The sequence below is a fragment of the Dipteris shenzhenensis genome, chromosome 17 (assembly GCF_047967505.1).
Source record: "Dipteris shenzhenensis isolate YYH24624 ecotype China chromosome 17, Dip_SZ_1.0, whole genome shotgun sequence".
Lineage (NCBI taxonomy): Eukaryota > Viridiplantae > Streptophyta > Polypodiopsida > Gleicheniales > Dipteridaceae > Dipteris > Dipteris shenzhenensis.
This window is the reverse complement of record NC_141612.1, coordinates 31,712,918-31,785,006: the sequence shown is the minus strand read 5'-3', so window position 1 is coordinate 31,785,006 and position 72,089 is coordinate 31,712,918. Positions and strand designations below refer to the sequence as shown.

Below are 72,089 nucleotides of genomic sequence, written 5' to 3'. Positions count from 1 at the left end.
TTTTAAAGGAGATGAATGAAATTTTATAAAATTTAAGGTGGCACAAATAAGTTACACCAAAATATAAGATTCAACAGCTGTAAACTCTCGTAATATGTACAATGGTGTTAACAAACACCTTCAAAAGCTACAATATTAAGCAAACTCAACACCAAAAGTTACAATAAGCCTCTCACTGGAAGCCATTAATATTTGCCATTGATATCCTAGATTCAACCCATTCAAGAGCTAAGACCATATCATCATGATCGATGTAGTTAAAACTACAAAACAGAAGTAAGGAATTATAAATTTTCTCCTGTATAACACTTTCTTGATTCCGTATGGCTTGCACTTCTTGGGGTGGAAATCTCCCATAATGAGCCACACGCAAAGTAACCTCACTTAGATAGTCTGTTAGCTCTCTCCTATATGAAAGTAATCTATCTATTTTGCTGGTAGACCTATGTATTTTCCCTCTCTCCTCCTTCTCTAGGCGCTTTTGAGCAACAAACTCGTCCTTTTCATCCTGGGTTAATGGAGCTCGTTGTTGCTTTCTCTGCTCTCTGTTCACCTCATTCTCAGTGATCCAGTCTTTATTGGTGCTAATAGCTTCCTTCATAGAATTGATGACTTCAAAAAGATCCATGAAGCTTTAAGCTACGAGAATATGGACCATATGAACAAGAGATGGTGAGGGAGTAAGGTGAGATGGAAGAAGAGTTTGAGAGTAAGGCTATGAGATGAGTGCAAGAATGATAATGGGAATAGACTCGAGTTCCACAGTAAGGTTGCGGGCAAGATGGAAGGAGTAATCTTCAGGAGAGGAGGAAGGTAATGATAGAAAAGTGGAAGAAGTGTTTGGTTATAAGGCTACAAGGGCAAGATGGAAGGAGTAAGCTTGAGGAGAGGAGGAAGGTAATGAGAGCAAAGTGGAAGAAAAGTTTGGCTATAAGGTTGCAGGCAAGATGGAAGAAGTAAGCTTGAGGAGAGGGGCAAGGTAATGAGAGCAAAGTGGAAGAAGTGTTTGGCTGGAAGGATGCAGGCAAGATGGAAGGAGTAAGCTTGAGGAGAGGAGGAAGGTAATGAGAGCAAAGTGGAAGAAGTGTTTGGCTATAAGGTTGCAGGCGAGATGTAGAAGACGAACGACTAGAGAGGGATTTATAGAACTACAGACTCATAATGTGAGATGAAAGATTTAGAATAAAGAATTGGAAGAGACTGAGATGTTGCTAAGATGATGGTTGGAGAACGCTAGACTACTAAATTGTGTGAAGTAACAGATGCAAGACCGTAATGCGAGACATGTGAGGCGATAGATTTTGAGTACATTGAAATCTATAAAATAAAGTGATGGAACACAAGAATGATATAATTATGAGATTCTCATCATGAGATATTTATTGTATATAATAAGTTAGACTTATAGATGCAAGACCGTAATGTGAGACATGTGAGATGATAGATTTTGAGTACATTGAAATCTATAAAATAAAGACATGGAACACAAGAATGATATAATTATTAGATTCTCATCATGAGATATTTATTGTATATAATAAGTTAGACTTTGAATAAAGTGAAACCGATTAAATAAATTTAGAGAGGTGAGTTATCGATCGAGTGAAGTAAAAGATGCAAGACCGTAATGTGAAAGACATACGAGAGGATAGATTTTGAATACATTTAAATCTATGAAATAAAGCGATTAAAGACAAGAGTAATATAATTATCACATTCCTATCATGAAATATTTATTATATCATCAAAGATACTTTTTTTAAATCATCAAACATTTAACATGTATCCATGATAAATGTCCCTTATGTATACATGAGTAAATGCCCCTTATGTATTCACATATTTAATAAAATCAACCAAAATAACATTGTGAGCCAAGGAAAACAAGTCACACATTTAATATGTATCCATGATAAATGCCCATTATGTATTCACACATTTAATAAATCAACCAAAATAACATTATGAGCAACAAAATCACAAATACAAAGTTTTGTGACTTTGCACTTTTACATGCATCACTTGACAATAAAGTTTTTTCTACTTTAAAAAAAACTCATATACATGCTAAACCCCATCATAAACCTTCACAATGAAGTGGATTTTGATGCTTGTTGTGGACTCCATTGTGATGCTTTGGAAGTAGACTCTAACTCTCGAGGCTTTGATGCTTTAGGCGTATATGGACTCTTCCTTCAAGCATAGAATTTGTCTACTTCCAAGCATGGACTCGGTTGTGATGGTTTAGGCATAGAATCCAGTGGAGGTTGTGATTCTCTAGGCATATATTGAATCTCTACTTTTGAGTGTGGGGTAGATGGTGCTTCCTTGGGCATCGACTCCTTGGGAGGCTATGATGCCTGTGGCATAGAATGAGTCTCTACTTCCACTCGTAGACTTTGTTAGAATGCTTTGGGCATAGACTCCCCAAAATGGTGTGATGCTTTGGCCATAGATTGAGTCTCTACTTTTGCAAGTGGACTCCCTTCTGATGCTTTGGGCTTATAATCCTTGGGGGTATGTTGAATCTCTACTTTTGCAGTAGCTGGACTTGATTGTGATGCTTCAAGAGTAGAGTCCTTTAAGACTATGATGGATTGGGAGTATATTGATTGAGGATGTGTCAATTTTATGAGCAAAACCTTATGAGCAGGTTTATCTGAGCATGTTTTCCAAGAGATTTAAAAATTTATATTTCTTTAGGAAACATGGATTTTATACTTTTATTTTCACTAGAACTAGATCCCTTTATTATAAAAATATACATAATGGTCAAGCATTCAATTTTACATAACATAAATTTTCTTCTTCATAGACATCCTTTGTACCCCTGTTATTACCTAAAAAAAGTGTTGAAAAATAATTCCTTTAAGAAACATCCCTCATAAACACCGTCGTCAATGTAATAATATTATACATATATAATTACTTATTAAACACATTTATATCAATATGACAAGAGCTTTCTAGTGTCTTAATAGCATAAATAACAAGATATTTATGGACATGTTTCTGAAGAAGTTTAAATTACTATAAATAAGTATTAACTTGGGCTTATATATCACTCTCATAAAATACATATAATATTTAATACTATAGATGCAGGATTTTCCAAAATATAACACCATAAATGTACCCGAGTGGGCTTTTTTGATCAAATTGAGTGGCTAAATGACTATAATTGGACATTGTATGTGAAAGTTATGCCACTTTTAAAAGTGTTGTCCAAGGTGGTTTCGATAGTGAAACTACCTTGGAAGACCTACTTCAAAGGGGTTTCTTTGGCAAAACTACTTTGATGTCTTGCTTCAATGAGGTTTCTTTGGAGAAACCCTTTCATGAGGCTAGGTTGAGAGAGGGTTTTCAATGTCATCCCCTATTAAGTAAAAGTTGTAAGAAGGATCAAAAAGGAATTTTCATAGAAAAGTCTACTCTAGATGTGGGTTTCTTCAAATGCCATCTCCTTATGTTCATTCCCAAAGATTCATGTAAAGATTTGTGTATGAAATAGGCATTGCTATAATACATTGCATATTTCTAAGTGAAACTAAGTTTGTTCATATCTATTTTTGCCATATTTTTACATAGTTTGAAGATTTTTTTTTCCTCTACTCGGACCCTCGAAAAAATTCGCTCAAAAAATGCTCGTCCCCATTGAGTCTCTACTTCCTAGAGAGTCTTTGATGCAAACTTGGGTGTTTCAATTACTTTAATTGGAGATTGAGCAATTATGAATCAATAGGTATGAGCCACAAATGTATATAGTTCTGCATAGGAATATGTAGACATTGAGGATTGTGAGCCCTTCACATTAAATATTTGATCAAGGAGCAACTTGCAACTGTAGCACACTCTCCACCCACAACTGTATGGATTTTTTTTCTCTACAACCTCGCATCGTTGTAAGTCCATTGCTTCTTGCAAGTCACCATCATAGTTTGTGACTTATTCAATTGCACTTATTAACAACACTTATTTCATTAATTTTGGACTCATATGTCTACATTTGGACTATTCCTAAAACTCCTTCCCAAATGAAAAGTTTACTTTATGAAAATGTTGTTCAAGAATCATGTATCTAGGGTATGTCATTCGAATGCACTCATACCCGATGGGAATGATACTTTGCACACACATCAACACAATCTATGTTTAGTCGCGTTCAAAATATCGTGCCCATCAGATTTTCTATAGATGGTCAAACATGTGACAAACTCTGTCTTTCACCAAGTGTCATGCACAACCGGCAAAAAATAGTATTTGAGGTGTATTATTCACACACTCTCATACCTGATGGGCACGATGCTTTGTACACTTATTAATCTAATATAATTAGAGATGCATGAAAAATATTGTGTCCATCAGATATGCTTTGGATGGTCAAACATGCCACAAACCCCATTTCTCATCAAGTGTTATGCACAATTGCCAAAGAATAGTATTTGAGGTGTGTATTCAAATGCACTCATACCCGATAGGCATGATACTTTGCACACACATCAATCCAACCTATTTTGAGGTGCGTGCAAAGCATCATGCCCATCAGATATGATTTGGATGGTCAAAGCTGGCAGAAACCCAATTTTTCATCAAGTATGATGCACAACTAACAAAAAATAGTATTTGAGGTGTGTTATTCAAGTGCGTACATACTGGATGGTCATGATATCTTGCACTCATGTCAATTTCACCTTTTTGAGTCCTATACCAAGAATTGTTCCCATCGGATATGCTTTGGATGGTCAAACTCGCTATAAACCCTATTTTTTACTAAGTGTCATGCGCAACCGCCGCCAAAAAACACGATCTAAGGTGTGTTATTCGAGCACACACATACCCGATGGGCATGATACTATGTGTAGGCATCAATCCTGCATATTTTGATGCATGTAAAAATTATGATGCCCATCGGATATGCTTTGGATGGTCAATGTTGCCACAAACCCCGTTTTTCACCAAGTAATATGCACAACCGCCAAAAGAAACTATCTACGATGTGTCATAAGAATGCGCTCATACTTGATGGACATGATACTTTACACATGTGAATCCAAACTATGTTGAGGTGCTTGTAAATTATCGTACCCATCGTATATGCTTTGGATGGTCAAACTCATCACAAACACCATTTTTCACCAAGTGTTATGAGAATTTGAGGTGTGTCATTCGAATGTGCTCATCCTTGATGGGCATGATACTTTACACACATTTTCTATAAGCTGGGATTTGAAAATTTTAACCATATAGATGACTCTAGATGGCTTATGCTGATCGATTTCAGTACTTGGAGGGCTAAATTTGGGTCTCATACGAGGAAGTTATGTTAATTTTTGGGCGAATTTATCAAAGTTCAAGTTTGAAATATTAGCTAAACTAAAAGGGGAAAGGGGGGGGAGGGGGGGAAAGGAGAAAGGTGGGATGGGAAGGGGGGGGAGGGAAATGGGGGAATGGGGGGAGAGGAAGGGGGAATGGGGAAAAGGGGGGAAGGGAGGAAAGGGGGGAATGGTGGGGAATGGGGGGGAGGGGAAGGGGAAGGGGAAGGGGAAGGAGAAAGGGGGAATGGGGGGAGGGGAAGGGGGAAGGGGGGAAAGGGGGGAAAGGGGGGAAGGGGGAGGGGAAGGGGGGAATGGGGGAGGGGGAAAAGGGGGAGGAGAAAGGGGGGAAAGGGGGAAAGGGGGAGGGAAAAGGGGGGGAAGGGGGAGGGGGAAGGGGGAAGGGAAAGGGGGGAAGGGGGAGGGGAAAGGGGAGAAAGGAAAAGAGGGAAAGGGGGAGGGGGAAGAGAGAGAGAGAGAGAGAGAGAGAATGGGGGAGGGGGAAGAGAGTGAAAAGTAAGTAGCGAGAATGGGGGAGGGGGAAGAGAGTGAAAAGTAAGTAGGGAGAATGGGGGAGGGGGAAGAGAGAGAGAGAGAGAGAGAGGTGGGAGGAGAGAGAAGGAGCGGGAAGTTTGAATTCTAGATCGGGAAGTTTGAATTCCTTGAGGGAAGTATATTGACTCTCACCTCTCCCTCTCCCTTTTCAATCACACCCTCCCTCTCATCGTGTTCCCCTTCCTTCCTCTCTCCCTCTCCCTCTCCCTTGCATTGCGTTGCACTCCCTTTCCCCTCTCTCTCTCCCTCTCCCTCTCTCTCGTGTTGCACTCCCCTTCCCCTCCCCCTCCCCCTCCCCCTCTCCCTCTCCCTCTCCTTCCTCCTCCCTTCTCTCCCTCCGTCTTTCTCCCCCCGTCTCTCTCTCTCTCTCTCTCTCTCTCTCTCTCTCTCTCTCTCTCTCTTTCTCGCTCTCGCTCTCTCTCTCTCTTCTCCTTCTCATCTCCTTTTTCCCTCCTTTTCTTCCCCACCCTCTCAAGTGTCCTCTTGACCTCAAAGTCAAGAGGTTGTATAGTGTGCCCAAGAGATCGTGCTGCCGCAGTAGTGCGACGGTGACACCCTTTCTTCCCTTTCTCCTCATCACCCACCTATCTAATTAAATTTATTTTTTTAAAATTATTCCTCCCTCCTCTGGTCTTCCCTTCCTCTCTCCCTCTCCCTCTTCCTTCTACTCTCCCCCCCATTGTGGTCCCCTCCCTTCCTCCCTCTCCGTCTCCCTCACATTGCCCTCCGTCTCCCTCGCGTTGTGCTCCGTTCCCCCTCTCCCTCTTCCTCTCCTTTCTCCTCCCTTCTCTCCCTCTCTCTTCAAATTCTCCTCCCTTCTCTCCCTCACTCTTCCCTTCTCCTCCCCTTCCTCCCTACCTTGTCTAAGAGATTGCGCTACCATGGCAGCGTGGAGGCAACTTTTTTTTTATTGTTGTTATGTTGTCATGGCAACGCGATCTCTTCTGCTCCTCCTCGTCACCCACCTCTCCCCTCTTATCTAATTTAATTTATTTTTAAAATATTATTTCTCCCCTCCCTCTCCCTCTCCCTCTCCCTTTCTCCCCTCCCTTTCCCTCTCCCATCCCCCTTCCTCCTTTTTTGTGTTAAAATTCTTGCTGCGCAAGAGACCTCTCCTCCCTTCTCTCTTCCCCTTTCCTCTCCCATTTCCCCTTCCCTTTCCTCTCTCCTGTCTCTTCCCCTTCCCTCCCCCCCCCCTCTCTCTCTCTCTCTCCCTCTCTCTCTCTCTCTCTCATTCTGTGTCTCTCAGAACCACAATTTTGGAAGTGTCATCTTTTGGTTTTGGAGTGGTCTCTCCCTTTTCGTCTTTTAAATTGTGGTCTCTCCCCTTTCGAGCCAAAAGATATCACAAAATATTTTAAACTAAATTAAATATACTTTAAATATACATTTAATCTAAAATGAATTAAAAATTAAAAATATAAATACATTATTTAAGATATTTAAACTTAAATTCAAAAATAGAAAATAATTTTATATTAAATTCATTGATTTTGATTTAAATAAAAATATATATACAAACTAATGAAATAAAGAATATGTAAACACATAAATTGTAAACTAAGGTAAAATAATTACAAATAAAATGGTGAAATGGTAGAAATCCAAAAAAATCTTTCATTTTTTTTGTCTTATATATATATATATATATATATACACACACATTTTAATAAGCTACCTTCAATACAAGAGTTATAAAAAAATTTTATTCATTTCACATATGTTTAAAGTATATTTAATTTAGCAAAATATTTTAAAATAAATTCAATATATTCAACTAATTTAAATATACTAAAATATACATTCATATTAAAATGAATTAAAAATTAAAAATATAAATAAATTATTTGAAAATATTTAAATTTAAATTCATAATACATATAACCTAATAAAAAATAAAATTATAAACTCAAAAAATTAGTTTCAAATTAAGTAATAATTAATTAATCCCTCCCTCTCCCCTTTACACTAGATTAACTAATAATTAACTAACTAATTAACTAATCAACTAATCAATTAATTAATTAATTAATTAATCAACTAATTAATTTACTAACTAATTAATTGACCCCTCCATGTAAACCCCCTCTCCTTATTCCCTAGCGGCCGCAGTCACCAGGGAGTAAGGGGAGGGGGTTTATTATGCCCTTCCCTTATTCCCTGGCAGTTGCAAGCAAAGTTGTATGCATTCCATTAACTTACTTGACATCAAGGGATGTAGAGAAGAGGTGTGGCAAAGAAGAGGGAGAAAAAGAAATGAATACCTACTCATGAGGCTTTTGCTTTTTCTTAAAGGATGAAAAACTAGTGATGCACCGGCAACACTATTCTTATGATACAACATGGGAACCCGAAGGACCTTACTGTCTCTTAGCTTCAATCCCAAGCAAAGAAATGCATCCAGTATGGGCTCCTATAAAAAAATTCAGCAAGAAATCTAAAGGTGAAATAGAAGCTAGCCAATGAAGCATACCCTCTGCTCAGACATGCATGCATCATGGGTCTCATAGAGAAGATGGGTGTGAAAAAGGCGACCCCAAGATAAGTGTATGATGAAACTACCTCAACAGGGGACCCATCAAATGCGAACTGCTCCTAGCACATGATGGTTCAAGACGTATTGAAGATCATAACCTTGGTTTTACCGAGGTTGACCTTCAAATCATGAGACTCGCAAAAGGATTGTAGTGCATCAAGGTGTCTCTAGAGCCCCTCTGCTGAGGAAGACAAGAGAGCCACATCATCTGTGTAAAGCAGTAACTAGATCAACGTGCTTGTGAGAGAGCAACCTACCCCCCTGTGTCTATATCACTATCTCAGGCTCGTCAATGTAAAGGGTGATAATGGACACCCTTGTTTGACCCCGATAGTGCTCATGATCTCGTCTATCCATCTAGATCCCTGCTTGAAACTCGCTCATAAAATGCCATGACAACCCAAATGATCTCCTGGTCATAACCAAAATCCTGTAGGCATCATATGAGGTGAGCTCTCAGACCATGTCAAATGCCTTGCGAAAATCCACAAAGCAACAATAAACCCTCTGCTTCCATGCCCTTGCCTCCTCGATGATACATCTGAGCATGAGGATGTGGTCCATGGTCCCATGATCCTGCCTAAAACAGGCCTGTCCTACTGCTCTAAGTCCTCCACACTCCACAAATCTGCTGACCTCAGAATCAAGTACTAATGCATAAATCTTGGACATGACATGTCCAATCATAATGGTCCTATAGTTCTCTGGGCTCATGGGATCTCCTACCTTGTGAATGGGTGAGATAGTTAATGGTCCAGGTGCATGGAAACCCCAAGCAAACAACTTCATTGAACAGCTTTGCTAAGATTGGGGCTAGGAGGTTAATCCCATATGCACTGAACTCAGTGCATAGTCCTTCATGATCCTTCGCTTGGCCATTATAAAGGATGCTGGGGTGCAGGATGTGGGGTGTGGCATGTGTGATAGGCTAGCTGATTTGGGATATCATAGATGTGTGTGCATAATCAAACCACACCTGAGTGTCAGTGAGTGGTGAGGGGGACCGCCATCCCTCTAGAATCTCCGCCAAAAGTCCTTAGAGTTGTTACTAAATAGAATGTTTAGTAGCTCCTTCTCGTTCCGGTGCACAAAGTCAAGTTTCTTCCTACATACCAGTCGATGGTACTCACGTAGCGTCTCTAGTTCACTCGGAAGATTGTTTTTGGTTTTGAATGTGAGCTAACGGTGTAAAGCCTTACACTTATCATCGTACTAGCTATTACAAGGTATGATCCCAGGTGGTGGTGGGCGGGTGGAGCGGGTGGTGTGGGGGAAGGCATGAAGAGCAGCCTCATGTAGTGACTAGGGTAGCACAGTCCTCTAATAGGGGTATAAAGTCAATGTATGCGAGAAGTATGTATAGACGGCCAAAGTAAGTAGGTGAGTGATCACTGGTAGCTGGAGTAAGAACTCAAAGCATATATCATGGTAGCTGGAGTAAGAACTCAACAGGGTAGAAGGTGCTGTGTGGCAAGGGGTAGAAATGCTAAAGAAAAGATAAGTATGATCAACCCCTAGAGGGAGAGGTGCTACGGTAAAGTCAATGATGCAAGATGTGAAGGCAGGGGATCCCATGATGTAGTCCACAACACTGAAGCCTCCCCATTGTGGAAAGCATGTGAAGCCACCTAATGCGGGCCATCTATCAAGACCATTATAAATAATGAGATCATGCATCTGTCGAGGTCTAATAGGGCCTACCCCATAAGATGTGAATGGTCCTCGTCTGTCAACTGAAACTCATAACATACCTTCCTCCTCAAGGTCAATGTCTGGTAGTAGAGTGGAATCATCCCTAAAGTCGAGGAGTGGTGCTTGACGAGTGCCTGTCCTCGCATTGAAGTCCCCAACTAGGAGGACTTCTCTGTAGCTAGATAAGTCAACAATGGACTGATAAAGAGCAGCAAATGGGGATGTCTCATCCTCCCCTCAAATATCTTTGTCAAAGTGGGAGGTCTAAGGTGGGAAGTAGCAAACTGCAATAAATAGATCCCGGCTATTCATGTGCCGAATCTGGATCTAGAGAAATCTGGAGTGTGTATCTCACTGCTCCAATGGCCCCCAAAAGTGTGGATCTGTAAAGGATTGTGACTCCTCCTGACCCTCAAATGCCTCTAGTGTCCCTCGTCTCATCTCTGTAGGCAGACTCCCATGTATACCGCTGACTACTAGTAGTGGGCGCTCTGGACTCTAATGTGTCTTTGTATAAAAGACTATGTCGTGACTTGTATAAGATTTTGAGAAGTTTTATCATTCTAACCATAAGGTACCCTTACAATTCCAAATGGTACATGATAGGGTGTCGGATGTGCTCTCTCAATCCTATGCTTAGTCGCCCCTAGAGTAGTGGCCACGAAGGCCGTCACATGTGCCATCGATGTAGCCTCAGTGCATGGGATCCCACATACTCTGATGGCTCTTTGCTACTACTCCAGGAGGGTAGCCAAAATGGTTACCCTTGCAGGTTCTCATTTGGCTATGTTTACCCATCTAGACGTCTCCTCGATGGGAGATTGCATGCTCGCAATTTGTGCCTCCACAACTGGGGTGCTCCCTGGAACTGTACGTATAGCAGTGGCCTCCTATTGGAGCTGTGAGCTCTCTCCTGTCTAAGCCCCTGAATAAGATCAGCTTGGTCTCAAATAGCCTGAGAATACTCTTGTATGAGACATGCCTGAAGCATGTCTGCTCCTCTGCGAAGCATGACAGCTCCCTCTCGCACTCTCGGATGCTATGAACCTCCATCAGCAAGTTCTCCCAAGCCTCCGATGGCTTAGCTCATCTGTGCTCTAGCGAAAACTGAAAGGACTATGGCATGAGTGTGTGTGTGTGTGTGTGTGTGTGAGAGAGAGAGAGAGGGGGAGAGAGGGAGGGAGGGAGGGAAGGAGGGAGAGAGAGGGAGATAGAGAGAGAGAAAGAGAGAGAGAGAGAGAGGGGGGGAGGGAGAGAGAGAGAGAGAGAGAGAGAGAGAGAGAGAGACATTTGCATTAGTTGTGCTATGGGCCTACATGAGTGATGGAAAATGTAAATAGAGATGTTGCAAGACTACATTGCAACTTCTATTCTATCACCCACAATGGGGTCAGAATGGTTACACCTCAGGGTTGCATCATTGAGTGACTATAAATTTGCTCACAGGCCTTCCTAGATGCACATGTAGAGCTGAAATTGTGATCTTTACATCTACTTCCCTCTACCTATAGAGTATCCTCTGCATGACTCACTAGTGCCCACAATGGGCATGCCCTTTTATAGCATTTTGCCTATGATGTTCACCTAGATTCCCTTGTCTACTTGTGTTGTTCCATAGATCTCCTTGACCATCCTTACTTTGACATTGCCACCCACTGCCATCCTTACTCATCTATTGTTCTTTTTTATGCTTGAATAATGGTGGTTTCAGGAGTCTCATTTGTGGCTTCACTCCTTCATCCTTTGGAATCATCTCTACGTGCCTTTACCTTTTGCCCTTGTCTTCTATCTTCATCTTTATCTCTATTTTCCTTTTCCTTTCACCCTTGTCTTCTACCTTCATCTTTAGATTTGGCTTTTTCCTTTGTCGTTGTCTTTGTTGGAGTTGCAAAAGGATTCAGCAAATGAGGCAAAAGAGAGAGTGTTTATTCAAGAGAGACAAGCCCAATATATAGGCTCCAATTACATCCAGTAGTGACATCACATATGAGCTCAGTAGAGCATCTAGATCCACAAATCTCTCAATCAGTTCCATGATTCTCTCAATCACACATCACACACCTAGATTCACTCAATCACACCTACTGACACCTATCCAGGCACACCATGTGTTCACACACAACATTAGACCTTAGGACTCTAGATCCCATTACATCAATTTGTCCTTCATTCCCCCCCACAAATTGATGACCTCAACCCTAGCAGTAGTTCATGGGAAACTTCATGGCTTGCCCAGCTTAATGGCAACACACATGATCCACAACTTGGTACTCACTCTAGTTGCATCAGCAATAGACTCATTTGGGCATCCTCATCCCAAATGGTCTCACTCTGACTTTGGTTTGTTGGTTTACAATTGGGAGATAGACAATGACTATGCATGGGAATACCCTTAGATCCAACAAGGTAGCACATAAGACTAATAATCATTTGAGGGGGACATCCCAAGGCAGAGAACCCTTATTGACCACACACACAAAAATTCTAAATTAAAGATGTGGGGAAATACCCCCCTTTGATGGCATATCTTGTCCTTTTCCTCCTTCTCTTCCAAGCTACCATAGTGTGAGGTTCATTGTCATTGGAGAAGTTCTTGGTGTAGCCAATCTTATAACTCCTTTGCTCTTTGTCCTTCTCCACACTCTTTAATATATCTTGTCCATACAAGATCCTTGTAGTCCTTCACCTTCTTTGAGTGTCCAAGCCTTAATGATGGCATATCTTGTTCTTTTCCTCCTTCTCTTCCAAGCTACCATCGTGTGAGGTCCATTGTATTGGAGAAGTTCTTGGTGTAGCCAATCTTGTGCTCCTTTGCTCTTTGTCCTTCTCCACACTCTTTAATGTATCTTGTCCATACAAGATCCTTGTAGTCCTTCACCTTCTTTGAGTGTCCAAGCCTTAAAAACATTTTGTGAATCATATGGACTGAAGAGGGTCTTACCACTTGTCATGCAAGGGCAGTGTCTACTCTTGTACAAGAGGTGGTCATGATTGTATGGCAAGGTATAGTCAACCAAATCAAGTACATTTCATACATCATGAAAGACCTGAAATCATAACTAAGGCGCCTTTAAAATAAGAATCATAATGGTTGTAGTTGAAACCTTTGTTCCAAACACATCCATTGGAAATCATCATGCAAGTCATGATATATTCTTCCTTCATGTAAGCTCTTGTCATGGTCAATCCACACTAGTCAACTAGTCAACAAGATAGTATGACTTGAAATCCACTTCAAAGTACCATAACCTCAATATAAAAGATGAAAAATGCATTCAACTGAACTTCAAAGACATTCTCACAATTGAAAAAGCAATCTCTGAATCTCTGATCTACACTTAACTCCTCAAGCATCACCTTAGCATTTAGTGTAGCATCAAACTTTAAAAATACTCTAGAAATGCTTGTAGAAAGTAGAGGAAACTTGGAGGATTGCTACCTCACTCCACAAAGCATCAAGAAGAGGGCATTTGTTGTGCAATAAAAGGTAATTGGAAGTAGAAGACTCAGTGCAAGTCTCAGACCAAATGAAGGTCAACACCACCAAGGGCAATAGCATCTTCTCCACCTCCAAAAACCATGTCTTCTTCAAAACCCAACTGGTTTACCCTTAGTTTCTCCTCTTTCTCTTGACCATTTGCCATCAAAATTCACTAACAGGTAGCCCATAGGGTCGCTTAAGTGCACTTTAGACCATTTTTGAAATGGTGGCTCTAGTAAGTTGAATTTGAAGAAATGGTGTAGAATGGAGCGAGGAGAATCATGAGTTGTAAACACCTTATTTATTCAATTTCTCCCATTTGGAAGTGCACCCTAACTAGGGGAATCTATAGCTAAAAGGAATGGAGCAATGGTTCAAAGATGAAGGAGAACAAGCACTTGCAAATTTCATGCGAAAAAGGAAAAGAAAGGCATCAAAAACTTCATGGGGGTGAAGAAGATGATGACATGGCACTCAAGGAGGTCTCAAGGAGAGTGAACCAATGCTCTGATACCACATGTTGGAGTTGCAAAATGATTCAGCAAATGAGGCAAAAGAGAGAGTGCTTATTCAAGAGAGGCAGTCCCAATATATAGGCTCCAGTTACATCCAGTAGTGACATCACATGTGAGCTTAGTAGAGCATCTAGGTCCACAAATCTCTCAATCAGTTCCATGATTCTCTCAATCACACACCACATACCTAGATTCATTCAATAACACCTACTGACACCTATCCAGACACACCATGTGTTCATACTCACAACCTTAGACCTTAGGACTCTAGATCCCATTACATTAATTTGTCCTTTAGTCTTCAACTCTTTACCTTGCCTTTTCCTTTGGCCTCTATTCATATCTTCAACCTTTGTATTTTTCCTTTGTCTTATGTCTTCATCTTTCACCTTTTGGAGTTGGAGCTTCATTCCATGTCTTTTATTCCCTATACCTTATACATGTGCCGCTCCTTCACTTTATGTCTTTTATGATTGCTAGCTTCTCCATAGTTGGAGCATCGCATTTACGTGTTGTGCACCACTTGTCTCTAACAAGGACCTTCACTACGTGAGATGAAGACATGTAACTACTCAATGTGCAACACCCTATGTGCCACGTGTATCTCTAATAAGAGGCTTCATTGTGTAAGAGCTAATAGTGAGGTGGACCAAGTGAGATAACATCCTTGTGAGATGTAACTCATTGATGCAGCATGTGCTTGGGTGATAAGATCTAGCAAGCCACTAGGTAGACCATGTGACCATGTCCATGGCCCTGACTAGGTCTATTCTCCTAGGGAAACAATAGTAAGGCCAACATATGGTGTCACTAGAGAAGAAGAACCTATAGGAACATCTGGCAAAACAATGTCACTCGCCACCTATAAAGACATCACCACTAACCGTGCCCTATAGAGCATGTAAAAGTGGGACCAAAATTAGGAGATGTATGAATGAGGGATGGTGGAGGGGTGGATCTAGCATTGGGGGAAAGAGGCATGGACAGCAGAGGTGATAAAGCATCAAGGGTAGGGTAGGTGGAAGAAGGTGGAGGGGAAGATGTAGCCACAGCAACAAGAGAGGGCTAGTGTGGTGAGATGGGAGATATGTCACCACAATAGGAGGAGGGGCATCCGGCCATTGATGGAGTTTTGTGAGCTATGGAACACATGTGAAAGTATGTGTCTGACCTTAGTGTTTGTGCACACTGGCTCAAAAGGTGGTACAAAAGAGAGAGGTGAAATCCAAAGGAGTGGCAATGAAAAGATTGTTCAATGCAAGGTGAACTCTCCTCGTGAGATAAAATAATGGCAAGGAGCAGAATACATGCATGCAAAGAAATATATGGCAAGGACCTCTTCTATTTCCTTTCCCTTTATAGCCTTGCATCAATATTCAATCGTTCTTTGCCACTTACATCCTGCCAAAAAGGATGCAAGAATTTAGGACTCACCATATAGTGGTTGAATGGGGAGGGTAGTAAGATGCAAGTATGTGAACATCAAAGTCGGAGTGAGAATGTGTCGGGATCCCATGAACTCAAAGGTGTCGAATGAGATATCATATGAGTGAATGCAATTAATGCATAATGGAACATCCACTATAGGAAAGTCATTGTGTCAAATTATGTGAGGTACAGTGACTAATCTCCACTAGGAATAAAAATGATGATATATGGAGAGATGGATCGAGGAGTACTTTGAATACCACCCGAAGCATGGAGGAATGATATGATGCATGACCATAATTGTTGGGGCCACTCATTGCCTCCTAAGATGTAGTTGGCTATGGAGCAAGTGTAGCATAGTTTGATCCACCACCATGATTAGAACTGGAATGGTTGGATGCACTATGTAAAGCTCATGCATGGCAGTCCTAGTCCTTATCTTAAAAAATAGACATTGGGACCTGGTGCAATAGATGGCCCTAGAGCAAATGGAAAACTCAAAGATACCCTTTGGGGTTTATGGTGCTACCCAAGGTGGAGGGGAAAGCATAGAGCTAATAGCCTAGGTAACCTAGGAAGGAGCAAAGGGAATCCTTGTGAAGTCATAGTTGCATAAAAAAGATCAAGTTTGTCTTTGAATAGCTGAGGCTTGTATTTGATTCACTTCTCTGGCATTAGCAAGAGGAAAAGGTGAGGCACAACATGGTGTGAGAGAGTAAAAGGAGTTGCAAGCACTAGGGGAAGCAGGGAAGCATGAGGTAAAGCAGCAACCATACTAGGAAACCAGGGGATATCGATGGAGGAAAAGTGGGTGTATTAGGATGGCACCAAAAAACGGTGGGTACAATAGGTTCTAAGGGGAAATAGATAGTGATATGGGGGGATAGACGATGGTGCAATAGTGGCAACAGAGCAAGAGGGGGGTGTGGATGGTAAAGGGGAAGCTAGGAGAAGCGTAAGGAGGTGGTGATGGAGGAGGGAGGAGGAAACTACAGATGGTGGAGCAAACAGCATAACCGAGGGGGTGTGGATGGCAATGGTGAGGTAGGAGAGGAGGGGGGGCTACAGATGGCACAATTGAGGGTAGGGTGTGGACAACAATGGTGAGACAAGAGAAGTAAATGGAGGAGGGAGAAGATGGCTAATGAGAGGGGCTATATATGGAACAATCAAGGAGGGGACGTGGATGGCGATGGGGAAGGAGGGTAGCTGGGGCTAGTGCATAACAAAACGAGATAGAGAAAGCAGCTTGGGCTAAAGATAGAGAGGGTTTCTAAAATAGCATGATAGGAGAGGTGGTCACAATGGCTATGGTGAAGTGATGAGAAGGGGAGGGATGTAAAGAGAGGTGAGGGGGAATGGAGAGCAAGGGATGATTTTAAGAGAGAAATGAAGTGGAGTGGATAGAGAGATATCAATGTAAGAGAGAGGTGAGGGGAAGTGGAGAGAGAGAGAGAGAGAGAGAGAGAATGTAAGAGAGAGAGTGTGGAGGGGTGGAAAGAGGGGGAGAAAGGGGAGTTGGGTGGGGAGAGAGGGTGGAATGTAAGAGAGAGCTAATGGGGCAAAGAGAGAGAGAGAGTACATGTAAGAGAGAGGTAAGGTGAGACCACGTTTAAGTGCACCTACCATTGAACCTAGGTGACTTTAAGCAACCATGTGCACCCACCACCAAACCTAGAAGAGACAAAAGCTAGGTGACACCAAGCCTTCTTGTGCACCCACCACCAAACCTAAGTGACCCAAGCCTCCCTATGCACCCACCATTGAACCTAGATGACACCAAGCCTCTATGTCCATCTCCACTGAACCTAAGGGAACACCAAGCTAACATGTCATTGTGACACCAAATGACCATGTGGATCATGAGCACTATCTACTAAGATTCAAGGTGACCAAGGTGTTCCATGTCCGTAGCTTGAAGTTGTGACTGTGTTATGTCATGTCCTAGTTCAGCTAAAGTGACTAAGTCATGATATGTATTGAAGCACCATGGGTGACCGAGTTCTTTTGGATCCTAGGCACTGAGTGTTACCATGGGTGACCGAGTTCTTTTGGATCCTAGGCACTGAGTGTTACCGAGTCATTATCTATGTTCTTGAAGCACTATAGTGATTAATTCATGCTATGTCTTGGGACCGAGAGTGACTTTGTGACCTGAAGTGCCGAGGGTGACCCAAGCAGATCGAACCAATTCCCAGTAAACCACATAAGGGCCACACACTTTGTTTTTTGAAAATAGTATATACAAAATTGTTAAAGAGAGGTGCTTAGTGAGAATGATACTACTTTAGTGGGGCAGGAAGCATTTTTCCACTCAAAGTGGCTAAGTAAACACTGCCACTTGGAATAAGCTTGGAAATGAAGAAAGGGCCCATCCATCCACTAACAAGCTTAGGTTTGTGCTTCAAGAACTTACTCAAATATAGGAGGACCAAATCACCCACTTGAGACTCACGATGCTAGAGGTTCTTGTCATGCCATGCCCTTTGTCGATTTTGCCCCAGCTCTTGAGCAAAGATGGCTTCACAATGATCTTCTTCTAGGGCTTTAAGGTCCCATAAGCGTTTTGTTGTGCAGGATTCTAAGTCACTATACATCTCTGCCATTACCCAAATGGTCTCCATGTAGAACTCATAGGGAATGACTGCCTCCAGGCCATACACAAATTCAAAATGGGAATACCTTGTGCTAGCCTTTTCGACAGTGTGGTATGCAAGCAAAGCCACTTCTAGAGGTAGGACTTCCCAACCATGTAAGCAACTCAGGAAAAGTTTTTTCATGACACCACCAAATGGTTTGTTGATGTTTTCTACCTGGCCATTACCTCAAGGGTACTAGGAAGTAGATGTTTCATAAATGATTTTCATTTGAGTGACTAACTCAAAGATAAATTCATTTTAAGAAATGGGAGGAGCGGTCACTCATCAATTCCACTAGACACCCAAACCTCAATATGATCTAATCATACAAAATGGTGGCCACCAATTGGGAGCTGCATGCCTTCACCACCGTGGTCTGGACCCACTTGGTACATAGTCTATCATAGCCAAAGTATATTGTTTTCCTCATCTTGTGGTAGGAGAGATGGGTCCAACAAAATCCAAACCCCATCTATATAAAGGTGGCACTTGGATAAAGGGATTGAGGAGAGATACTCATGTCAGGTCAGTTTGGTTCCTGCTCGTTGACATGAGTCACAATAATGCACATGCATGTAAAAATCTTGAAACAATTTGGGCCACAAAAACCCAATGCACATAATCTTTCTTGCAGTAGCTTCAAGAGCCATATGATAGTACCCTATACAAATGTGAGCCTCTTCATGAATGGATTGAGTTTCATGGGGAAGGATGCACTGCCGCTGCAAGATGTGGTCTCTTCCCAACTTATAGAGCTATCCTACAATCAATTTGAAAGATGCGACTTGAATGAAATATTTTCTTTTGTCTGTAGGAGTCATCCCTAGTGGAAATTTTCTCGTGGATAATAATTGAATGGAGTCGGCATACCAAGGTAGGAAGAAATTGACTACAAACAAGAACTGGTCCTTTAATGATGGAATTCCAAAAAGGCCAATTTCTAGTAACTCATCCTCCAGACCTGTGGCTGCTTCCTTGGAGGTAATCCTTAGCAAGTGGTTGGAGGGTTGAGGTAGCCTCCGGTCATCACCACTACATCAAATTAAAATTCTCAAAAAAGCAATATCTACTTGCTCAATCTTCCGCTAAGAGTGGGCTTATTCAATAAATACTTAAGAGCTTGATGATCAGTGGTGATGATAAACCTACTTCCCAATAGGTAATGGTGCTTGGTTATGGAATGCACCATTCTGAGACCTTCTCTTTTAGTTGTATTGTAATTGCATTCTACTCCATTCAATTGTCAGCTCGCAAACTATAGTAGGAGATCCACCTTGTGGCCCTTGTCAAGATGAGCCAAGATTGCACTAATGGCCAATCCAGTAGCATCCACATGCATATGAAAAATCAATTCCCTAGCATAGAATAGGTGCTTTCACAAGGTGTTCCTTCAAATTGTCAAATGTCAAATGTTGAGGTGCATACCAAATAAAGGATCGCTCTTGGTGAAGTAGCTCAGTCAATGCATCGGCTATGTTGGCATAAAAATGGATGAATCTTCAGCAATAACCCACATGCCCTAGAAAATACTTCACTTCTCTTAGTGTGCAAAGACTAAAGCAAGGGGTGAAAAGAGAGCAAAGGAGAGAGAGAGAGAGAGAGAGAGAGAGAGAATTATTTCAAATTTTCATGCAAGGTGAAGCACAAAATTTGCAAACTCCTTTAAAGAGAAGATTGCATTTTGCAAGTATAGTGTAAGAAAGTTTGCACATGAAGTTTGGAGGAAATGTTATTGGTTATTCAATTCTTTGAAGGGTGAATGATTCAAAAGATGCCAATGAAGGCATCAATTTAGAGGCATGTTTTTAAAGTTTACTCTTGTTTTTTATTTTCTAGGGAAAAAATAAAGACATTAAAATTTTAAAAAGGGAAAAGAAAAGATTACATCTAGCACATCAATTCGGGAGGGCAAAATTCAGTAGTAGGCTATCATTAGATTGTCTTCTTTACAAATATAAGACTTTAAAACCCTAAGAACTGTGAATTTTGCCAACTGAGCAAAATCATCTAGACATTAACATTGATGGAAAACAATAGCATTTTATTGCACCCAAATTTGCTCTATAACAACTACCCTAATGATTGACCATAAGTAGATTTCAGGATCCATTTGCTTCTCCTGTATGATTCAAAAGGGTCTGTTTCCACATCAAAGAGAGTAAAATATGAGATGTAAATAGCCCTCTTTGATTGCTTCTCCACACAAGTCAAATAAAAACGCACTTCCAAAATAAATGAAAATATGTCTCAAGACAAACTGAGCACATAAATGAGCACAGGTGAGACATCCCCTTTCCATTTCTAATCACAATCCTTAGTGAAAAGTTTGCAAGTAAGAAGCCTCTAGAGAAGAAATTTTAATCGATTTGAAGACATGGTGGACCAAATACGGCAAAGGAAAAACTCCCAAATTTCAATCGAATCAGGTGGTGGCACATATGTTTGCCAAGAGAGTTGAATAAGTCTTGGGATTTACCAACCGCATTAATTAGAAAAATCCCTCAAATTAAGACGGGATATTTGTTTCCACTAAGAATTAAACCAACCGGGCAAATCTTGTGGGCAATTGAGAACCAAATTTGTCAGCCAAGATGGCAACATCAATTGAAATATTGCATGAAGGATCGATTTTTACAAAGGAGAAAGGTGATACAACTCAACAATTTGAACCAAGAACTATTTGCTGAGTCCCATTGAGTAGCCCACACATTGATAGCAATGTCATTTAGGTGCTTGGACACTCGAGGATGTATTTGAATTCCATGCCACTTTGTTGTTAAAGGGAGCTTTGTTAATCCAAATACTTAATCCCAAGGAGCCCCACCCCAAAGAAGGCTAGAACCCTGCCATTGGAGTTGACATAGGCCCTCCCACTAGATCACCATCAATCTATTCAAAAGTTTCAAAGTGCCTAATAGAAAAATAAAAATCAAATACCAAAACTTCTAAGACTTACTAAGTAACCCTGCCATTTGAGAATCTAACAACACCTTGTTGTTTGATCACATGCCTCACAATGATACCAAACAATAATGATTTAGCAGCACAATAAGATCTAGACAACAAGTAGACCAATAATGTTGAAAGAAGTTGATAAGGACACTGTTCAACCCTAGTGCCTTCTTGGAAGCCATGGATTTGACAACAAATTTTTGCTCACATCACAATTGAGCTCAAGGCTAGCTTCATTCAAGATTACCAAAATATTTTAATGAAGTTTCTTCTCCTTGATGAGCCTAAAGACAAAATTAGATTGCCTATCTCTGAGGTCAAGCCATCATAAACCTACTTGGATACATGCCCTTGCCAACTTATTGTTTTCAAAATGCATTAAGTAGGGGTGACAATGTGCAAAGGCATAAACCTATATAACCTTGCCCATTTGGATCCAAATGTGAACTTCATGGTCATGCCCACATCCTTTGAAATCTTGTCGATGTATGATTGCAATGTTCTCGAGTCCACAATGCTGTAATCCATGTCTTGAAGTTGTGGTGGTGCAATGGTTTGCAGACGGCCATAGCTTGATGTTGTTGTTGGAGTGATATATGTTGCATTATACCAATACACGTTCTTCTTTTGCAAGGAGGCCAACTTCTCCCCTGCATGCATTTGCTTACCTAAATCCTCATAAATCGCAATGAACTTGCCTATGAATGACTCAACTAGTTCCCACTCCTCGAAGTTTGAAGGAAAAACATCTGCCATGAATAAGAGCTCTTAGAAACCAAACACAAAATTTCCAAATGGACTCATTACACTTACATGCGAAAATGGTACATAGATAGAAAGGCTCACAATGTGATGGTATCCTAGATTGATTGAATGATGGAGGCAGCCGCATATCTTTTCCCATGTAGACATGTTGCACTTTTGCGAGCCATCCTTTCTTCCCAAACTTGAACTCCAAGATGCGGCCCTTCCACTCATGCAAGATATCACCTCTCTTGATCTTGGGAAGCTTATGTGGATCTTTGGCTGATCCTTTCATCACTATCCATTCATTCAAGCTGTAGGTGCAAGGGATCCACTCATCCAATGCATTTTTGGTGTTGCAGAAGACACAAGAGGTCACAACATTGCATGGTCATGTAGCCTTGCTCCTCACCACGTTTGTAGAGGTTTCAACAGCAAGAATGGGACTCCTACATAGGGCCATGTAGCTCCATTGAGGCACAAAAGAGGGAGAAGGAGGGGGACAAAGTAGCACCACTAGAGGCACATATGAGAGAGAGAGAGAGAGAGAGAGAAAGAGAGAGAGAGGGCAGCTACAGCAAGCATACCAAAGCAAGAGGGAGCAGAGAAAGAGGGGGAAGAAGGAAAATGCAAGGAAGGGCAAACTCAAATTTAAAAAACGGAGGGAATGGTAGCCTAAACCAAAACAATGGGCCCTAGAAAGAGGGCGGAAGAAAAATTAACCACAAATGGCCCACAAGCTCATCGAAAGTGGATTTGGGCTCATGTGGGGGAGGTGCATCTAGGAGGGTCAAACATGGGTTAAGGGGGGGGATAGTTTGGGTGGTCCTAATGTAAGGAGAACAACCAATAGGGGCTCTTTGTAGGCCTGCCCACCCTCCACCTCAACATACCATTGCCACACACCTTTTAGCACTCTCATTCTTGGTACACCTCAAATCCCTCTCTAATCCCTTGAAATTAGGAAACATGAATCGGAGGCCCTTTTGAGACCCCATTCTTCCTAATGTATGCATTGCATACAAATCTCGTATGATATTGTTTGAGTCACATGAATATGAGGTAAAAGCCAAAGCCAGAAAGCCAAAAGGGTTATGTCAATTATCTAATGGAAGCCATTGAGATACTATACTAAAAAGATAGTAAAGGTGGTTTACTAAAAGTTATTAAATGGAGAAATATTTTTTGTTAATAAGAACAAGTCGGGAAGCCTTGAGGAAATGAGGTAGTAAATGCTGAAGTCAGATATGGGGCATTTAAGTTTTTGCTTTATTTAGATGAAGAATTATGGATCAAGAGTCTCATGTGGACAAGCAAAAAGCACGTGGGGTATAAAATTTGTTGACAAGCGTTTGGGCCATCCATTGGATGAAATCATGGGACCGTGATGCCGCACCAACAAAGGATGTTTGAGAGAAGATGCTTTTGTTAACACTCTGGTTTGCTCACTCCTAGTAGTTAACTTACAGGTGCTTGGTGTTTAGTGCTTGTGATTTGTACCCAACCCGTGCATTGATGATCGAAAGAAGATAATTGCTCTTGCAATCATGGGTGATGATGGATGAGGGGGTGCAGCCTGTGAATGCACCCTGCGCCTCTTTTGAATGGATAGTTCGAGCTCTAAATTCCTCTACGATCACTAGAATAGTGTAGGCTAGACAGGAGTGGAGATGGGAGTGAGGGCAAGAAAACATGAGAGGGAGATGAAAATAGCCATGAAAGCGATGTAGATGGCAAGAGATGAGGAAATGAATGTAAGTGTATGTGACAAACATGACAAAGAGCTAGAATGAAGCCTTGTCACTTGAGTGGCTGCATGATGCAATAAAACACCCCCCTCTTGGGTATGAGATGCTAAAATTATTGCCCTCCTAATCCTCAGACTATCACATGGTTAGATGCAAATGATTCCCTCTATTGTAACCAAATAGCTTGCTAGCATACTTCCCGATACACAAAGATCAACCAAGGCATTCTCAACAAAGTGACCTATATTCGAGCCCTAATTACCGAGGAACCTACTACATGGTAGGGTTTTACTTTTCTCCCATTGTGCAACTCGGGAGACACATTAACTTGCAAATATTCAAGCTGCACTATTCCATTAGGAAAAACTTCAGTTAACTTGTAAGGCCCATTCCATCCAAGTTTGATTAAATAAAAAAAGGGGTCCCAACTTGGCATTATACAATAGCACCAACATACATTTTCCCAAGCATTTAAAGGCACAATATGCCTATAATTCCATACTTTCCTTCTCCTTTGAAATTCCATACTTTCCTTCTCCTTTGAATTACTTGTTGGGACCAGGCTCCTCGATGTAGTTCATCCAGGTGGCTTAGCTGATTCAATCACCCCTAGATTGCCTCTCATTCACTTAATTGATGTCTAGCTGCTACTCAGAGACTGGGAACAACAAATTCCAAGGGTACCATAGCTTCCAAACCAAAATCCATTCTGAATGGAGTTAAATTGGTGGTAAATTTAAATGTAGTTCTATACGCCCATAGAGCAACATGGAGCTTAGTATCCCAATCACTCTTATTAGAATACACTCTCTTAGTCAATATTAATTTGATTATCTTATTTATAGATGAATCCTTGCCATTATCTCGAGCATAATAAGTTGTAGAGACTCTTGGGGGGTGCACTATTAAGAAATCCTAGGTATCACTTGTGTTCAAGGGGTATTAAAAAACCCCTCAACTAAAATTTCCCCCTTTAGAACCACCCCTCTTTACGTATGAACTAACATATTTTTCTCTAAAAATGAATTAAAAAACCTCTCCTATTACTGTAATCTTGTTAAAATTTTCCCAAAAGTGGGATTAAAATACCCCTCCTTTTGAATGCACGTGGTACACTAAAATTTTTGGAGGTGAACCCCTCGAGTAGAGACTATGTACACAATCTTGAATTCATCATTCAGCATTGCATGACGTCGTTCAAGAAGTGTGACCCTTGATCATTGACAATTTTAATTGGGCATCGGTATCTATAAATGACATTTTCAAAGACACATTGAGATGTGCTCCGATCTGAGTTATCCCTGTGTGCCTTACCTTCTGCCCACTTGGTAGCATAATTAGTAGCAATCACAATACACTTATTCTGTGTAAACCTGGCAAGCTTGAAAGGACCAACAAATTCCAATCCCCATCTTTGGAATGCTTCCCAAGGACAGGTAGGCTGAAATGACATAGACTAACATATTTTTTTCTAAAATTGAATTAAAAAACCTCTCTTGTTACTGTAATCTTGTTAAAATTTTCCCAAAAGTGGGATTAAAATACCCCTCCTTTTGAATGCACGTGGTACACTAAAATTTTTGGAGGTGAACCCCTCGAGTAGAGACTATGTACACAATCTTGAATTCATCATTCAGCATTGCATGACGTCGTTCAGGAAGTGTGACCCTTGATCATTGACAATTTTAATTGGGCATCGGTATCTATAAATGACATTTTCAAAGACACATTGAGATGTGCTCCGATCTGAGTTATCCCTGTGTGCCTTACCTTCTGCTCACTTGTTGGTAGCATAATTAGTAGCAATCACAATACACTTATTCTGTGTAAACCTAGCAAGCTTGAAAGGACCAACAAATTCCAATCCCCATCTTTGGAATGCTTCCCAAGGACAGGTAGGCTGAAATGACATAGACTGATTCGAAAAAAGACGGCTAGTATTTTGGCATACGTCACATTGCATACATTTCATTTGAGCATTTTTGAATAATGTTCCCCACCATAGCCCTACCTACAACACCTACCAAGCTATCAATTCACCCTAAATTTGTCCATTGGATGGGCCCGAGTGAGATTCTTACAAGACTTTGGAATGTTGATGTGGCAAAACACATCTACACAGAATGTCATCTACACGTTGATGAGATAAATATGCCCTCTAATTAAGGTGGATTTATAGGCCTTCAAGGCTGATTTCCTACGTTTATCTCTTCACATACTATTAGGAGATTTTCCACGAGAAAAATAATCCATCACTTTTGCATATTTATTTTCAGCCTAGGCAAACAATTGGCTCCCATGTGTCTTACCAGGCTTATGCATAATCTTAAAATTGAATTGCTGTTGTAAATATAGCATCCAACGTATAAGGCATCCTTGAATGATAGTCTTATTGATTAAATGAAGTAAGGCCTGATGATCAAGATAGACAACAAAGGGATTATTAAGCAGGCAATGCCTTAATTCTTGGCACACTAAATGCCATGCCCAAAGCTTCATGCTTAGTAGTGCTTTGATTAGATTCTATAGGTGTGTCAATAACTGATTGGCATAATACAGTGGGCAATCCAATCAACCATTTGGTTGAGCCAGTATAATCCCTAATGCATATCCAGAGGCATCAACATGCATATAGAAAATGATATCCCATCTAGATTGCCTCAAAATGGGTGTAGCTATAGCTTGACTTTTCAAGTCATGAAATACAATAGACAATTGAGTAGTCCATTCAACTTGGTATTCTTCTTAGTTAATTCATATAATGGAGCTACAATCTTGGCAAAATATTTGATAAAGTGCCTATAAAATTGGTTTGGGATACGATCTTGTGAAATCAAATGCTTGAGTAAAATACCAACTGAAACACACAAATAACTCTTAGCGGGATTAAGTGACATTCTTGCTTGTTTGCATTGTTGACACTTTTTCTAAAAAGCATAGATGATCTTTACCTGTAGAGTACACATAGAATCATCCAAATAAATGGCTATGACTTCAGTTAGATAGTTTGTGAAAGTCTCAACCATGAGCTTCTAAAAGGTCATGGTGAATTTCTCAAGCCAAAATGCATAATCAAGGTTGCATAAGCAACCCATTTTGTAATAAAGGTAGTCTTAGATTGATCTTCTAGAAAAGACAGTGATTTAATTATAGCCATTGTAACCATCCATAAAGGAATACATTTCATGTCCTACAACTTGATCTAAGATCCCATCTGTAAATGGGTCAAGAATAGTTTGAGAGTTCAATTTTTGGTATCCACACATACTCAAAGTTAAACATTTTTCTTTGGCACTACCACAATGAGAAAATAACCAATCAATGTGATCAATAGCATAAATGAATCTTGCCTAAAGAAGTTGATCTAATTCAATTTTCTTTTTCTTAGCATAATTTAGATTCATTTTGTACCTTTGTTGATGGATTGGTTTAGCATCTCATACCAAAGGAATTCTATGTTGACATAACTCAAGGGGGACTCCTTGAAGATCACTTTAATTCCAAGTAAAAACTTCTTTGACAATTTGGAGTTGCTTGGAAGAAAGATTGGCACTTACCACCACCATTGTAGGTTTTTATTCTATGCTAAGATTGAGTTCTTGAGTTGGTTCTAGAACTAACTATTTAGTTCCAAGGTGTGTGATAGTGACTGGTTTCTCTACCAGTTCTCTCTCTCCTTCAATATATTTAGTGAATTTGCTTCAAAATAGATCTTTTGTTTTGCAATTTTCTCAATCTTTAGTTTTTTCTGAATATCAATAGCTACTTAGAAAGTTTCAATTTCATCGACAAGTAGGATCTATAATTCCATCATGTGACTCCACATCCTGCGAAATGGGTCTGCAACTTCTAAATCTAAATGTTGATAACTACTTGGTACCTTTCCTGTACCTTCCGAGTCTTAGTGGGAATGCACATGTCTTTACTATTAATTTTGATGATCATTTCTTCTAATCCCCAATCATGCAATACCTTTGCAGTCTTGAGCCAAGGCCACCCTAACAAAATTTTGCACCATGGAAATAACATTAAAACAACCTATGTAACAAATGCCTTCTACAAAAATAACATCATATAGCATACCTTTGAGAGCACTTGGTCGTTGATCTACCATTCACACTCAGAAAGGAGATAACTTGAATGTCTAAACTTTAGTCGTTTTGTAATATCTTCAGAAATAACGTTCAGTCATAAAGAGGGCTTAGTAATCATTTGGCCTTGAAAGGGAAAAATCACATTTTTTCTTATTTTTATGTTTACTTTTTTTTGGCATGAGTTGATTGGAGGAACTATTCTATTTCTATCCCTTGGAATCCTCCACCTCTCCCTCCCTCCCTCCCTTGCTCCCTCCCTCCCTCTCTCTCTCCCTACCTTACTCCCTCCCTCCCTTCCACCCTCTCTCTCCCTCCCTTGCTCCCTCCCTCCCTCTCTCTCTCTCTCTCTCTCTCTCTCTGTGTTTAATCGTTTGGCCTTGAAAGGGAAAAATCACATTTATTTTTCCCAAAGAAAGGAACCTTCTATTAATGCTTGAAAGACTTCATACAAAACAATAGCCCCGAAGGTGCCGAGTATGGAAAAAACCAAAAAAGATTGAAAGAAAAAACCGGCCTATTCCAGAGAAACCCAACTCACTGCCTAGGGGATATCTGGTACTAGGGCGAATCACATTTTTTCTTAATTTTATGTTCACTTTTTTTTGGAATGAGTTGATTGGAGTAACTATTCTATTTCTATCCCTTGGAATCCTCCACCTCTCTCTCTCTCTCTCTCTCTCTCTCTCTCTCTCCCTGTTCCGTTCGCGCACCATCTGGGGCAGGCCAGATGAATGAAATTCATATTGTCTTTAAAAGCATTTTAGATAAAATTTGTAGCTAAGCAATGGAGCAAGTCCCGCTGTCATAACATTTTTAGGGAGAGATTCCAACTCGAAAAGAATAGGTATAGGTATCATTATAACGTTAGAGAATAATATGTGGGTGCTAAAGGTGAATGAGCACGATACATGCCAAGGAGTGTCTTTGGTTTGGGGAAAGGGAAGGGAAGGGAAAAGGCAAAGGAGAAAAAGATGGTTATTTGCGGGATGAAAGAGGAGGAGTAACGTCACGGGGAAAGTCTCCTTTCTAATTTCAACGGCTTTGAGTTCCTTCTCCAGAGTCCTCGCTACGCACCACGCCACAGCCCAACCTTTCGCATCGACGTGCCGGGTTGGCGCGCAAGTTTCCCTGCGTTTTGGTGACTGATGAGCTTTGGGAGCTTCCCTTCCTGTGACCCACAAGAAGAAGAAGAAGAAGAAGAAGAAGAAGAAGAAGAAGTAGAAGCAGCAGCAGCAGAAGAAGAGCAGCAGAAGAAGAAGGCCACCCTCAGGACGTAAGAAGCAGCAGCAGCAGGAGCAGCAAAAGTAGCAGCGAAGGAGAACTAGAAGAAGAGGAGGAGGAAGAAGAAGAAGAAGCAGAAGAAGAAGAAGACGACGACGACGACCAGCCCCCCCAAAACATGGCTTTCCTTAGACAGGCCCCCCGTTGTGCCAGGACCGTCCTCTTCGGTTTGCCCTCTTCTAGCTCCTGTCCCTCGCACAATTTGTCTCCTCTCGGTCGATCATCCTTTGCTGCTTTAAGAAAACTATTCGGTTCAGCCAGCAATGACTCCGTTGTCCGAGCAACTTTATTTCCCGGAGACGGTATTGGGCCCGAGATCGCGGCGTCTGTCAAGCAGGTAGATGGATCGCATTCTTTTGGGTTTGCTCTTTTTTGATCTGGGTGGATCCGTGAATAGATGAGACATGTACACGTGGTTGCAGATTTTCAAAGCTGCAGACGTGCCAATAGAGTGGGAGGAGCATTATGTGGGGAGTACCGTGGATCCTCGCACAGGTAGTTTTGTAACCTATGAGAGTATGGAATCTGTGCGGCGGAATGGAATTGGGCTCAAAGGTCCCATGACAACACCCATAGGCAAAGGTCATAAATCTCTCAATCTTACGCTTCGCAAAGAACTTGGGCTATACGCAAATGTCAGACCTTGTTTGAGCATTCCCGGGTACAAGACTCGTTACGACCATGTGAATCTTGTCACAATTCGTGAAAACACTGAGGGTGAATACAGTGGTTTGGAACATCAGGTTAGTTGAATATTCTCGAGAGAGAGAAGGTGCGCTAGTGATTCTCCCGTTGTGCGGGCTTAATTTTATGTCGAGGGTTTTGCATTTATTTGGAGGGCCAAGCAATGCCTTCCATCACCTTTGTTTGAGTTCTAAATCCGTTGACGATTTCAGGTGGTAAGGGGTGTTGTGGAGAGTCTGAAGATCATTACGCGGCAGGCAAGCTTGCGGGTGGCAGAGTATGCTTTTCACTATGCCCAAACCAATGGAAGGCAAAGAGTTTCGGCCATTCATAAAGCCAACATAATGAAGAAGACGGACGGTTTGTTCTTGCAGGTGATTCAAGGTCTTTAAGAGAACAATGATATATAAATAAATAATAGATAGACAAAAGGTTAGATAAAGGAAAGATAATGTTCATTAATTTTGCCATTTATTTTGAACAAAAAATCGTACATGCTACCTTAATTCTATCGGTAGCCTAAGCAGGATTGTTCGGCCTGCCTGTGAATTGAACTTTTGGAATGTATCGGCCTGCCTGTGAATTGAACTTTTGGAATGTAGCATAGAGACCCACCTCTACTTTTTTTATGCACACCCATGGCTAATTGCTCTACTTGCAGCGGAACATACTGACTTAAAGCATGACAACTATGAGAGACATAATGCATGACGCCCCCTCCATAGAGCGTATTTATCTCCATGGGTTATATTGGTGTGTGCTTCAAGTGCTGCTGCCGCATGCCTATTGCTGGATTTGTGCTGCTGCTCATTTGTGCGTAGCTGGCTTGCTTGCGCTTGCTGCTGATGCTCTAGGGTTGAAGGTGCCTTGGACAGGCTTCAACTTCCCTCTTCTACCTATTGAAACTCCCCACAAGGTTATTCAAAACTAACCAGGAGGTTCTAGGACTGTCTCTATCTCCGTGCATACCTGCAAGACAACCAAAGCTCAGTACTCAAAACATTGGGACATACTGGTGTAGGCTTAACATTGATCCTTCAGGACCACCCCCAAGCTAGAGTCCAGGCAGCGGTGGGCCACCATTCTCCCAGTGAGTCCCATACGTGTAAAGATGCTTGAAGCACAGTTAGGGGAAACGGAAATGGAAACGTTTCAGCACTTCTGGGAGGGCTGAAATAGGGAAACGCCACGTCAGCAGGGGGGTTTTAGAAAAGGGGGTTTTGAGATGAGAACACGGGGCTGAAACTTGAAAGTGGGGCCTGAAAGAGGAGGGAACAGAAGGCTGAAAGAGAGGGCTGAAAGAGGGGGCTGAAGGAGGGGGCTGGAGGGGAGTAGATGATGATGGAGGGCTGAAGCAGATTGCAGGAGAGAAAGGAGAGGAAAGGAGTGAATGGGGCTCAAGGAGGGCTGGAAAACCTTGAGGATGGAGAGAGTATGAGGCTGAAGGAGTGGAAGGAGGCCAAAATCGAAAGCAAAAAGACAAAAAACGGGGCTGGCGGCGGATTTCACGTCATTTTGGAGACCTACCAGCCTGTGTTGTCTGAAACGGTCTGTTTTAGGGCTCTGAAATGCGTCTCAGACTGGCTGAAACGTTTCAGCCAGCCGTTTGAGGGTCCTAAAACGTTTTAGACCTTGAAACGCGTTTCAGGAAACGGGGCTTCTCTGAAACGGCGTTTCAGACTTGGCTGGGCTCTGAAACGCGATTCAGCGTGACTGTGGTTTGAAGGGTACATAGCCTTGACGAGCTTCAACCTAGCTAGGGATTTTGGAAGGTCCCACTGCCAAGAATGACCCAAATAAGCCTAGGCACACTCTTTTATAGTCACAAGGTGTCTTAAGCTCTCTACACTAAGATTGCCCTTAATGTACCGAGGGTACTACATGTCCTAACTATCCCAAGGGTAGAATTAGTAACCCTAGGTTACTTGTCCTCCATAACATTAGCCATGTTATGTCCATTCGTGGACAAAACATTTCCCCTTTGTTCATAGAAGGTATGGGAGATGAAGTTTGGGAATCTGCTTTGAAGAGAATCAAGACTCTTTCAAGTACTATCCTGTCTAGACTCTAGAGCGATCCTTCGATTTAATTTTGAGCTTCGTAACAATCTTATTTGTAAGCTCTTGGTCCATAATCCGGAAGTTATTGCAGCTTATGGGGCAGATAAATAGACAGATCCTGCCTATCAAGCTCATCCTCAGAGACTAGACTATCACAAGCTCCCTATTGGAAGTATAGGGTCGATGCCCCACTTGTGATCCAATGAAGAAGCAACAAGGCTTGATACCTACAGGATGTTGGGTGTAGAGTGTGCCACATGTGCACAGGTATGGGGTGTAAGGCTGCCATGCAAGCCAGCGAACAGGCTGCCATGTGGGCAGCAATCAAATGTCTTCCTGGGGCAGCCACATTGGCCACCAAACCCACTAGAGCTGGCTGTCCCACAGTCCTGCAGGTTGGCTGTGCTGCAGATAGAGTTGGGAATGCGTGGCAATATGGGCAGCAACTGCAGTCATAATACAGAGACTGGTTCGGTGCAGTCTGTGGCAGGTTGTTTGGACCTGATCTGCGTCAGCAGACTGACTGGGACAGCCAGTCGGTAGGTTCTAGCTGGCCACAGAGGGTCTCCTAGTCCTATAAAAGGATCCATTGAGGCCAGTGTTGGGCTCTACAGTTTACAGACCTACAGGCAGTAGGAGAGTACATGTAGTACATGTAGGTGCACGATGGAGCAGCATGCAAAGCTCACCCTAGACCAAGCTACGGAAGCCTACGAAAGGCACATACTGTGGCATATCTTGTTAAAGTTATGGCATCTCATAGTGAGAAAGGCCTTATTTGTGGGTGTGCCCGCCCAGAGTGAGAAGTGGCCTGGTTTGGGCTGGTTGATGGAGGCAATCCTGGCCCTTGGTCAGGGCTAAACTGGGGCCTAGTTGGGCACCCAACTAGGTCGGGTCGACCCGACCCGACCCGACCCGACCGTGCTTGGATTGGGTCAACCCGACCTGCTGGCTGGGTTAGGCTGACCTATTGGTCGGCCAATTGGTCAGCTTCTTGCTTGAAACATCCCTCGCCAGGTCTGGTCAACCCTAGACCCTGGTCGGGGTATTTACGTCAGCTCCATAATCAGAACATAGGCCAAGCTTGCAAGCAACCCATCTGGGTCAGGGCATCCGCCCTAGACTCAACCCATAAAGGTTGGCGCTAGCAGCCCACCTACAGGCTCATCCGAGCCACCCCCGAGCTAGAGATCTAAACCACCTAGAGAGAACCAGCCAGCGTCAGAGTCCAGACTTGCGTCCCATACCCCAAGCCCTTTCCCCTAGCTGCTCCTCTCTGGCCAGCATGTCATGGTGGTCACTGAGGATCGCATCCTTAGGACCCCTGATAATGAGCCCCTAGCCTATACTTATAGACTAGGGTCCTGCTTTACTGGGTTTAGCCCTATTCTTAGCTCGGCTACTCTAAAGCAAGCATCCCTTGCTTTATGGTCAAGCACTTGGCTTATCCTGACTTGGCTAGCACTCCATTGCCAAGTATAGCAGGCTAGTTCACTCCTAGAGATCAAGACCTCATGTGCTAGCTTAGGTCTATCCTAACCCAGGATTAAACCCCACGTGACTCCATATCTAATCTAGATCCTTGCTAGCTAGGCCTAGGGTTTAGTGAACCCTATATAGACCGGCGTTACGTCTAGTCGTGGACGTAACATTCTCCTTCCCTTAAAATAAGACTTATACTAGTATAAGTCAGGGTAGGAAAACAAATTCGAGCTGTAACTAATTTACAGACCTCAACTTTCCATCTGAAAGTTATTAGTGACCCACTTGCTCGTCATCAAGTCTACGGTCATCCGTTACCCAGCTACTTTAGGGAGTAGCCCATTGGGTAGGTTTGGCCACACCCAACTCACCAATGGCTAAATGCCCAATACTCTATGGTATCTAGCAACCAGGAGTTACTACCCTGAACTCCTTAGGTGATCCTCATCACCAAAGAATGAACCTTCATCTACCAAGTGTGGGCCCAATGATAGAGGTTCTGAATGTCCTGCCACTAAGGAATTCTGATGCACCCACAATAGCATCTACAGCATCCCATACTACTGCAGACCACCCATCCGGCTTATAGTATTCGGGTCATCTATGATGATATTCAAGTTAAGGCATATTGAATCCCCTAAGAGATTCCAGAAAATCATCGCTCAGATTTTCTTCTCTCTCCCACTTTTGAAAAGGGATCCCAGACCTGTCTTTCATAACCTTGTCCTTGAGGAAGAGGTGCGGGTGGAAACTCAGCCACGTATCCACTGGGCTGATTGATGTCATCTGACATCTCAAAACCCTGTCCATGAGGATAACTCTATCCAGAGTTTTTCCATAAGCCACTAGAAGAAGTCCACATTCCAAGGATTGTACTTTTTGTATTGTTTCTCTAATAATCATGAATTCTCTCTTTGAGAACCCAAAATTTCTTTGTGTTCACAGGAACATAGAGTCTTAGATGGTGTTTCCTCTTTGTGCTCAATCCAAGCACAAGATCAATTTGCTGAGTTCCTTTATCAGAAGTGAATCCTCACTTTAGGATATCAAGCATTTAAAGGTCTCGTCCAAGATTCATAAAAAGTAACATGACCAACCATAAAGTATTCCTTTAGAATCCAACCTTTTACTGTTCAAGATTGTTTGCCAAATCCATGTCCAGTTAGTCAAATCCATGACTAATCAAATCATTCATTGTGCATTTTTAAAACCTACTGACCTTAATCAATCCCAAGTAAGACTGTGCATCCCATACTATGCAGCCCTAGCCAATCCGCTGTCGTTAGGAAGACATGGGTCTAAACAGGTTTGTCACGAGGACGTGAAAAGTGATGTAAAGTATCTTCGTAACTCAACCTACGCTTAACTCGGGGTTAACCATGGTTAAGTGTTGTAATGGTTTGGCCGTGAGGGACTGGCTAGAGGAAGTGCACACTTCTAGAAATTTCTAAGGGCAAAGTCTAGGTGCACCACTAGGTCCTAGGGGCAAGGCAAAGGCTTTAAAAGAGGGGTCTAAAAGGTGGGCCCAAGGACAACTAACGTTGTCCTTGGTATGGGGGTTAGGACTTTAATGAAGGGGCAAATGGCAAGGAGGAGGTGCCATTTGTCAAGCATGTGTATGCATGCCCTTCCCCCACCTTCCATCTCTCTCCCCTCACTCTCCCAGAGGTGTAGGACGTTTTCAGTTGTTCTTGTGCAGTTTTTGAGCTGTTTGAGCTGTTTCAAGCCTGTTTTCAGTCGTTTTAACACTGTTTTGACTGTTCCAAGGCTGGTACACACTTTTAGGAAGTGCCAGGACTCATTTTTGAACTTTTGGAAAATTTTCGTACGGACTGTACGGACGTCCGTACGGCTGTACGGACGTCCGTACAGACGTGTTCAGCTGCCTCCAGCAGGTGCCTGGGGTTGTCCTTTGCTGTGCTGGACCTTTGTGCACATGTTTTTGGCTGTGTGGTGGCTTCTGGAGCTGTTTTGGACCAGTGTAGGTTGCAGGAAGAACTTTCCCTGTTGCTTTTGGCACCTTCTCTTAGGAGGACTCAGGCACAGATCCCGAGGCAATCATTTCGAGGCAGATCTGTGAACCATCTTTCCTCTATAGCTCTTTCTTGTTCACCCTCTGCTCTCTACCTTCATTTCTCTCTTCTCCTGATTGCTGGAAGACACCTGCACCCTGCGGGGAGCTTGGATAGAGGATAGGTGCGAGGAAGGAGCTCGCCCCTCTGCCACAGTCAGTAGGAGTTGGTGCCAGGTTCGGTTTTTCCTTGTTCTTTCTTGCTTTGCAGCTTTTTGCAGTGCATGCGTGTTGTGTGCAGTCCTTTCAGGACTCCAACAGGTTCTAAGAAGCACCCAAAGGCAAGGGTGATCCTGTGGAAGGCCTAAGGACAGTGTGGATGCATGTGATAGCCTTGAGGCTGCCTTGAGCTCAGTTTGCCAGTGGTTTGGATGCCTAAATGCCTCTAAGTTGTGTCAGATCAGAAGTGAATGCATGAGTATGCCTTGCCAGTGGGAATTCTAGTGGTGCAGTGGGATTAGATGCCTTGAAGACAAGTAGAGGATTTGCAGAGAGGAACAGTGCAAGGTTGAACCCTTGTTGTATGTACCAATTTCATTCCTAAAGAAATAAAGAAATACCGGAAGGGGCGCCAAGTATTTGGGGCCAATGTGGTGTCTTGTACTTGGTTTCATTGAGCAGGGGCACCTAGCCTCCATCCAGTTATTTTTCCAGTTGTTTCTAAGTGGTATTGTTTAATGTTAAGTGGTTGGAAATGATGCAATGTGGCTGTGAGTAATGAAAATGCAATGCAAGTTCTAGTCTACTGCCCTTTAGGAAACTGAAGGCTGGTTACAGGTTTTAGGACCATATAATGATTTAGGTTAGGGATACAAGTTGATCTCAATGACAGCTTTTAATTTGGAACACATATAATATTCAAAAGCAATGGAAATAGCACAAAAGTTTCCATTTAAAAGAGAAGCAAATAAGATATTCAATGCAAGTAGTATCAAACATGGACAGAAAAAGTGATCGTCAATAAATATGTGTGGCAATTATAACAGTTCTAGAGCAAATATACTATGCTCTATTACACCCAAAAGATATAAAGTGGTGGTTTATAAAACACATTGGCTGGCTAGCACTCCACTGCCAAGTATAGTAGGCTTGTTCACTCCTAGAGATCTAGACCTCATCTGCTAGCTTAGGTCTATCCTTGGGTTAATCCTAACCCCGGTTAGACCCCACGCAGACTCCATATCTAATCCTAACTCATCAGACAGAGGCTTCGACAGTGATTTCCTACTGTTACTTTTGGCAGATTTTTCTGGTTGTTTGGCTTTCATCCACAGAGACAAGGTTTTGATTTATTTTTTGTATGGGTGCGATATTGGACCCTATGGACCTTATGGATGGATAGAAATCATAGAGTCTTTGGTGATCCACTATTTTCATCCTTTCTTTTTTTCAAACGATCTCTGCAACAATCATTCTACGATTGTTTTCAGACTCGTTTGATTGATCAGGATGTGTCTACAGCTTATACTGAGATCTTTAGTTGAGTAGTAGCTACTTCGTTTTTGAAGTAACTATGAAAGTAATTATTCTACAGAAATAAAAGATTTCTTCCCACAAAAAACAAAAGTGTGTGCGTGTGTGTGTGTGTGTGAGAGAGAGAGAGAGAGAGACCCAAAAATAGGCAAGAATGCAGCCCAAGGGAGGCAATCAAGAGCAAATGCTCCAAGTGACACCTGGAGAACACACCAATGAAAAAGAGGGGAGGGACCTTCTATAGGCTCCCCATCCAGCATGGTCGGCCAGCAATATTACGTCCATGAGTAGACATAACGTAGGTATAGAGTTCACTAAACCCTGACCAGATCTCACCTCACACGTGAACGAGCCTTGGGCCATCTGGCGACATATGTGGCGCAACGGATCTCACGGTAACCGACAGGTCGATAGAGGATGGCTTTCCTCGCACACAGGATGGATGAGGTCCCACCATTGGATGGGGGCTTCTATTTGAGTTAAAGCCACCTATTCCCATCATAGAGCCAGATGTCTGGCACACATGCGGGCTCACTCTACGATGTCTCGATGCAGGCACCGTTGGTTGAGTATGCATGTAATAGCACGGTACATTCCTCTACAGGTAAAGCTCCATTTAAGATAGTGGAAGGAAGCCTTAAGATTCCACCCATCTTATAGACAAAAGATAAAATTTTTGAGGCTGATAAGTATGTGGAAAGCTTGGACATAGCTTATCTGAAGATGAAGCAAGCACCTCAATGGGCACATGATAAGCATAAGAGGGCAGCAGACACATTGTCGTGAAGTTTAATGAAGGTGATTACGTCTTGCTGCGTTTTCAAAAGGCAAGGTTGAAAAGTACACGGGGTCATACTCGGCTTTTTCCTAAGTTGAGTATGAGATATTATGGTCCTTTTAAGGTAACTGAGAGGATCAATAATGTAGCATTACTGTTACAATTGTATGATCATTGGAGGATTCACAATGCTTTCCATGAGAGTTTTCTCAAGCCTTTTGAGGGTGATGTGCTTGAGGATCTGCCTTGGGAGATGCAGCCCGAGGTGGAAGAATTAGACGAAATTCTTGTTCCCGAGCAGATTCTAGCACATAAGAAAAGGAAGGTAAAAGGTAAAGTCACCCGATGCTACTTGGTGAAATTTCCCAATTATTCATCATTGCATGCGAAGTGATTGGAGGAGGAATTGGTAGATACACCTGAGGTGTTGCAGCTTTACCTTGAGGCTTTCTAGTTGGAGCCAACTTTAGTTGGCACTTCTTGAGGTTCAGCAGAACGACAGGCGTCTGGAGCATTGCTTGATGCTCAAAGGGGGGGGTAGCACCTCCACTTCCTCTATTCAGACACACACTCGAGTATCTAGAGGTCGCTTGGTGTTACAGTATGTCTCACCGGAGGTACTGGTTGTTGACAATATTTCTACTGCAGGGCCTCTATGATTGGTGTACTAGTCACTTGGTTATGATGCATCTGATGTGCAGTGCTATATGTATTTGTTATCCATGTCGCTACAAATATGTATACATTGTTGGTTGATCTGTTGGCGGCATGGTTGGCTGTCCTTTCAGATTTGGTTGGTTTGTTGGTTGGCTACCCTTTCAGACTTGGTTGATCTGTTGGCAGCATTGTTGGCCGTTCTTTTAGATTTGGCTTGTATTTTTGTTATTTTTCTGTTATTTTTGTTTGGAGGCAATCATGGAAGTTTGCCTTCTTTCAAGAGGAGGGTATGCCACGAGGATGCGACTTTATGGGAATTTTGATATGTGAGCCTCGTAATTTACGTGTGACTGCCTTGCTCTTCTGGGACGTGGAAGTCTGGCCATGTGTGCGGGACTTTGGAAATTAAAATTCCTAGCCAGCCCTTGGAAATTGTGAATGTGCAGGCCAATTACTAGGCAATTAATTCCTAGGAATGTGGGCAGCAGATTCAATGGAGTACCTGGCAGATGGAAAGGGAAGATCTGGTACGGAATGGCCAGCAGGCTGTCAGAGGCAAGGAGGAGCAGACCTATGCAGGAAAACCCAGGAAACAAGGTGATGACATGGCGCTGATGTCAGCAACAGTCCGTGTGCGCAGCAGGATGTACGGAGCTGTTGGAGAGGATCCAGGGGATAAAAGGCTATGGAACAGAAGGAAAGGATTGCGCATAGTTTGGGGCCCAAGGATGTACGGAACTGATCGATGGGCCCAAGGATTGGATTCACACAGAATTGGGGCCTCAGAAAGAGAGTGCGAACAGGTCAGTTTAGCACTAGGTAGTATAGGAGTAGGGTTTCTTTCTACCAGAAAAGAGGTTATCTCTGACTAGGAAGGGCAAGCCATGATGGATGCTAAGGATAAACGAGGAGTCAATAAAGGTTTTTTGTCAAGAAAAATTCGACCTTCGTAGCAAATAGTCATTAGGAGGTTTTGGAGCAGATTCTAGAGGTCTCAACTTAAGTACAAGGGGATGTCATGGGCACCTACACCCGTGGCCATCTAGCACTATCTAGAGCAGCCAAGCAGGCTAAGATAAAAGTGGTTTCCACAGCCACATCAGGACTGTTGAGGCCAGGGTTTCAATAGCATCAGGTGACACAAGATGTCAAAAGAGACCTGGGCGACTTGGTGAATGAACAACTTTGACCAAGCCAACTAGGCCGACTGTGTGAGGTCAGAAGGCTATACTAAGGGGCCATTTACCTTTCATCCCTGATTCTCTCAACTTCCAGTAGTAGTCAAGCCTCTAGCAACAGCTCAGCCTTCATTCAAGCGTCAGCAAATCTCCCTCCAGAGTCCATAGTCAGCCTCCAAGTAGCCTATATCCATTGTAGGGGATAAAGGATTTCATCCCTCCATATTCCATCAACCATCAGTCTACAAACTTTTCATTGAGGATCAATTGCCTCTTGAGTCCATAAATGTATTTTTCGTGCATGTGGTGATTTGCTAGGGCCATAAGTAGTAAAGTAGTTCTAGGCATACTCAAAGTCTGCTCCTGTAACCAATAGCCTTTGTGTATGTGTTCAACATAGTAGGTTTGATGCATGCACATGGGTTTTTCTCTTATGCCAGTGGGTCTTCATGCCTCTGTACTCATTCAGTTATCATGGACAAGCTTACATGCATTGGTCACTCCTTTGTGTTGAGTACAATGTTTTTTTTTGGGGACCCTTCTTTAAAATTGATAGACGAGTTTGGTGACTCCCTCTTCCTCTCTCTTTGGCTCATGACATGGATGAAGTTGCTAGAGGGGACCATTGGATGTCTTCTGATGAATTCAGACATTATAACCACTCCCTCTGTCTGATTCTGATGTGTTATGACTTAGATAGTTAAGTATGTGTCAATCAAATATTTTCTGTGGCCTTCAAAATCTCTTTTAAGTAGTCCACAGTAGTCCACAAAGTCCCATGACAAAGAATTGTAGTTCTATTGCACACCACAAACTATCCTTGCAATCAGAGAGTTAAAGTCTGAAAGAAGAAACTCATGGACCCGGTCTCATAATTGTGGATATATAACATTTCTTGGGCCCCACTTATACAGTCTGTTTTTTTGGTAGTTTTTGTTAATCTTCCTCTCCTGTGGACAACATTGTGCCAGTCGGTTCTGCCTCAACAAGTCTAACAGGATGGTTTTGTCTTCAGAATAAACTTGTTTTTGACTTTTAGCATTTTTAGTATGAGTGCACGAAAATAAGACAACAAGATCATTGTAACATGTACTTGCCTATCTTGCTATTGATCTTCCTGCATTTGACAGTGTTGTCGAGAAGTTGCGGCGAAATATCCTGACATCGTTTATGAGGAGGTTATCATTGATAACTGCTGTATGATGGTAAGGATCTCAATAGCTATATGTAAAGTGGATCGCTTTTTGTCCTTGGAATTTATTTGTGCGAATGTGTCCATGGATTATAGTTGGACGATTTTTTCTTCCATTGGGAATGCAAGAGTCCAAATCGTTTTGAGAATTCAACCACAGCGACCTTTTGAAAAGCAATTTCCAATAAATATTATCATTTTATTTTGATTCTTAGCCACTCAATCACATTCTTTCTCCAGAGACATTGGGAATTTTGTCTAGACTAATTTGAATCTGTTGTCTGGAATTGCAGTTGGTCAAAAATCCATCGTTGTTTGATGTGCTGGTGATGCCAAATTTGTATGGTGACATAATAAGTGATCTTTGTGCTGGTTTGATTGGGGGCCTTGGTTTAACACCCAGGTAATGTGGTATCTGGTTGCAGACATCAGACTTTACCAATCATGTTTTTGTGATGATGAATATTAGTCTTCATGGAATGATCAAGGTTTCTGCTTCTTCCAGCTGTAATATTGGGGACAAAGGGCTTGCTTTAGCAGAAGCTGTCCATGGGACTGCACCAGATATTGCAGGCAAGGTGGGATACTATTGTGGCCTGTGACAGGAATGGTGAATACATCTTAAATCAATCATTTTCAAATCGTTAAATTTTTCCTGGTTGTGGTTACCTTTGATTCAACAAATCTTTGGACTTCGCAGAATATGGCTAATCCAACAGCACTGCTTCTCAGCTCAGTTATGATGCTTCGCCATCTTGCCATGACTGATAAAGCTGAAAGGATTCATAAGGCCGTTACTAAGACTATTGAGGAAGGGAAATATCTCACAGGTGATTTAGGCGGGAAGTCTTCAACTTCAGAATATACACAAGCGGTCTGCGATAATTTGTAACTGCCCTCTGTGTGTCAAACACATTAGGAATCAGGCTGTTCGTTCAGAAGAGCGGATATCGACGGTCAATAAATCTTAGCAGTCTGAATAAATGATTGAATTATCTTATGTATTTGCAATGGTCCATGCTTGTGACCTTGTATTTGCCCATCTGCTATACACCAATTTGCTTAAGACCTTGTATTCCCCATCTGCTATACAGCAACTCCTAAAGATCACTGCATTTTCACCAGGTCAAGCACGGAAGCTGTGTGCATTTGAAAAGGTCCTAGGCTGCGCTATCCATTAGGCTTCTGGCATAAGGGTTTTCTTAATGCGATGGGGTGATGGGAGGCTCCTCTGTATGCCATTAAAATAATGTAGCCCCAGTGACACCCATTTTTGCATCATCACTTTAGTATTTGCAATGGTCCATGCTTGTGACCTTGTATTTGCCCATCTGCTATACACCAATTTGCTTAAGACCTTGTATTGCCCATCTGCTATACAGCAACTCCTAAAGACCACTGCATTTTCACCAGGTCAAGCACGGAGGCTGTGTGCATTTGAAAAGGTCCTAGGCTGCGCTATCCATTAGGCTTCTGGCATAAGGGTTTTCTTAATGCGATGGGGTGATGGGAGGCTCCTCTGTATGCCATTAAAATAATGTAGCCCCAGTGACCCATTTTTGCATCATCACTTTAAGATTGCTCACAATCATGAGATGTTGACTTGGTCCTTGTTTACATTAGATTCATAATCTCTTTGTATAGGGGTAGAAGCCCAAGTTTGGGTAACCTTTAAAACAAAATTTGCCTTGTACAGTTTTGTTTTAGCCAACTCTGCATTTTTTTTGATTCACGGTTCTCTCCTTATACTCTTAAACTGATCTTTGTTTGATAAAAACCACAGTAAGATCTCCTTTGCTAGAATTGCCACGGACAGCCTTTTCTAAGGGCCAAAATTCTGCACTCAAGAGTCTATTTAGCCTGCTTCTGAAAAGAGGGCTTTGTTTTATCCTTTGTACTTTGCTTACACAAAAATCCGAGAGTATTTTAAAGCACATTTTAAAACCATTTAAAAATTTTATCCAAATAAAATGTAGTGACATTTAGGATTGGAAATGATCAAGTATTACATGTTTCCAATAAACAAGGGATTTCAAAATTGTATAGTGCAAAATAGACCTAGGACCACAATTGTTTGGGTGTTGGATATTTTCTATGAATTTGTTATATGATTATGGGTGACTACAAATAGTGAGAGTATGTCCCCCCAACGAATAAAAAGTTGAAATTCAATTAGTATGTGATTGAAGAGAAGGAAAAAATGTTTTATTGGTTTGGATTGTGGCACTCTACGTCTTGGCTTGATGCATTGCCTAAGGTGGCATTCCAATGTTGAGTCTTGTGGATGTACTATAGGACCTACTTATGGCAACTTGGGTTGGGATTCATAACATAAAAGAGTAAAATAGGCATGTTAGCCCCAGCTAATAGTTAGACTTAGCACAACAGCTTGGATACTTTGGTCTCGTATTTGCTTATTTAAGTTATTCATGCTTTATAAATGCATGCTAGAAAAGAGCCCATACAATTATTGGAAGATGTTAATCATTCATTTAATCTATTTGCTCATTCAGTTTGTCAAGTTGCTAGCATTTGGTATTATGAGTGGAGTAATTGACCTTATAGCATACATTAATCTAGGATGTGCAAGTAATTGACCTTAGTGCATGCATTAATCTAGGAGTGAGTAAATGCTTGAATTACTCCATACATTAAGCAAAATGTTTCAATGTATGCATTTGACAAACAAATTTTAATTGTACACTAAAGTTGTAACAATCAAATAACTAGTTTGGTTTTGTTGAATTAAGATTCATCTACATTGGTTGCAACATTCTCCAATTCTATTCCCGGATGGATGGTGTAAACCCACCCCTTCTCCCCATACTAGTATGAAGTTGCAACTATGATTCTTGTGGATAGTCCTACCTTTTTTCTTTTATTTTTGGAAAACTCTCTCCCTCTCATAATTAGGTTTGTTGATTTGTAATATTTCAATTAGGCTATTTAATAGTCCAAGTTGATTTACTAGATAATCTTATGCATTTCTTCAACAAGAATTGAATCATGCTAGAAGCTAATTGAAGTTAATGGTTTCAAAAAGTATAGTATTTTGCTTTGTCCAGCTTGTCGGATTGAACATTGCTTGCTTTCTCTAGGGTTAGCCCTTGTGAGTAATGTATTGCATGTAGTGTTGCCAATTAAACAACAAATTGTGTAGATATTGTTAAATGGTCTCTATTTTATCCAATCCGCATTTCTTTTGTAATTGAGAATGTTGGTGTCCATTGCTAACAATGTCTCATTGTCTATTTTGTGGATGAACTCTATCTACATGATTTGTACTTTTCTAAATACTTTAGTGGAAAATTCCATTTGCACCATTCACTAGTTGTCTATAGCATTATTAGCGATTTTACTAAGCATTCTAGCTTTTAGTTTGTTAATTAATCTAAGCTTGATGAATTGTGAGGGTCATCACGTATACAAAAATGACATGGACACTTGCTTCTATGTTCATTGATAGCCTTAAAAACATGTACTTAGCCTTCAATAGTGTATATCATGTAATTATTATGTTGGCTAATTAAATTACAATCTTCAAGTTGCAAAATATATCATGTTCAATTGTGGTATTTTGTGAAGAAAGAACTCAAAATTTATTGAAGGCATCAACAAATTAAGGACCTCTTTATCAATGTATCTTGAAATGGATGCACTTGACACACATCCCCATCGGAAATTAAAAAAGTCCGTTAAATGGGAGGCAATGTACAAGCATAATATCACATAATATTTGATTGATAATTGTGAAACTTGTGCTTCCAACCAATGAAATTTCATTAGTTGTAATTGTCTTAAGTTGATATGTTTGTCCTAAGTTGTTGTATTTATTACTTCTTCTTGTTTTTCTTTATATTTCTTTTAGCTTTCTATGGCAAGCATGGATTGCCAATGAAGAAGATATCATGTTCCCATCTATTTTGCAATTAGCTAAGAGGATTTTATCCTAGTTGTCTCTTATAAGCTCTTATTAATTATTCATTAAAAAAAAGATCCGTAGTTTTACCTTTTGTCACTCCACCAATAAAATGATGTATTGTTTACTGAAGTTGTTCATTCTTCATTGATTGTTGCAATTTTCTTTCGTATTTGTACTATTCTATTGCAATTGGTTGTTCATATGACAACACTTACAAATTTGTAGATTTTTCCAGTTTCTTATCTCTATCATTCGTTTTGGTTGAAAGCATCTTTTTGTGTTGAATTTCTATATTCTAAATTTTTTCAAAATCACAAAATGGAATATACAATAGCATTTGTTTCCTATATTGCTCCTTAAGTTTCCAAAAGTTCTTCACGCGACTCATTCCATTTTGCTACCTACTTAGCAATAAATATGGGTGCGCTTGTAGAAAGATCTAGCAATATGAAATTGCACCCCATGCCGTTAGTTTCTTGAAACCAAATCTTTGCAATCCAAACAAAGAAGTTGTGGATTGTCATAAAGAATAGAGTTGATTCACTCTCCAGTTCTCGTTACCCATCGACAAACAATCTACCACTACACACGTGCATGGTAGTGGACCATCAAAGCATGCAATTGAGGTTTTAACGAAAAAAAGGGGAAAATAATTGTTCATGGGCTTAGGCAATCAAAGTCTAAACTTAAAAACTCAGTGCTCAGACGGCTTCACATGGCCAACTTATAATTCTACATGTGGAGTGGTGCAATCCTTATCCTATTCCACCTTCTCGCATGTGCAATCCTAGAAAATAAATAGATTCAAAATGGTCGGTCGAAGAGAATTACCCCCTCCCCCCGCTCTGGCCTTTGTCCCCTCTAATTTAGTCAATGGCATGCATGCACATAGTCAATGGTATATGATTGCATTTGAGTCACGTAAGTTGAAACTAGTGGAGCTAAACTATTCTCCATTTGACAAAGAATTAGCCACTGTGGTTCATGCCCTTAAACTCTAAAAGCACTATCTTATAGGTTTCGAGTTACTCATTAAGACTGTTCACCAGAGTCTTAGACATCTCCTTACTCAACCGATGATCTCATATTGGCACATTAAATGGGTTGCCTTTATTGTCAGTTTAAACTGATGATCTAGTATCAACTAGGCAAGGAAATGTAATTATGGATGCATTACGTCGACAAACCTAGCATACATAATACCTTTGCTCATTTGCTACAATCTCACACATGTGGAAGGACATTTTGAGTGTGAAGTTGTTAGAGATGATCATGTGCAATAGGCTCCAATACAAACAAAGACAAAATATAACTAGTTGTTAATTATAAGGGTGAAAAAGCAAGAAATTAACGAGTCCATGCATTGGATGAGTGACTAATGGTTGGGTGCATGGTATGTAGGCACTCCAAAAAAGCATAAGCATGATATGCATGATGGCAGGCCAATCCTCCCATGCATGATGGTAGAACTCTCACATGTGGTTAAAGTTGATGGCTTGGTTTGCTCGTGGGGCAGCTTCTTCCATTTGTGCTTTATGTCGATTTCCTAATTTGCTTACAGGGCAAGTTCTTTTATTTGTGCTTCGTGTTGATAACCTGCTTTGCTTGGGATTAACTTATTCCATTTGTGCTTTGTGTTCTTCCATTTGTCATGTACAGAAGGCATTGGTGTTGGTGGATTGTGTTCTTCCATATGACGAGTGCAAAGAAGGCATTGGTGTTCGTGGATTGTGTTGTTGAGACATGTCTTTTCAAGCAGGTACATTAGCATGCACGTGCTTATGTTTATGCTTGTAATCCATTTCAAGGGCAACACACTATATTCTCATTATAGCCTCTACCCCTTGGCGAGCTCCGTCTATGGATTTACCGAAAGTGGGATCATTTTTCCATACAAAACAAAACTTCCATGAGGAGTCTAGGTTATGGATTATTGGAGTGAAACCAAGAAAGCTGACAAGGTTGGAGGTTCTTGAAAAACTTAGTTGATAGTTTTTGAGATTCCTAGGCTTGATAAAATCGAGTGGAGATGTGTTAAGCAGCACTAGTAAGTGAAGTTTGTTACATTATAGTTGATGATTTACCGAAAACCCTTTCCAAACAAAGAGCTTGGTGTGGCATTTTCATGTGGCTTTGTCTACGAGAATAACACAATAGCCCTTGTTACGACGGTAGATGACAAGTCAAAGTACAAGGTTGCTTGGACAGAGTTCACTTAGTTGATCTCAATGATAACTTAGAGTGCATGGAAAGATGGACAGGAAAGTGGAGATGGTCTTGGAGAGTGGTCATCATGGAAGGGATTCAAGACTCTTCTCATGGCATAGAATTCGTTCAAAGAGTGAAGCTTAAATTGGAATGAGAAGAAAAGAGACATAATCTTATGGTGATGGGTGACCACACACAAATTGGGGAAAAGAGATGAAATCTTGTGGTGATGGGTGACTATGCATACACCTTGGAGGATATGGATGCATTGGAGAGGATGGTAGAGAGTAATCAAGCAAAGCTTACAAAATTAAGATTGGATGTAGACAATGTAGTTTCTCAATGGGATAGAGCAAAGACTCTTTTGTATCTATGTGTGGGTGTTATGGAATTTGTCAACACGCTAAAAACACAACTTAGAAGCTGAAAATTGCCGAGCTTGGGACCATTGAACTATTGGAAGCTAAGATGTTAGGACGTAGAGTTGGTTTGAAAGTCATGAATAATGCCAGAGAGCTCGAGGAAAAAGAGACAAAATATTAGCATTATAGATAAGGAAATCTGGCAATTGACATAGCACATGATCCAACGACCAAAGAATTCTAATGATGTTTGACTTTTTTGTTGATTTCTTTATTAAAAATAGGATGATTTGATTGAAAAGGAAAAGGGTATGGTGGACATATTGTGCCAATCTCATTTTGTTGATATGGTGCTTTGTCCATATGGTAGTTCTATTATTGTGTTTAGTGTACTGAAGGAGCCTTTAAAAGAGTTTAAATTGGTATTGTATGTGGAGGCTTGCGTAGCATGTGGCATATACATTGATGTGAGGTGCATTGTAATATATCTATCTTAACATGTAGTCACGCCTACCAATTCTTTTGTGTTGTACATGTAGGTCAACAACTATCATCTTGAAGCCCAAGCATTTTGTTAGATCGAGTGGGTAACAATAGTCTAATAAATCAAGAGAGAAGCCATTGGGCATAACCTACTCTAAATCATTCCTGGGTATGCCAGTTGTTGCTCTATTGCATTAGTTGCAAATTTCATGTGTAGGTTAATAATACTTTACTGATAGTTTCTATGGTTTTCGGTAGTAACAGACTCTATTGAGTTTGATTTTGTGTTAGAGACTAATGGCAACGGTAAATCAGGTAGGGTTGATAGAAATCATGCTTTTAGTTGGTTAACTATAGAAGTGACATGTAGTTGTATGGCTTCTTACTCTTAGGGTAGTGCTAGGATAGTTCTTGGGAAGTGAATGTTGGACACATACTAGATCCATTACAATTGATAGAACTTCCTAGTGCTATTAGATTTGAGTGGTACAATTAGCATAATATATTGGTTCACTATTGTTTGGTGGTGCTGGCACAGTTTTAGCTTTAGCAAAGTACTATAATTCATCATAAATAATATTTGTTAATAATTATACTATTTTGTTACTAGTACCTTGCTGTGATAACTTGTATACTAATAGTATTTTTCTATAGATATTGTTTGTATTAGTAGTTCTATATTATTACTCTACTAGTAGTTCTCTTCTAATAGAGTACTAGGACATAACTCCTAGTTCTATATTATTTCTCTAGTAGTAGTTCTCTTCTAGTAGAGTACTAGTACAAAACTACTAGTATAGACAATACTAGTAGAAAACTACCATTAGTATTATCTCTACTAGAGTACTAGTACAGACAATAATATTAGAAAACTACTATTAGTATTATCTCTACTAGAGTACTAGTACAAACAATGATATTAGAAAACTACTATTGTCTCATTAGTAGATAGTACTAGTAGTTCTCTTTTGGTACTGTAACTAGTGTTATGATTTAAATCATGGTTGGTTGGCCTTACAAGCATAGTACTAGTATTATCTAATAGTAGTATCTTACTAGTAGTTCTCTAGTAGAACTCTATTAGCAATTCTCAACAAGTACTTTACTACTATTTCTCTATAAGTACTCAAGTAGTACTCATCTAGTAATTACCTACTAGTAGAAAACCAAATCTACTAGTACATACTAGTAATAGACTATTGGTACAAAAACTATAGAGTACTAATATTAGAGTACACAACTAATAGAGTACAAAAACTAGTAACTATTAGGACAAAACTAATACTATAGTAGACTATTGGGACAAAACTAATACTATAGTATACTAGTAGTAGACTATTGGGACAAAACTAATAGACTACTAGTAGTTCTTTGTTAAGTACTAGTAGTTCTTTATTAAGTACTAGTAGTTTGTTAGCGTTAGCTCAAATGTCCACCTATCATGTAAGTTACCCAATAGTATTTCAAGTGGAAAATGTTGTAAGGACTCCACATGAGGAGAAGCAATGATGGGAAGTGAATATTGGGAGGCTCCAAAGCTTAATCATTGGAAGGGGTCTTAGTTTATAGATGAAATGATTACGATGGCCTATGTGGACTTGGCATTGAGTCGAGTGGGATATAACTTGATACTAGCAATGACAAGGGGGTTTGAGGGGGCATTAGACCCCCAAGAAGAAGGGTGTCCATGGGGGGGAAATATCCTCCACAGTTGAGGATTCGAGGGTGCTTCAAAGGCCCCCAACCTAATGGTATGGCCTCTATATGATCTATAGTTGGATTGCCTATACTATTCTAAAGGATATGTAGTCAGCCAGTCTAACTAACCCATATGGCACACTCTAAATGACCCATATGGCACACTATATAATAGTCACCCCTCTTGTCTTGAGTTATCACAAATCTTCAGTGCTCATAGTCCTCCATCCAGCATCTATCTTGATCGCCATCAAAACTTCATCTAACAATGATGATGATGTTAGGCATGGTGGATACTGGGATTGAATTTTGAAAAAACCCATGTCTAGAGTGGGTTTCTCATAGAAAATCCCCTTGTAACTCCTCTCATAACTTCTATTTGATAGGGGAGTATACCCACGTGGGTTTTATTATAATTCCTTCCATAAGTCCTCTCATAACTAGGGCTTCGTGGGGATTTCTCCAAAGAAACTCATTTGAAGGAAGTAGTTTCAGCCTGAAACTACCTTGGAATTTGAAGAAAATCTCTCATCACCCCTCTTCATGGGGGGTTTGTCCAAAGAAATCCATTTGTAGGAAGCCTTCCAAGGTAGGTTTGTCGGCGAAACTATCTTGGACAACATTTTTAAAGCTATCATAACTTTCACATCCAATGTCCAAATATAGTCATTTAGTCACTCAAATCGAACGAAAAAGGCCATTTAAGCACATTTAAAAGGTTATAAGTTATTAATTATATCATTTAGAGTCTTAAATTACAAATTTTATTTTAGGAGTATAAAAATAGTCATAACGTATATTTAGTCTTAGTAGATTTTTCACTTTTTAGTGAAATAATAATTAATTCTCATTGATGAAGCTTCTGATACGAGCCACAAAAAATGAGAAGAAAACTCTATGGAATGGAGGTATAACAAGGTATGGTTTGATGGAAGTACGGGATTTAATTATTGGTTTATTTTTTTTGCCTTAGTTTTTCATGCTTTCTATTTGTTCTCACTTAGAAGAATAGACAATATATAAAATTCATTCTACTAAACACTCCTGAACACTCTAGAAATAGCTAGCAAATTGCATTCTACTAAACACTCCTAAACACTCCAGAATGAAAATCAAGAGATAGAACTAATTTCCAAGGTAGTTTGTTTACAAAACACTCCTTGAGTGTATTGCTAATCTTGAATCACTCATAAAACCTTGCTTATACAATTTTGCTCAGAGGAAGTGCAACTCCAAAACACACCAAGACAATTGAAGACTAATAAAAGACTACTCAACTGATGACCAACTATGCTACATCTTGTAGATAAAGAAATGACCTGAGAAAATGCTCAAAAGCCAGTACCCTACCCACATCCCCTATGAAGGTTGACATAAAACCAAGAGATACGAATGAGGGAGAGAGAGAGAGAGAGAGAGAGAGAGAGAGAGAGAGAGAGAGAGAGCCTTGGCCTTCTTCTTCTTGAACTGTTTCCTTTTTGAGTCGTTGTGGTCATAGGATTGGATCCTCTTGTTATATTCACGTTTTTATTTTCTTCTACCATGTATCTTGTTGTGTGGTTATTGCATATAGTTCCAAGATTTTGGTCATAGTTTCTACCCCAAGAGTTTTTAGGGTTGCAAATGTTTGATTCTCAATAGTTGCATTTGTTTTGCTCTATTTATAAGGAGGTAATTTTTTTTATTGGATGGTTGCTGTGGAATCCCTATAAAGTGGTTGAATGTACCAGCCCACCCTAATTCTAAGAGAAAAATCAACCATCCTATGAGGCCATGAATAATTAAAACAACTAGTAGGATTCCTATCATTTTGCAAGATAGTGGAGAAGGTGGGGTCTCCTACATTACTCGATTGTGAGTCCCAATGTCACCTCTATTGTAGGATAGTACCGAATCTTTCTAGCTACATCTACAAGGTCCTCAAGACTGATTTTCCGTTCATAACCCATAATCTCTTATACTAGCATGGATGAATGGCTAGTTTGCATTAGGCAATGTCTAGATGCAAGATAGAATATTCCCTTATTGATAATACTAATTTCCCCCTAGTAAAACCTATTGTACCTAGCTGGCTTGTGGCTATTATGGAGAAATATATTCCTATTACATTTCCAAGCACTCTATTGCTTGGGTTAAGACTATAGTTCACCCATGTGACATATAACTATAGTACTCTTGCATGATGATTATTATCCTTACTTAGGAATATATTGCTATTACATTTCCAAGCACTCTATTGCTTGGGTCACAACTATAGTTCACCCATGTGACATATAGCTATAATACTCTTGCATGATGGTTCTTATCCTTATTTAGGGACATGCCATGCTTATATAACTGCACATGGGACATTCCATGCTTAGATAACTACACATGGGACACCCTACCAAGTCCCTTATTGGATAGTAAGGTTCCCAAGCTAGAATTGGGGGTGGTGATTGTGATTTTTACCTAGGAATATATTGCTATTACAGTTCCAACCACACTATTGCTTAGGTCAAGACTATAGTTCACCCATGTGACATATAACTATAGTACTCTTGCATGTTGGTTCTTATCCTTATTTAGGGACATTCCATGCTTAGATAAATATAGATGGGACACCCTACCAAGTCCCTTATTGAATAATAAGGTTTCCAAGCTAGAATGGGTGTGGGGATTATGCTTGCTTTGGTGTTCTAGCCTTTGTTTGATCACATGGTTATTGGAGGTTCTTGGGGAGGTTCTTGGAATCACCCTTATGTCACTTGGTTGTAACCTCAAGGAGAGTTCTCTAGTAGCATGTTTAAATCATTCTACCTTAAGGGCCATGAATCATAGAAAAGCCTTATCAATAATTCATATAAAAGAGGCAGTATTGGAAATATATGCAAAGATCATCCATTCTTGAATGTTTGGGTATCAAATTTACCATTGTATGAAACTATAAGATTTTATTCTCTATTTCCTTGATTGAGTACCACGTAGATACCCTTTGCTATGTCTATCATAATTTAGCTTCTTTGATAATGGGTTACAATAAAATTTCTACTTGAACATATCATGCCTAATCCTTCTTGTCTTTCTTGTTTTTCCTTTCAATTTTCCACCCTTGATTGGCTCTTCTGGTCAACTATACAATTTCATAGACACTTTGTATCTCAACAAAACTTTGCAAGAGTTAGAAGAGACCTATACAAAATAGCTATAATTAGTTCCTTACAATCGGGATTCTCAAGTTTTAGAAAATTTTCTAGCTATAGAAGGATTCTCTAGCCAAGGCTATTCCCCAGTGATGTCACATTAATCCCACTATCTCAAATTGGTGCAAAGACTCACATGTAAAAGCTCTCCTAGAAGTCTCTCTTGATTAAGGGACTAACTGGCAAGGTTCGATTTGGTATTATTTTTTTACTTTCTCCAACAAAAGAATCTCCTATTAATGCTTGAAAAACTAACCATAAAAGTAAAAAATCTAGGAGGTGCTGACTACAAGAAAGAAAGAGAAAATAGGCTATCAATACTAACCTATTTTTAGGAAACCCGCCTCCCTACCTAGAGAGGTTGTTAAATTACATGGCGTAGCAGAACAAAAACTAAACAAAGAATAGAGGGTACACAACAAGCTGAAGACAAAAAAAATTTTCCTTCAATACTAATGTAGTACAGATGATGGCTCCGTCCACCCGTGCGCTTCCACAGTGGAGCTTAGATGGTGATCTAGACAGATACTAGGTGAAGAGCTACTAGCTAGAAGATATGATCTGATTTGAACTGATCTGATACAATGGATTGGGGAGGTCACCTCTTTATAGCTATGAGGGTGCTAGTCGGATCAATGTAGTCGGTGGAACCGACCAGTCAACCTAGTCAGTGGAGCCAACCAATCAACCTAGTCGGTGGAACCGACTAGTTGTCCATGGAATATTTAGGGAATATTCCCTATACCATCGCCTCCGGGGCTCCTGCCCCCGGAACCCCCACTAGGGGGCTGTTGGCTCCCCTGGGACCCCCCAACTAGGGGCCAACTGGCCCCCAGGCCCCAGCAAGAATAAGGGGCTCCCACACAATCACCTTTCTACCATCAACAATCTCATTGATAGACCTCATCTGACATGCAAGTCAGGATCCATCTAGTGTCCTGGGCTCACACATGGCTTCTCCTCATATGGGGGCCTTACAACTTGAGTACCTTGGACCACTGGTGGTTACTAAAAGGGTGTGGCATTGAGCATATTTAACACCCCCCTCAATGTCCACCCATAGGTGAACTACCTTCTCGGCCCAATGCTGAGTCTCTAAAGATGACCCTAAAGCTAATCCTTCTCGAGTGCCTTGGTAAAGATATTTACTCCATTTTGCTCTTTGGATAGTAGACCAATTCCACTATCCCGTCTCCTCGATCAAATCACACACATAGTGATACTGAATCTCTATATGTTTTGTGCGCACATGAAACACTGGATTTTTGGCAATGGCCATGCAACTTTGATTGTTGCACCTCAGAACAGTTGCCTCATCCTCTTGCACTCCCATGTGCCATAAGAATCCTCAGCTACACTGCTTCACATGCAGCAAAACATGCTGCCTTGTACTCAGCCTTGGTAGAAGACAATGCCATGATTGGTTGTTTCTTACTAATCCAAGAGAAGATACCTGAACCTAAAGAGAAACAATATCCAGAAAGTGATTTCCTAGAATCAACAACTCCAACCCAATCCAAGTCACAATGTCCAGCTAATGAAGTGCCCGTACCATAGGTGATGCCATAATCAAGAGTGCCCTTCACATAACTGAGCACTCGCATCCCTGCATTCCAATGATTCTCCTGGGGCTTATTGGAGAACCTGCTCAAAATGCCAATAGCAAAACTAATGTCCGGTCTAGTGTTGCACAGATAGATGAGACTGCCGACCAACTTCCTATACCTCCCGTGTCTGCTGGTGGTGAGGCATCCTCCATAGACAGCCTCGAATTTACCTCCATAGGTGTAGCTATCTCCTTGCACTTGGACATACTAAATGCCTTCAAGATCTCCCTTGTATATTTTTTCTGAGAGATGAAGATCTTGCCTAGCTCTTGCCAGATTTCAATCCCCAATTTCAATCCCCAAATAGTAGTGCATCAAGCCTAAGTCTATCATCTCAATCTCCGTGCTCTCAACGCCTTTCTAGTTTGCTGGATCATGTCTTCATAGTCACCTGTAATGAGGAGATCATCCACATATAGAGCAATAATAGAAGATTTTCCACCTTTCCTGTACACATACAAGTTAGCATCTGAAGAACATCTTTTGAAGTTTAATTTATGAAAGAATTTGTCTATCCATTGGTACCATGCCCTTGGGGCCTGTTTTAGCCCGTACAGAGCCTTCTTCAGCTTACATACCTTGTTCTCAGAATGGGGGGCCTCAAACCGAGGTGGCTGAGCCATGTACACCTCCTCCTTGAGGTCACCATTCAAGAATGCTGATTTAACATCCATTTGATAAACTGCCACTTTTTATGAGTAGCCATCGATAGTACTGTGCGAAAAGTGGTCATTCTGGCAATCGAAGTGAAAGATTCCTGAAAATCAAACCTTTTAGCCTGCAAAAATCCTTGTGCAACCAATCTGGCTTTGTACTTTTCCAAAGTCCCATCGGCCTTGTACTTTACCTTCCAAACCCACTTAGTGCCAATAACCTTTCTGTTAGGTGGTCAATCTACCAGCTCCCAAGTTTCATTCTTCATGATGCTATCATATTCTACTTGCATACGATTTTCCAATCTCGGTCTGCAAGTGCTTCCTCCAAACTCGTAGGCTCCTTTACTTTTGCAATAATCTCAGCCATCAAGGCCATATTGACTATGTGAGTAGAAGCCCTCCTTTGCTCCTCGATTCTCTGAGACCACCTTGGTCCATTTGCATGCTGCTCAATAGACATAGGCATCTAGTTATCATGGTCGTAGAGCTACCTTACCCATAGCAGCAATGGCTTTTTTGGTGGTGTAATAATAGGTTAGTGACTTATACCTTCATCATCTGATATTTCCTCCTCCTTTATAGCTCCTGGGACAGGTCCATAGTGAATTACCTCTTCGCTTGATGATAAAGTGGAAGAGCTCTTCTCTACCTCCACTGCATGTGGCCGCTCCCTGAACACCACATCACGGCTCGCTATGATCTTCTTTGCCTCTCAGTTATACAACTTATAGGCTTTCTTCTCATCACAATAGCCTAAGAAGATACATTTGGTGGCTTTTGGTTGTAGATTGTTTCTCTCTTTGTCTAGTACATGCGCATAGCATTCACACCCAAACATTCTGAAGTAGGAGATAGATGGCTTCTTAGCGCTATAAGCCTCATGTGGTGTTTTAACTTTTAGTGCCTTTGTATAGCTATGATTAAGGATGTCAACTGTAGTATTGATAGCCTCAACCCAAAAGTGGTTTGGTAGTCTAACACCTTTCAACATACACCTCCCCATCTCCACAGTGGTATTCAACAACCGAATTTTGCTGAGGTGTATGTGGTGTCATCGTTTGTTGCTTGATCCCTTTGCTCTTGCAAAAATCTCCAAACTCTGTAGAAGCAAACTCACCACCACCATCCGATCTGATTTTCTTCACTTTTCTCCCTGTTTCATTTTCAACAAGCTGTAAGCATTCTTTAAATTTACTAAAAGCTTGAGCCTTTTCGCGAAGAAAGTACACCCACATCTTCGTACTATATTCATCGATGATCAATAGAAAATAGGAAGATCCCCCCAAGGCCTGTGTAGGCATCTTACCACACAAGTCAACATGCACCAACTCTAGAGGAGCGTTTGATCTATTCTTGCTTTCTTGTGGGAATGCCTTTCTCTGTTTCTTGCCCATCATGCAAGCTTCACATGGTTCTTTGATTTCTACTACTGTAGGTAAGTGAGCAACCATACCTTGCTTCTACATCTCCTTCAACATTGCAAATTCGATGTGGCCGAATCTTTCATTTGCCAAAGTCTGCTTGTGCCCACTCTAGCAGTGGCTGTAAGAGCACTTAGCTCATATAGGTTGTTCCTCCTTACTCCTGTGCTAACAAGATTGCTAGCACTATCTAGAATTTTTGCTCCTGTCTTGTTTAACCTCACCTCATGGTCAAGGTCAGTTATGGAAGCAATTGATAGCAAATTTCTCTTGATTTATCGAACATACAGCACATTAGATAGTTTCTTAACATCTCCATTTATAGAAACAAATGAAACCGTACCTATATCCTCAATAGGGCATTTTGTGTTATTTCCAACCATCACTACATGGAACGATATAGACCCTTCTTGCAGCTCCTGTGATGGGAGGCACCACTATCCAACACCCATGAATCAGTGGTGGTTGACGCTTCTTGAACTGAGGAATACTCTTCCTCAATGGCCAAAAATAGATCCAACTCTATATCCACTGTGTTAGCTGTCTCTTTCCCCTTATTTGTCTTCTTTAGGGTACCATTATTTTCATTTGCTTTCTTGACCTAGAAATCTGAAATCACATGGCCCTTCTTCTTGTAGTAGAAGCATTCTCCCTGAAACTTCTTCTTGCCCTTCTTCTTTTTGTCACCACTAGTAGAGGACTCACCTTTGGTGGAGGAACAACCTTTGCATTTTGCAGTGGCAGAGAACACAACATCCCCATTGCCACCTCCATCTCAAGCTTTAAGCCTCAATTCCTCCTCCATAAGTAAAGCATAGGACTCCTCAAATGACAATGGTTGGAGTCTCTCCTGAGTGTTAAGCGTTATTACCAGTCCATCAAACCTTGGTGGACATATCCAGAGACACCACTGAGCTAGCTCTTTGCTAGTCTTTTGTATCCCAGCACCAGCATGCAGATTTTTGATTCGGGTTATGAATGCCTCCACTATCTCTCCTTCATTAAACTTCTCAGCTGTGAGCTGATTCTCCAGGTTCTGGATCCTTGTCTGATTCCATGTCTCATACTGACTCTTCAATATGTTCCAGCCACAATTGCCTTAGATGTATGCTCTGAATCAAGGTCATTTGAAACACTATCAATAGTACTTGTAACTAGGGCACACAGAGCATATGCGTTCCTACATTTCCAAGCTTGTAGAAGGTCGGCATTAGGAGGTATCGTACTCCCCGGATTTGCTAGGTCGGGGGTTCCTTGTGGTTCTGGGTCAGTCCCCAATACTGTCTCCAGAAGCTCATATGAATCGAGGATAGCAATATGAATCTAGAATAGCAGTAATTTTAAACTTCCACAGAGTGTAGTTCATACCATCTAGCTTGCTTCAGTGAAGGCTGGTGGGTGAATCCTCAACACCTGGATTGTTGATGCAGTTGGTGTAGCTACAGCTATTGAACTCGAGCCGCTTCCTGTTGCCATCACTCCGTATGCTATTGAAGCCCTTCCTGTTGTCATTACTCCGTATGCTGTTGAAGCCCTTGCCTCTCTTCTACTCTTCGATCCTTAGAGCCGCCTGTGCTCAGATACCATGTTAAATTACATAGCACAGTGGAACAGAAACTGAATAAAGAATAAAGAGTACACAGCAAACTGAAGAGGAACAAAATTTTCCTTCAATACTGATGTAGTTCAGATGATGGCTCTGTCCACCTGTGTGCTCCCATAGTGGAGCTTAGATGGTGATCTAGACAGATACTAGGTGAAGAGCTACTAGCTGGAAGATCTGATCTGATCTAAATTGATCTGATACAATGGACTAGGGAGGTCACCTCTTTATAGCTATGAGGGAGGTAGTTGGATCAAAGTAGTTGGTGGAACTGACCAGTCAACCTAGTCGGTGGAGCCGACCAATCAACCTAGTCAGTGGAACCGACTAATCATCCATGGACTATTCAAGGAATATTTCCTATACCATCGCCTCGAGGGCTCTCATCCCCGAACCCCCACCAAGGGGGCCATTGGCCCCTAGGCCCCAGCAAGAATAAGGGGCTCCCACAAAATCACCTTTCTACCATCAACGGTCTCATTGTGATAGACCTCATCTGACATGCAAGTCAGGATCCATCCAGTGTCCCGGGCTCACACATGGCTTCTCCTCATATGGGGGGCTTACAACTTGAGCACCTTGGACCACTGGTGGTTACCAGGAGGGTGTGGCATTGAGCATATCTAACAAAGGCTAGGGGGGAGCCTATACATCTAGCACAGACCTTGATTTATGAATACATTAAAAATGCCTATAGGCCAAGCCTTGCAAAAACACACCTGCCTCTTGGTGGTTGTCCTACTAATGGTTTGCCCTCCAAAATCATGCATAGGGTGTAGATGATGTCATGCCACATGTCGATGAGGGTGGCCATCATGAAGACTTCGTGCCCCTCTTGTTACCAAGCTATAGCAATCAACCCAGATGTTCAAAGCATTGATGCTGGATGTCATCTCTCAAACACTATTTTTTAGGGAAGAACCAAGACACTACCAAGAAGGGGGAGTCTCATCATGTACCTTGACTAAAACGACATGCTACACTTACATCCTATAAGATAGGGTGACCATGCCAATAGAGAAGGCATGACCTCCCTTTATCAACCAGGTTTCCATGCTCCAAGCAACCTTCTACGATAGCTCGTGATGTGGCTCCTCCTTTGTGCATTGCCTAGTCCCCAATGTGAAATCCATCAAAACAATCAAGTAAGCCATCATGCCATTTCGGGCTGAATGAGTAACGAATGCTTCCATATTTCCTCCCACCCCACAAATGTTTATGGTTCACCATGAAGATGAATTGCTCTAGGTGCCATGATTTGAAGGGGTCATCACTAAGAAGGAGGCTCCTCCCTACTTGTCTTGCTCAAACTTTAATTTGTTGAGGTCTCATCCAAGATATCCTTTTTGCCTTAATAGGATGGTGCTTAAACATTCAACATCCCATTCTTGGACTCCCCCATCTCATGCTAATCCAAACCACTCATCCTCCTATGAGCTCACCTAGTCAAAAACATTTGTAACCAAGGACTATGAAACTAAGGTGCATACTCCCCCACTTTTGTAGATTTTGGGGACCAAATCTCAAGACCACACCTTGGAAGGAGGAAACGTTGTTGTATGATGTCCGAGGTTGAGAATATGTGTGCATGAAAGTCAACTGAACAACCCACCAAAGCTCATTGCATCTCTTGGCAAAGAAGAAGTTGCTCTAAGGTAGTAGCACACCCAATCATGAAGACCATGCATGTTTCAACTCATCATGGCCCAACCCATGGGGAGGAAGAGGGGACCTCCTATGAGTGGACCTATACGACTATCATAGAATTATGTGACCTAGTGGGGTTTTGGAAGAGGAGTGGTCTGTATCCATGCAACAATGTGCCAAAGGCATGATTGGATCAATGCCTATCTTCAAGACCCACTGCATTAGGAAGGAGATCTCTACTCTTGGCTGGCTAGTGCATTGGTTTAATGAAAAGTGTGTTACATACTTAAGCTAAACCTCTAGCCCCAAGGGGACCATAGCTACAACATCAAGGACCAAGCCACATTTTTATTGGACCAAATCAAAGGTTCAAGCTCCTTATTTATTGCAAGAAAGCCAACTACAAGGTGGTTGTGTCATCATACAAGATCTGCAAGTCCCCCCCTAGTTTCTCATCCACTCTTTCATCATTTAGAACATATGATCATCATAAGATCAAAGAGAAGGGGTCAATGTCTCCTCTTCTGTGGATGCAAAGTTGAAATCCAAAGACGATGGGAGGGACTACCAACTACTCTAATGGAACCCCTCTGTTGGGGTGGTAACTTCATGACCAACATCTCCATGGCAAGGGGGTAATCATCTAAGATATCAAGGTAATTTCAATGCCCAATCCTCCAAAGCTCCTTTGGAAGGGTGCCCAGGGTGACCATTGATTGCCCTATGGCAACAACGAGGGGGGTACCTATGGAAATCATTCATGAAACCCAAAATTTCTTTAGGTGTACTTTCAGATAGTGTTGTACATTAGGTGATGCAAATAATCCCTTCTTACATTGACACTTAGCAAGATCCACTTGGTAAATGTAGAATCCTGTGGATAATATGCTCAAACTGCCTTATGGAAATCATTGATAACACCAAAAATCTCTTTAGGTTTCATTTTCCACCACTATGGGTCAAGGAGGTACCCAATACTATGCATCGCACTATGATCTATCTCCCATTGCTTTCTAAAGAAAATCCATAGGTCCCTTTGTTTAATTTCATTGAAGGGTCTCCTTACATTTTGTTGTTTGAATGCATTGGTAGATTTCTAGCAATCAATACTTGCTCTATACTCTAAAATTACATCCAAGCTTTTCCAAAGATTGGGGCCTTTGAGTCTAGAGCTCTTAATGCAACCATGATGGGCAATGTTATTCTCATGGTATCCTCAAAAGAAATTCTTAATCATGGTAATGATATCTTATGAAAATATTATTGCATTCATCTCGACCTACTCTATTTCCCAGCTCAGACACCCCATCTTTGGAAAGTGTCAGAATGGAAAGTATCAATAAAAAAAAGTCTTATTTTTAATTAATATTTGCAATTTGTGTAAAAATGTTGCAAAATCTTGCTCCTACAGGCAATTGCAATGTTGTAAGCCCATCCCATGAGCTATATATTGTCTTGAACCATTGAAGTGACTAAACAAATTTCACAATTTCCCAAGCCTTATGTATAAATTGGTACGTCACATGAATATAAAGGCACGATTCAAATTCATATAATTGTGCAAAAAGGACGTCTTGAAAATCTCAATACCTCAGATAATACCCTTTGCATTCATTGCATTGCTATTGTGATTGACCCTTATCCCAATATCCTAGATATGGGAGTACTCGACCACTTTAGCAATCACAATGATCTCTCTCTCTCTCTCTCTCTCTCTCATCAATTGTGGTGCACCTTACCCTAATACACTAGATGTGGGAGCTATGGACTACAAGCTTGTAGAATGATGAGTGATTATGACTCTTGCAATATTTATATATACAAAAGTTCAGTGGGAAAACAAGTCAAAACTACTACTAGGAGAAGTCTTGATACTTGCAATAAAAATAGGAGTACTTCCTGTATTGAAAAAATGAAACATCCCTCTGGTATATCGGTTATTACTTCCATTTTCATTATGATAATCATCATGCTTGATATCACTGATATTTTATCCAGTTCACTAGTGAATTGTTTAGGTTATCAACATGATCATGTTATTTTCATGCATTTGGGATCAACATTGATATTTCTAAATAACAGGTTAATGCAAACGTGAAAGTGTTAACAAAATCTCTCATGACCATGTCTTAACATACTAGATATACTATGATAGAGATTCTAGCACTCTCTAATCAAGCTTAATAGAGTCTCTAAAACAGAAAGGAATTTAAAAGGATTAACAAAGCTTCAATTAAAATTTGTGAGTTTTATTTTATTCTTTCAAAAAAGTATCACTTATTGGTTATGTAGCTTGCTTTTACTAGCTTGTATCAACCATACATATCTACATATCAATAGTATTCTTAAAATTTCTCTGGCTAGCCAAGAGCTTGATTTTTGTTAGTTGATAATTGCATATTATATTATATTTAAAAAAAAATTAATCCATGGGGCACATTTTTCTCATATAAATTAAGCCGGTAAATTTTGATCCTTTAGTGTTTAATTCATAATTGATAGTATTAAAATTGTATAGATAGTTATTAATAGTATCATTTCACATAAAATAATTAATGAGCAAGTTTTTTTAAAGAAAAGTTTTGTGTGTCGGTTGTGAGGTTTGCTTATGTCAGCTTGTTTCAACCCACATATGGATGTAAATATACATCTATAATGTGATGTGTGTGTGTGTGTGTGTGCGTGCATGCACATCTCTCTCTGTCTATATATATATATATATATATATATATATATATATATGTATGTATGTATATATGTATGTATGTATGTATGTATGTATGTATGCATGTATCACTATCTCAATGTGGCTCCTCTCCTGACATTGCAAATGGTATATCAAGAACTGTTTGAAGGTAGAAGGTGGATGCCATGTGAAGATATTGATTGCAAGCAAGATAATATGCATGCATAAATTCAAGCACAAGGACAAATTTAATATCAAGATTGAAGCATGTCACATTTAGCAATTTAAAGAATGCAATATGATTTATATTGCATGTGTGTTTTTTAGTACGATTTTAATTTACATTCATGCAAAACCAGAAACAACATTTAAAAAATGGCAAAAACCACCTTTAACACACTATTCAAAATTTTTGGACTTGTGTAAAGTCCAATTTGAGAAATGGACTAAAAAGAGTCCAAATTTTTTTGATATACTAGCAATGTTGTTTTTGGAACTAGATTTGACAACTCAAAACAAAAGATTTGGTGATTAAGTACTATCTTACTAAGGATAGATAGTATACTCTTCTACTACTTAATATGATCATGAAAATCTTGCTATTAAAGTATTTGCAAGTACATTGAGCTACTATTACCTAAGAACATCAATACATCACCAAGTCTCTTTGAAAGGTGGTGTATACATGTATTGGTCTTGATTCAAAAACTTTTCAATGTTTACATTGAGCTACTATTACCTAAGAACATCAATACATCAACAATTCTCTTTGAAATGTGGTGTACATATTGACCTACGTTTATGTACTAGGAACATCAATGCATAACCAAATCTCTTACAAAGGTGGTCTACATAAACATGTACATAACTTCTCATATGAATTGACCTACTATCACCTAAGAACATCAATAGATGACCAATTCTCTTAGAAAGGTGGTGTAAATAAACACGTTTATGTATAAGTGGTGTGCACACACACTTTTATGACCATTTCTTTTAGAAAGGTGGTGTACTAAACCCCTTAGAAAGGTAGTGTACATAAATCCTTTTATGTGTAAGTGGTGTACATATACACCTCACTTGGTATTAAAAAACACCCTTAACTATAAAAATACATTAACATAAAGTTTAAAATACACCATTAAGTATAAAATGGAACTCATAAACATTCTTTATACACAATAATGAGAGTAAAGAAATAAAAAAAGTAGTTAACTTTTTATTAGATATTCGCTTTACATAGAAGTTCAAAACTTGTGATTACAAAGCCGTCAGCTATCATGTTCCTCCGTACCAATGTCCTCAATGCCAGGCCCTTGACTACCAGGGTCCTAACTAATTGGCTGCTCTAAGATAGTACCAATGTCCTTAATGTGCCGTTGACTACCAGGGTCCTGACTAATAGGCTACTCTAAGACTGGAGTCTCAGTAGTAGGGTCCTGGCTAGTATCGTTCTGCCTAGTAGTCTGCTCTTCAGTTCCAAGCACCTGACTAGTAGGCTGCTCTTGAGTCTCATGACCAAGTTCTTGGTGATTAGGGTCCTGGCTACTAGGTTCTTGACTAGTAGGCTGCTCTAGAGTCTATAAGGTCATGGTTGAAGAATCATGCTTTGCCTCATCCATACCTTCTTTGGGTAAGGCTTCCTTGCTTGATCCACTTGCATGTCCTTCACGCAAGATCAAGGGTGCCTTCCTCACTTTTAATTTCAACGGAAGTGCTTCCACCTCTCTAGCCTTACCTTTTCCTATGACGTGCTATACTACTACTTCTTGCTACCACGGGCCTTCTTGTATGATGAGTGGAACCTCCTTGACTCTAGTTGATAATTGATCACCCTTATTCTTTGTGCGAATTTCTTCTCGATGTAAGTCATCATATGCATAGCTTTCATCCTCATCATCACCTGAGCTAGAATCATCACCCTCAGACTTACTACCCTCTTCTTTGACATTTTCCTCACTACCCTCTTCTTTGACATTTTCCTCTTCAAAGAAGGTAGTGCAGCTATAATATGTGTGAAAGAACTCAATCTAATGGGGGGTATCAATGACATTTACATTTCTACCTTGGCGTAGCAATTTTTCAGCAGCAAAACCCATTCGATACAATGCTACTTCCCACCCATCATTCAGTAAATTCTTTGTCATCTCTAGTATCACATCAGGATCCATCGGCTTTCTGTAATCCACCATTGCTACATCAAGCTTAACCTTATTGTCCTCAAAGTAATGAAGCTCGAGAGTCCTTAAAGGAATTTTGATTAGATTGCCACCACCCCTGGATAAGAAGCACATCAAGAAAGGTTGCAAGATTTGAATGGCAGTGCCTTCCAAGACAGTCATATGATTGCATAGGACTATACCGTGGTATACTTTTGAAAGTAAATACCCAAATGTAGATCTCAAACTCACATACAAGGCATCCCTTTGTGATTCTGTCATGAACAGGACCAACGTTGATCTTTTCTTATCTGCCATAGGACCTTCTATGATAAACCACACAAGTTCAACTATCCATGACACTGCAAGGTCTTGCAATTCATCTATGAAAAATACACATGGCTTCTCCCAAGCATCATCACTCATTGTTATGAAATGCTCTGTATTAATGCCATTGATGTGTGCAAATTTTGTATCATTCTATGATAGCAAGATATCATAGGAGAAGTTGAATGGAGGACATCATCTAAACCACCAATTGCTCTACCTTGGGTAGTGGACTGCAAGGCCTTTTTCTTGATGTCCATATATTTTGTCTCAAGAACCTTTGGCATTTTAGCTCTTAGATCCTTTGTTGGTGTAGAATCTGCATCTATTGAAGCCAACCACTCTCTAGCCCATGTCTTATCAAGGAGTTGACCTAGGCTAAGTGCTTTCTTCTTATCCACATCAATTGACTTGCTAGCTAACTCATCATCAGATTTCAATAAAAACAATAGTGCTGAGAGAGCAGCCTCACTTTGAATCATTTGGGTGACCACTTCATCCAAGTTTCTATGCTTGCTCTTCTTTCCAAAGAAGGAGTCACCGCTTAGGATCTTCTTGCATACTTCTTGTGTTATTGCATTTGGAACAAACCTTAATGCTCTCCACCAAACAATAGACATCAGTTTCATTATTTCTTTCCTCTGAGTTGCAGTGTGCTCTGGTGCCTCAAAGGATATCTTTCCTATTTCATATGCTTGGCAAACATCCACCATGCTTTGAAACACTGAGTCCTCATGGAAGACAATGCAAGTAACATCCCTATATCTTGCAACAGTGGTGTTCAGATCCTTGGCCTCAACTTTATTACTTGGTATGCCTTGCGTATTGCTTACAACACCTTTCAAGCATCTATAGAACCGAGTCCTCTTTGCCATGTACTTAGATGTAGATCTCCTGCCCTTCACTATTTGTGGCTTTCCATAGCCCACCCATAACTCCCTTGCCTTTATCAGGATCTCAGAAAGAGAAGAGCTTTTTTTCAACCTAAATGGAGTAGAATTCAGCCTTTCTGATTCTAGAATGTACTTCGAGTCATCATTAAATATGCATACATGACAAATGACCTGTTGAAACTTTTCCATCCACTCAATCTATGGCAAGTTTCCTTTTCTTCCCTCATCAAGGGTGATCCTACAAGCTTCACAAAAGTGTTGCCCATCAATGGGCTCAAACCTGCATCTTTCCAAGGATCTATTCTTTGCCAACGTGTATCTCTTCTCGATGTGAGTCCCATATTGGCTTTGGTACAATCTTCTATGTGTCTAAGTGAGCGTGTAAGTGCACGTGACCTAGTAGCTAGGTAGGGACTAACTATATGCTGCGTTTTTTTGTTGTTGCTGGGATTTCATAGGGTAGCTAGAACTCAGGCATCACTTCTGAGCCCTAGGTTAAAATCAATTGATGCTACCTATATGTGCAAAGGTGTACATATGCAAGTGAGTGCTCATGATACAATCTAATCCTAACTAAGGAAGACTTGGTTTCCCAAATCTTCATTTTTGTTGGGGATGGCTTGCATGTTGAAGTAGTACCACTTCAGTCCGCTCCCATTTATTGTTGTGTTGAATTCAACTCCATCCAATGTTTCTAGCTGCAGAGCTCTGATGGGATTCATCTTTCTAACTCGATAGGGTCCTTGACCTAGATACTTCAGTTTCCCCTTATGTACTTTGGCATTGTATAACAGGACCAAGTCACCTTCCTTGATGTCTTTAGCTTTGATATTTCTATCAAACCATGCCTTTCTTCTGTGTTTTTCTATTGTCATGGCATGGTAGGCGACTAGTCTTGCCTTTGTATGCTTCTCCAACTGATAGAGTCTTTCTTTCAAGGATTCATGTTCTCCCATGCGTTCCTGTACTGCTATGCATAGGCTTGGTATTACAAATTCTAGTGGGACCATAGCTTCAAGGTCGTACACCAATTGAAAAGGTGTGTTCCCTGTACTGACCTTGAGTGTGGTTATGTATGCCCATAAGGCTACATTCAGTTTCTCTGCCCAATCAAAACACTGTGGTTCTACTACCTTGGTGAGGATAATGCATATTATTTTGTTGGTGGATTCGGCCTTTCCATTCCCTTGGGGGTAGTAGGGTGTGCTTTTTCTATGGATTACCATAAAGCCGGACAAGAGTTCTTGGATTACCTCATTGACAAAATGTGTGCCTCTATCCGACACAATTTCAATGGGGCATCCGAATCGGGTGATCACATTTTCGTATAAGAATCTTGCTATGCTTCTGGCATCTACCTTTTTTACTTCTTTAGCTTCATCCCATTTTGTAAAGTAATCAATGGCCATAATGATGTAGCATGCTTGTGTTCCTTTTGTTGCTAGATGGATGGGGCCCACATAGTCAATCCCCTATTTTTCAAATGGTTTTTGTTCAACAACTATTGTTAGGGGATTGAAGTATTTTTGTTGTGGTTTAGTAGTTCGTTGGCATACATCACATCCTTTTACATGTTCATAGGCATCTGCCCACAATGTTAGCCACTAGTAGCCTACGAGGAGAATTTTTCTTGCTGTGGCTTCCCCTTGGAAGTGTCCTCCTACAATGCCTTCATGAACTTCACTCAGGATTGGCATGATCTCATGAGGCATTACACATCTTCTGAATACCTGGTCCTTGCCCATCTTGTACAGTTGTCCTGCAATGAGTTGATAGGGTCCAACCTTTAGAATTAGTTTTCTGGCATCTACTACTTTCATTTCATGGGGTGGTCTTCCTGTCATTAATTACCCAATGATATCTCCACACCACTCTGGAACATCATCTATTTGAAATGGTGTGGCATCTGGTAAGTCGTCTTCTACTCCAGTGGCTTCTTCTCCTGACTTGACATGAGACATGTGATTGGCAATGTAGTGTTGAGCACCTTTGTGGACCACTATTTTGAAGTTGAATTCTTGAAGCAAGAGGATCCATATGGTTATTCTTCCTATTATTCACAGACGGTTCACAAGATAAAGCAATGCTTGATGGTTGATGTAGAAGACAAAATTATTTGCCAGTAGATAGTGCCGAAATTTCTTTACACTATACACCATTACTAGGGCTTCTCTTTCTGTGGTGGTATAGTTGATCTTTACATCATTGAGTTGTCAACTGGCGAAGTAGAATGGGTAGTCTTTCTTATGTTTACTAGGTTGACAAAGCACACTCCCAATTGCATACTTGGATCCATCAGTATGAACATGAAAATCAATATCCCAATTGGGAGATATAAGGTTGGGTGCTGTGACTATATATTTTGGAGCTTGCCACCTTTTCCAACATTGTTTCTATTAAGGGTAAGGGATAGTGATCCCAATTGTGGCGGCATTAACATTCTTCAAGTTTATGCATATTTTGAGCTTCTTGTTGCATTTAGGCACAATGATGATGGGTTTGGTTTCATCTTCTTGTCGAAGCTGTTTCCCAATGAAAACCAGTTTTTCTTCCTCCCCTTCAAGGGCAAGGTTTATTATGCATGTTTTTGCCAGTCCCTCATAGATTGGAGTTTCTCCAATGCTATCGGTTTCTTGAACTTCAGATTCTCTTAGTGGTCTTGGCAATGCTATTGGGACACTGACACTTATGTAATTCTTGAAGTATTTCGGCACTTCTCGAAGATCGGCCTCTAATGGCATTGAACTAGTCTGACATGTGCCATGTGTACTAGGTGGCATAGTTTTATTTACCAATTTGTTAGGCTCTTTTTGACTTTCTTTTTCTGAAGTCTCTTGATCGAGCTTCATCTGCACATGTGGCTTATATTTCCGAAACTTCTTACGTTGGGAACTATGGGGTAACTTTTCCACTGGTAAGGTGTTTCCCAGTAAGGGTTCATTTGCTATGCATACTCCTTCTAGTCCCTCAAGGGACCATTCAAGAGGTGGTGGTTTTGATTTTGAGGGAGCTAGCTTTGCAAGATACAATTCGACAATCCTTGTTTGGACTCGTTTGAATTCATTGGAGTGTGCAGCCTTGGATTTTCTATGATTTCTTCCTTCAGCTTTCTTGCAGGATCTTTGTTATTCAACTTTGGAGGTTCAATTTTTGGAAGCTCGACTGCCATTAGGGCATGCAGGATGGCTAAGTCATTATCAAAGATTTGATCTTCAATTTCAGCGCTCTCAGCCTCAGTTTCAAGGTCCCAAGGAAAATATGAGTCATCATTGGTATGGGTACCTTCTTTAGGTTCATTATCCCACTCGAGGTTAGCCAAAAGAATGGCATCTCTAGATTGATTGGTTCTTCATGTGTGAGTGGAGGATCTACATGTAGCACCTTAGCATCTATCTGCGAGAAGATGGGGTCTAATGAATGGTAGTTGTCGATGGTTGCCAATGTTTGTATCCAATTATTTACATTGCTTTGTGAATTGCCTACTATGGCATGCTGTTGCAAGGGAGCTGATTCGCTTGGGATTGTCGTGGAAGATGTGTCATCCAATGCTCTAGGCACAATTGGTTTTATAGCTCCTGTTCCCACATTCACCCTAACTACGGTGTCGCGATTTTGGATTGTCAATCTATCAGTTTCCCAGTCATGGAGGACTGATGCTTCCCATAACCAACGATGTCCCAATAAGATTTGATAGGATTTTTTGGGGAGATCCAAGATTGTGAATTGAAGGGAAAAGCGGACTCCTGCGACCTTTGTGGACATGTCATTTACTATTCCCAAGGGTTTATCATCGGTAAGGCGTATTTAAAATTAGCCTTTTGCTTTGGTGGGAGACCCCATTCTTCGTAGAGCTCCTTTGATAGGACATTTACACCTGCTCCACCATCCACTATGGCTTGGACTTCATTATATGCCTTGTGGATCAAAGGCACAGTAATGTTACATATGTCATCTCTCTCACCCATCCGCATAGGGATATCTTCGATGTCATTCATAGGTGGGGAGGGATTTACGAGTTCAATCCATCCTTTAAAACTCTCCCAAAGATTGGGACAATTTCATAGGAGGATTCCGATGGGAATTGACACAGGGCGACTCAGGATGCTAGAGAGTGCCGCTCCTTCAAGTTGACGTGGCAGTACATAATGTTGTGGAGTCTGTTGTTGGAATAGAGGCTCGAGTATAGTATCAATACTTTGTGGGGCCAAGTTATGGATTGTGTCTTGAGCTTGTTTCTCAGCCTCAAATTGAGCTTGTTCCTTTTGTACCCATTGTTGAAGTGCCTGAAAATGAGCCTTCTCCACTTCTGCATTGGGTATGGATAGGTTGTGATATTACACTTGCCGGACCCAGACTTTGACAGTCCACCCCAATGATGCCAATTGGGATGTTAGCCTTTACCTCTGTTTGTTGTGGGACTTTATTTTTCGTGGGACAATTCATACAGGCATGTCCTATGCCACAATTTCTGTAGAGGAGTCGGAAAGTAGCAAGGCTACCACGATGAGGGCACTTTGCAATCCGATGATTTTCTCCACAACCGTAGCCCTTGATTGGTGCTCGATATGTGTTAGGACGTACTTGATTTGCATAAACTGGTATTAGACCCTCTGCACCTTCTACATAGTAGACTGGGTACTCTTTATACTCAAATGGCGAGTCTACTTCCTCGGCTTGTAATTGATGTATTGGAACTGCTTGAGGAGCTCGATTTGGTGCTCTTGGATATGGTCATGGATTCGGATTCCTGAGTAGTTGTGGGACTTGTGTCCGAACGGGAACATGATTTAGCCTCAGAGCTAGGGTGCTTGTGCAAGTGCCGATTGCCTATACATTGGCATGGGTGCCACTTGGTATTGTTGAGGTCGAGGCGGGTTGTTGCGCATGTTAAAGATGTAACTGTTTTCATCATGGCCGTTGGCGACACAGATATGGCACCACAACCTTAGCGATGGATTTGCTTATGCAGTGATCCTAGCTCTTAGGACCGAGCACTCATTTGTTGTATGATTGGCCATGCAGTGTGGACACCAAACATTTTCTCGCCGTGGATATGTCTGAGTTGGTGGCTGAGACAAGTGAAGTTTTTGTTCCATGGCCTGCATCATGTCTTCTTTCAACTTCATGATCATGGCCTCTAGGTGAGATCTTCATTTAATGTTTCGACAGTGGACTTGGATTTGCCCTTTTTTGAGCACTTATCTCGTGCACTACATGCGAGTTCTACATGCAAGTCCTACATGCATGTTCTACATGTGAGTTCTACATGCAACTCCTACATGCAACTTGCAACTCCTATATGCAACTTCTATATGCAAGTTCTACATGTAGAGAGAGAATGTCTTACAATTCCTACATGCAGAGGGAAGCTCTCCAACTTGTATAAATACCCCATAATGGAATGAAGCCCAAACTCTTTGGGGCATTGTGTTGAGTTCTACTTTGGTATTCTAAGTAATTGTCTCAATTGTCCATACTTCCTTGCACTCCATGTTCAAAGACATGTCCTAACCTTGCAACTCCTCCTCCCCTCTCCTCCAACCTTGCAACCCATCCTCTCCCTCTCCTCCCTTCTTCTCATCCTCCTCCCTCCTCCTCCCTCCTCCTCCTCCCTTCTCCTCCTCCTCCTCCTCCTTCCTTCTCCTCCTCCTCCCTTCTCCTCCTCCCTCCTCCTCCATGATCTACAAGGAGACGAGTTCTCCACCATGTACTCTACCTTGAACCTTGGATCCTCCTTCTAACCCTAGAACCTCTTCTAAACTCTAGAACCTCCTTCTAAACTCTAAAACCTCTTTTTAGACCTTGGAACCTCCTTCTAAACCTGGAACCTCCTTTTAAACCTTGGAACCTCCTTCTACATGCAAGTCCTACATGCAACTCCTACATGCGAGTCCTACATGCAACTCCTACATTCATGTTCTACATGCGAGTTCTACATGCAACTCCTACATGCATGTTCTACATGTAAGTTCTATATGCAACTCCTACATGCAACTCCTACATGCGAGTCCTACATGCAACTCCTACATGCATGTTCTACATGCGAGTCCTACATGCGAGTCCTACATGCATGTTCTCTATGCAAGTTCTACATTCGAGTTCTACATGCAATTCCTACATGCATGTTCTACATGCGAGGTCTACATACAACTCCTACATGCATGTTCTACATGCAAGTTCTACATGCAAGTCCTACATGCATGTTCTACATGTGAGTTCTACATGCAACATGCAACTCCTACATGCAACTTCTATATGCAAGTCCTACATGTAGAGAGAGAATGTCTTACAATTCCTACATGTAGAGAGAGAAGCTCTCCAACTTGTATAAATATCCCATAATGGAATGAAGCCCAAACTCTTTGGGGCATTGTGTTGAGTTCTACTTTGGTATTCCAAGTAATTGTCTCAAGTCTCCATGCTTCTTTGCAGTCCACATCCAAAGGCATGTCCTAACCTTGAAACTCCTCCTCCCCTCTCCTCCAACCTTGCAACCCATCCTCTCCCTCTCCTCCCTTCTCCTCCTCCTCCTCCCTCCTCCTCCCTCCTCCTCCTCCCTTCTCCTCCTCCTCCTCCTCCTTCCTTCTCCTCCTCCTCCTCCCTTCTCCTCCTCCCTCCTCCTCCATGATCTACAAGGGAAATGAGTTCTCCACCATGTACTCTACCCTAGGCCTTGGATCCTC

At 41.0% G+C, this 72,089-nt stretch overlaps 1 protein-coding gene across 1 annotated transcript; it reads left to right on the top strand.

The window, feature by feature from the left end:
* Positions 1–28,604: 28,604 nt before the first annotated feature.
* LOC147891991 (3-isopropylmalate dehydrogenase, chloroplastic-like) lies at positions 28,605–41,676 on the top strand. Its single transcript, XM_087388124.1, has 7 exons — positions 28,605–29,314; positions 29,400–29,720; positions 29,874–30,035; positions 40,491–40,565; positions 40,846–40,955; positions 41,058–41,130; positions 41,253–41,676. Exons 1-7 carry the CDS (start codon positions 29,096–29,098, stop codon positions 41,442–41,444), a joined length of 1,152 nt encoding a protein of 383 aa, XP_087244250.1. The 5' UTR covers positions 28,605–29,095; the 3' UTR covers positions 41,445–41,676.
* The last annotated feature ends 30,413 nt before the right edge of the window (positions 41,677–72,089 follow it).

What these genes read in the sequence shown, in the direction of transcription:
- LOC147891991 (XM_087388124.1), top strand. Translation starts at nt 29,096, where the DNA reads ATGGCTTTCCTTAGACAGGCCCCCCGTTGTGCCAGGACCGTCCTCTTC. An exon ending in ACAGTGGTTTGGAACATCAG is followed by an intron (nt 29,721 to 29,873) that starts GTTAGTTGAATA and finishes TGACGATTTCAG; the next exon opens with GTGGTAAGGGGTGTTGTGGA. An exon ending in CGGACGGTTTGTTCTTGCAG is followed by an intron (nt 30,036 to 40,490) that starts GTGATTCAAGGT and finishes TGCATTTGACAG; the next exon opens with TGTTGTCGAGAAGTTGCGGC.